General features: G+C 42.3%; 1 protein-coding gene across 3 annotated transcripts; it reads left to right on the forward strand.

Moving 5' to 3' along the window:
* The first annotated feature begins 11,095 nt into the window (after positions 1–11,095).
* On the forward strand, positions 11,096–46,214 carry LOC147617089 (uncharacterized). 3 transcript variants are annotated; one of them, XM_086776694.1, is made up of 17 exons: positions 11,096–11,254; positions 11,375–11,417; positions 11,527–11,576; positions 12,990–13,083; positions 13,173–13,351; positions 14,996–15,046; positions 22,347–22,403; positions 22,499–22,619; positions 22,791–22,857; positions 22,942–22,983; positions 23,111–23,216; positions 44,692–44,802; positions 44,896–44,967; positions 45,069–45,170; positions 45,279–45,325; positions 45,836–45,863; positions 45,959–46,214. In XM_086776694.1, exons 1-17 carry the CDS (start codon positions 11,204–11,206, stop codon positions 46,046–46,048), a joined length of 1,311 nt encoding a protein of 436 aa, XP_086632820.1. In that variant the 5' UTR covers positions 11,096–11,203; the 3' UTR covers positions 46,049–46,214. The 3 variants fall into 3 exon arrangements, with proteins under 3 accessions (XP_086632820.1, XP_086632821.1, XP_086632822.1); XM_086776696.1 differs by having other exon boundaries at positions 11,140–11,254; positions 11,361–11,417; XM_086776695.1 differs by lacking the exon at positions 11,375–11,417 and having other exon boundaries at positions 11,108–11,374.
* The last annotated feature ends 25,875 nt before the right edge of the window (positions 46,215–72,089 follow it).

A 72,089-nucleotide genomic window follows, 5' to 3' on the forward strand; every position in this document is an offset into this window, starting at 1 on the left:
TCTCGCATTCACCTTCTCAAATTGACACACACACACATAAAGATTTCCATTTTTCTTAGGTACAATCAGTGTGCTCAATGTCATAAATGAAATTCATAGTAATGAGTTTGTCAATTTCCTCCTTGCTCAGTATTTCAGATTCATTTGGTAATAAAGACATGAAGGGAGTGCAACCAGAAGTGATACACCACACCATTCCTATGATTGAAGGTGTAAGGCCAGTCAAGCAATGCCCATAGCTCCAAGCAAAGTAGTCCTTGAACGCATAATAGAGTAATCAATGCCTCTTTCTCTTGTGGAGTTAGGTCTGTGGCAATGAAGATTGGTTTTGTTGAGAATGTAAGCTCATTAGGGAATAGGTGGATAGCATTAGTGTGTTGACACTAGCCTAGCAGTGCATGTGTGGATAATAATAGCCATTCCCAATTGGCCAAGCATGTGAACATTAGCATTAGGTTTATTTTCAATGTGAATTTATTATTATATAGTGTGTTGTGTTTTATGGTGAACAATGAAGGAAAGCTATAGAGCTTCTCTACTTGGTGGGTATTGATGGAATGAGAGCTATGATGAATTAGGTGTGTCTCTTATGTTCCCCTCCACTCTCTTTTCATGGTATTAGAGCCTAGGTTTCTCTCATTAGGGTTTGTGAGAAAGAGGGAGAAGAAGAAGCTGCAAAGGAGCAAGAAGTTGTGTGGAGAGAAGCTAGATGCTCTAGAGCACACCAAATCAATTAGAGATGAGAGCTTGGCCCTATTGGTAAGTGGTACTATTTGTCTTTTGTGGATTGCAGGTGATTTGAACAAGTTTGGAGCTAAGAGGTGGCCACACCATACAGGGAAAAATCAGACTTTTGAAGCTTTCCATGAAAACTGTACCATTGAAAAAGTTTTAATGTATGGTAGTGTGAGCTTAATGTTGGGATGCATAACTCATTAGCAATTACTTGAGGACTCAGATCTATGTTTCTAGCACCAAACTAATCATTTGTGGAAAGACAAGAGGGTAAGAGAACCATGGTTATGTATACATGAAAGTGTGGTATGTGATGCATTTGAGCCATTGTTAGCAAGTCTTGGAAGCACTAAGCAATACCCTTTGAAGCTAGCATTCAATCGGGACCTCTACACCAACAAAACATCAACAATTAGTAGACTTAAAACTAGTGCAAACTTTTGTAGAAGCTACTGTGGAGTAACGTAGCACATGGGAGCTGAATACACTCATTAGACATCATTATCTACTTAATACCATTGCTAAACTGCCTTTAGAGTTAGTTCAAGCTTGTGTAGGCTAAAAAATAGCAAAAAAAAAACTAGATTAAAGCACTTATAGCGCACAAAATTCTGCAAAGTACCAACAAGTGCAAGTAAGCTCACACAAGCCGATTTGACCATCAAATTGGCTTGAATACTAGCTATTATTAGTGTCCGAAGCAAGGAAAAGGTGCCCATGAGCTGGATTTATCCACAACAAGCAAAAATATTTGGATTTAAAGCTATTTTCAAACTATGCAGAATAGGATTAGTAATAATTACTGGTGATCAGTAAGAGATTAGCCAAAATTAGCATGTTTAGACTTTGTTGATCAAAGCTAGATGTGATTTGAGATGCATTGATGCTTTTGGGAGCTTATACAATCAAATTGGACACTAGTTATGCTTGCAAATGATGTGTAAAGTGGGATTTGTGAAGCTCATGTAAGCCTATTGATCGGATTTTACCTATAGATTCATACAAGTGTTGTATGTATGCAACACTTGCACATTTATGGAGTTCTCTAGAGAGTGGAGGACTGTTTTCAATGTATTTCTCAAAATTTGTGAGCAATGCCAATTGGTTTTCAGCTTTAGCAAATAGTGGTTTTGAGTCTCATATTCAATCGCCATAAAAATTGTGGAATGTGTGGACAACATTAGTGATCAAGCACATGTATGTATGAGCGTTTGAGTTGATTGATTGGTATACTTAGTGAAATTTGTGCATAGCAAGATGAGCAATGGTCTAGAAAAGATTGTTGGGGAAAAGCTTGATAGAAATAACATCTAGATTTGGAAGTATCGTATGACAATTTTTTTAAAAGAGAAAGGACTTTGGAATTTGGTGAGACAGGTGAGGAGGCGAAGCCAAGGGTTCCAAACATTTAATGCAACACCAACTCAACTTATAGCACATAGGATCTGGACAGAAAGAGCATTTAAAGTTGTGCATTACTTCTCAATTTGTGTGACACACAGATGGTATGTTTTGCCATATTCAGGATACAGAGACAATCCCAAGGTTGCATGGGATACGTTGGTGAAGTTGTATGATACAACTGCTCAACCAAAGAGGATGCAGTTAAAGCAAAAGATACATAGTGTGACACAAAACAAGAGGAACATGCAATGAAGGAGCTCTCTGTAATGATGGGGAAAAGAAAGAGAGAAGATTGCACTTATGATGGAGTACCACATGCACTCAAGATGGAGTACCACATGCACTCAAGGGAGTACCACCATAGCCAAGAAGCATGAAGCTCCAAGAAAGTATCATTTCATTCATAAAAGTATGTTGGTAAAAAGTATGTTCCCCTAGTTATTACAATATTCACTTATATACTTGCCCACCATTTCACACTCATTAATGTTGGGCCTCCATACTTGCCCGGCCATACCTATGCCCATTGGCTCCCCTAGTTATATACTTGCCCACCATTTCACACTCATTAATGTTGGAACTCCATACTTGCCCGGCCATACCTATGCCCATTGGCTCTCTTTGAGTCTAATTCCAAGGCCCCTTCATTACAAACCATCCCCACCCAAAGGTTTCGTCCTTGAAACCATGTATGGAGCAATGTATGGGTTGTTTGGAATCTTTCAAGACTTCCCTCACTGAATGCAAAAGTACATTTGTTGCATCTCCAAAAGTGTCACACAAAAGAAATCCACATAGAGCTGTCCACTTATTTGATGTATATATGGACTGCTCTCTATGATATCCATAAGCCCACAGAGTCTTGTTGAGTGTTGATTGTTGAATGTTGATTGATGAGTGGTGAAGTACACCAATGACCATGGCTATCCATGTACAATAAATTTACAGCAATGGCATCCTTCATATCATCATCCCATTCCATGTATATAGCTGTCCAAGACACTATACAGCTATACTTATTCCATGAAGACTCAAGAATAAGGCAATAGGTGACCCACACTTATGAATGAAATGATACTTTCTTGGAGCTTCATGCTTCTTGGCTATGGTGTTACTCCCTCGAGTGCATGTGGTGCTCCATCATGAGTGCATGTGGTACCATTATGAGTGCAATCTTCCTCTTTCTTTTCGCCATCATTACAATGGTATCAAAGCTCCTTCATTACATTGGTATCAGAGCTTCATGCATTGCATTGGTATCAGAGTTTCTTGCATTACATTGGTATCAGAGCTCCTTAATTGCATTGGTATCAAAGCCTTGTCTTTAATCCATGATTTCTGAAAATTTTAAAAATTTATTGATTTTCTTGATTTTGATTGAGTTCTTGATCAAGAAATGGTGCATAGGGAGTGTGGAATGCTTGGATTATCTTGAATTTTTGATTTGGGTAAAGTTTTGGGGTTATGGGTTTGCTGAGGACCAATTTTTGAGGCGATCGCTCCAAAATTTGAAAGGGGGGATCAAAATTAGAGGAAATAATAGCTATTCTTGATTAAGTTTCCCTAATCCAAAACATTTTTAATTATCCCTTCATCTCTACATGCTTGATTTTTTAGGGTAACAGGGCTTCCTTTCTTTGCCATTGATCATCATTTCTCTAGGGTTTTAATGAAGCTTTTCACGAGCTTTCAAATGAGCCTAGCAATGTGTGTTTATGCTTGGTGGATCTTGGAGATTTATGGATGGAATCGTGCAGATTGAGGCGCCCGGTTGCTGCGAATTTTCTACCTATTTTGCTGTAATTTTACTCGCTGTTTTGCTACAATTTCGTGTTCATTTAGCTTGGCTAAGCTTATCTTAGTCTTAAGCTTACAAGGAAGCAAAGTCTAAGCCACGAATTTCAGCACAAGGAAGTAAAGAATGCCGTCGGCTTGCATTTTCTACAGTCCTTCATGGAGATGATGTCGTGAGTGAAGATAATGCCTATCAAGCAAATCCAATGATGCCTTGCAAATGTTGGAGCCTTTGGAGGTGCATGAAGGTTATGGAGCTTGGAGAAGAAGGTGGAAAAAACCCCATAAATTGATCTTCAAACAATGTGAGCAAAACTTGAAGATTTTCTACCATTCGTGAGTGGCTATTACTGTTGATGCAAGAATTGATGCATTTCTTGAAAGTTTGGGGCAAGAATTAGGGTTTATTACTTGGAAACCCTATTATCATCGGCTAATCCCTCATGAAATTAGTATTGCTTAATCATCATTAGAATAACTAATGATGCTATTATGCAAACTAATGATCCATTTAAGCCATTGAGCAAACCCTAACTTCTAATTGAGGAAATTTGGCCAAATTGCAAGCAATGTTGATTACCATGGCTTCTCATACGCTATTAGAAGGCCTACATGCTTGAAGATCATTGGCATTAGAGAGGCATATTAATGGTTGATTACTTTTGGGATGGTATGGGCATATAATGCATTCTATTGATGTGATTCGAGATTACAATTGGCATTGTTATCATCACTTGGTGTTGTTGGATGTTGCCTTGTGTTGATTGAATCATATGGGATGTGAAGAAGAACATAAAGCATGAGTACATGCTATTGTAATGGTCATATGATAAGCATGATTCATGCTTAAAAGCATTTGTAAATGATTCCATCCCTACACTTTGGATTGTACACCACTCTCACACACATTGTATTTACTTTGATTCATAGAATCTAGCATGTGTGTGAGGGTACCCTTGGAATTGGTGGAGAGGCCAAGGGGGAGCATGGCATGAAGTCTCCTTGTCATGAGTGCTTTTGGTAAAGCGGAAAGGAGGGAGATTAGGTACTTGGATGTGAAGACTTGGCCCCAACTTGTGCCTAGAATCGGACTAGGTAAGAGGGTGGGAAGGCTTGGCTAGGAGATCGGCAAGCATAAAGCTCTTCTCTGACATACAATCGACTCTATTGCAAGCATGCCGAGGCTATGGTAACCATTGGTCACTTGATTGGATATGCCATGGATGTTTGCTAGTGGTCAAAGCATAAAGGTCACATGGCAAGCATATGCTTTTAATGATGATCATTTGGGGAATTAGATCATGAGTGGATATTGGGAAATTGCTTTTACATTTTGATTGAGATTTGGGCCAAATTACGGGGAAACTATGGTAAATTTTTTGTGTAAATTATGCACTCTACAGTGGACAAAGAAGTGCAATTCAGTCTCAACTCACTCAAGATCTCTCAAGGGCCTTTGGAAGTCTTAAAAGGGTATCTTAAGGTGGTCCTAACTAGCCATCAAGTGGTGGATTCAGATACCATCTCAAGGGCCTTTGGAAGTCTTAAAAGGGTATCTTAAGGTGGTCCTAACTAGCCATCAAGTGGTGGATTCAGACACCATCTCAAGGTACAAAGTGGACAATTCTGTCAGGCTAAAAATCCTAATTTAGTAAAAAATGGTGCGGACTAAATTGAAGGTGTTTACATAGCTTAAGAACACTACAGAACACTACTAAAGAGCTTTCCAAAGAGCCAACAAGTTCCCAATTCCATGACCGTTTCGATGGTCAACCCCTCATAGTTGACTTTCAGCTAAAAGTCAAAATAGAGAGATATAAGGGTGTTTGAAGTAGTGATCTAGGGTGATAGAAGTGTTCTTCTCATCGAGACGAACGTGGCAAGCCTTTGATCTTTCAATTTAGCACCAAAAACCCTCATTTGGTACCATCGGTGATCATGAACAAGAAGGAATGCCTCCCCTAGTTACAATATTCACTTATATACTTGCCCACCATTTCACACTCATTAATGTTGGGCCTCCATGCTTGCCCGACCATACCTATGCCCATGGGCTCTCTTTGAGTCTAATTCCAAGCCCCCTTCATTACTGAACATAAATGACTATGGTGCATGAGATTAAACGATGTGCAGGAGATTAAACGATGTGTAGATACACTTGCATCGATTGGTGTTCCTATTGAAGATGATGATTTGGTTGCCACCATTACATTGAATGGTCCGAGCAAAGACTAAAAGGCATTTGAACCATCATTTGGTACACGTGGTGGTAGAGGTTTTTACCCTTATGCTAGAGGGAGATTTAGATCTCATGGTAGAGGTTGTTGGCAACCCACAACATTAGGATATGCATAGCATTGAATGTCATTATTGTGGTAAACTTGGACATATGGCTAGAGATTCCTACAAAAAGCAGATTGATCTTTGTGGGGTCACGGAGTGCAATGTGATAACTATGCATCACCTAGCAATAAGGGACATACAAATCATTTGTTTACTATGAAGCATGAGATGGACACTATGATGTCACGTAAAGAGAGTGATGAAACATGATATACGGATTCAAGTGCATCAAACCACATGACATGACATGGAGAGTAGTTTGATAAAATGATTCCTACATAAACTCAAGGATATGTTGCAACAATAGGTGGTAATACGCAACATCATATTATAAATGTTAGTAGTGTACCATTGAGGATGCACGATGGCAGAGTGAAAACCATGTCTGAGGTGTTGTATGTTTCATCTATTACAAAGAGTTTGTTGGACAAATGGTAGAACAAGGATTACATGTGAGATTCAAAGAGCATGGATTCTTTATTGAGGACTTTAAGCATGGCTGCAAATTGATGAGAAATTGATTGCCAAAGGTTAAAAAGAAGGGAGATTGTTTAAGCTAGATGCAAGCATACCAGAATTGAAGTCAATCATGTCTTCTCATAGTCATGAGATAGTGCCAACAACACAAAAGGATTAGACATGTGAACATAAAAAAGTTGAAATCTATGCAAACAAAGGGCATTGTTAGTGGTCTACCAAGATTCAAATACAATGGGAGTACACATGTTTGTGATGCATGCCAATTTGGGAAACAATCAAGATTGTCATTTCCCAAAATTAGTCAAATGAGTAGGAGACCACTTGAGGATGTGCATAGTGACATTTGGGGTCCCACTCAAACCCAATCAATAAATGGGAGTAGGTACTACATTACATTTATTGATGATTTCAGTAGGATAACATGGATTTACTTCTTGAAAGAGAAAAGTGAAGCATTGGGCAAGTTTAAAGAGTTCAAAGAACTTGTGGAAAAGAATCTTAAAATTCCCTTAACATGGTTGAGATAAACTCAAGTTTGGTCAGAAAATTATTTTGTATCTTTTGTTCTACATCATGAAATAATGATTGGAAAGTTATGTTATTAGGTGTGGCCTTTCTTTCTATATGGACTAAAGATTGCTTGAGCATTTTTAATGATATTTATCTATCCTTTTATGTAGGCATATGTTGTTGGGAAAACATAGAAAGAAGAGGGGTATGGGAAGGTGTAAGAGAGGTTCTATCCCAATTTTATTTTGGTTGATACAACATTGGTGATTGAGGTGTTTGGATTTCTATAACATCATCAACCAGTAATATTTCTCTTTAATTGGTCCTTTATCATTTTCCCAAAGTCTAGCATAACATTCTCTTTTGCAATAGACTCTTAGGCCTTCAATGATTCTTCAAGAATCTATACCTACCTCTCATGCCTTCAAGAGTCTATACCTACCCCATGAAGATTGTCTAAGTTAATCATATCTCTTTTACCCTTGTTGGAGCTTATTATAATAACTTAGATCGAGTACTTCTCTTTCAAAAGAGCCTCGATTTGTCTCTTAAGCATCAAATTTGGGAGGGAAAAAACATGTATCTTATTGCTCTTTTAAACTTATCTGATACAAGAAAGAACAACTACTCAGAAACTTATAGAAGCTAACCTTGTTATTTTAAATGGTTGATACTAGGTTTGTCCTTGGTCTAGACTTGCTTACCCAAAAACCATTGAATCTATGTAAAGATCCACTGTTTAGCTTCAGAATCTCTTTAGGTAACCTCGATCTAACAACGCTTGCAAGTTAATTAGAAACAAGAAAGATGAATTGCATTTGATGAGGCTCTAATTCTTTAAGCAACTTCTTGGCTAGATCTTTCCTTAGCTTCTTTACCTATGGGAAATCATTAGCTAGAAAGTTAATGATTTTTTCACTCCACTCTAGTATAACCTCAACTTTAAACAGTGTAGCGTCAGGTAGATCATCATCTATTCCAATTGGTGCTTCACCATTAGGTACACGAGATAGATGATCAGCTATGACATGCTTTTTGCCAGGTCTTACAACCACTGTGAAGTCGAATTCAAGAAGAATCAACCACCACCTAGTGATTCTTCCTATGGAGCAAGGTTTATTAACAAGGTATAGTAAGGCTTTATGATTAGCATAGAAAACAAATTTATCAGCTAGAAGGTAATGTCAGAATTTCTTCATGGCATATACCATTCCTAAACCTTCACACTCCGTGGTGGTATAATTTATTTCAGCCTCACATAACTATTGACCGACAGAACTTATAGGGTAGTCCATTTTATGTTCACTTGGTTGGGGTAGGACACATCAATGCAAAGTTCGAAGCATCAATATGCACATGGAAGATAACATCCCAATTTGGCACTCAGAGTATGGGAGTGCTAGCCAAAGCTTACTTCAATGTGTCATAGGCTTGTTGGCATTCTTTTGTCCACTCGAATATAATGAGAAGCTTGTACAAGAAACGTGCAATCTCGACATATAAGAGGATGAATCGCATGTAGTAGCCTACATGTCCCACAAACCTTTGGACTCCCTTGTAGTTTGTTGGTGGGGGTAATTCTAAGATAATTTTGATTTTACTCTCATATGTGGAAATCTCATTTTTGGACACTATATGTCTTAAGATGACTACGTGTTTGACCTAGAATTAGCATTGGAATGGGTTTAGAGATAGACAATAAAGTTTGCATCGTTCAAATACCTTCCATGATGAATGAATGCATAGATCATCTAGGAAAGCTTCAAGAATCGTCCTTAGAAAAATCTTTAAAGGTCGTATTCATAAGCTATTGGAATGTGGCTGCTGCATTTGTCAAGCCAAATGGCATAACTTTATAAGCATAAACTCCATGTTTTGTGAGACAAAAGCAGTTGTAGCTTGATTCTCCGGAGCAATGGAAATTCGGTTATATCTTGAATACCCATCTAGGAAGCTATATGCTTCCTTGCTAGCTACTCGTTTGAGTACATGTTCTGAATACGGCAAACGGGTAATGATCTCATCTCGTTACTGCATTGACCTTTTTGAGATCGACACATACTTTGAATTTCTCATTCTTTTTAGGCACAACCATAATGGCTGACACCCAATCCGAATGTTTAATCTCATAGATGAATCCACATTTGACGAGCTTGTCTATCTATTCGTTAACAATGTTAACATACTTTGGATTCATTGGATAAGGTCGCTAATGGGCGGGCTTAGCATTTGGTACCATGGGGATTGTGCGTTGTACAACCTCAGCATGTACTCCTTTTATATCATGGTAAGTCCATGCAAAATAATCCTTATATTCCTTGAGAAGATCAATACGTTTAGCTTTCTGGTTTGGAGTGAGGCCTTTTACTATAAAAATTGGCTTAGGGTCTTTCCTAGATTTAGCGAAGTATACTTCTTTTACTTCAGTGTAGGACCATCATAAACTCCTTTTGCCTCACTTGTTGGTTTTTGTGTGGCATTAGCAAACACTTACTTGGATAGATTAGCAAACACTTACTTGGATAGATTAGCCATCACTTGGCCCCCAGATAGATAGGGGTTTGGTTCCCATACTTTTAGGCCCTAAATTGATAACCTCATCACACATGTTCAGAACGAGGATGATGTCTAGGAGTCCCCTCGATTCATACACGAACAAGGTGCCTTGTTTGTAAATACCAAAATGATCCCTAAGGGTGTTTGTGTTGGATTATGATATAATCTAGTGGTTGGGGCAATGTGTCTTTTTTGGGAGGAGGTTAGTTTCTTAATCGTACGCCTTATCAGGTGAGATCTTTACGAAAGAGGTTCACACATGGACTCAACAAAAAGTGGCTACTATATCATGATATCATATTTTGTCACATTTTAAAATTTTGTTTCTTTAGTACCGCAATTTTGGTGCTCTATGATTGGATGGATGTCATTTTCATGTGGAGCACATAGATTGTAAATAACATTTGATTATTGGTGAAATATCTTTTTTTTGGGGAGAAAAATGAATAAATAATAAAAATATATTGAAAACAAACTACACCGACATCAGATTACAACTCGGAAGACAATGATCACTAGTGATATAAGTAAACCAAGTACTAGTGATACAACTATGCTTGCATCCATGTTTTTTTAAAAATAATGGGAGTTATATATTAATAGAGTAAGGAAAGAAAAATACATTAGTTGCCAATAGGCAAGGGAGCATCAAACCACTCGTAAAATGTTTCTAGACAGGATTACAAATAATGCCAGGTTACAATTCTGGGATTTAATTGCCAGCATCACCGAATCAAAAACTATACCAAAATCCGTGAAGGCCAGCTCTAAAGCACCCATTCCTGTAGCACATCTCGTAGCCCATATTTGCTTAAGCAATGTTCCATGGGCCCTTCACATGTTCACGGCGGGCGGATACTTCTTGAAAGCCCAATAAGTGTTGTTCTCTAGCCCACCCTAAAGGGCAAAAAATACTTGAAGATAAAAAAAAATCTTCACCCGAAAAACTCTACCCACAGGGCATTCCCATTAAGCATGAAGGAGTGTTTCCTTGCCAGTCTTGCACCTCAGGCATCTATCAGAACAAATCCCAAACTTTGCAAGGCTCTCCCTAGATAGTAGGGCTTGAGTACACACCCTCCAGATTCAAGAGAAGGAGCGAGTTGCTTTCCAAGACCTCTTCTGAACCCATTTAGCCCGTTGCCCTTGCTTGATTATTGTGAAACCATACAAGGTATCATAGAAGTGGGATATTGCATGTGTATGTGTACTTTTAGTTAAAATTTTTTGGGGTGCAAAAGTCCTGTTTTTTTGAAAGTCTTTGCACGTGATATGATAAAAACTCCCAACAGGTTGGAAAACCCTAATTAACAATCAGAGAACGACAAACTTGCGAAATCGTCTGTCTTGGTGGCGCGTGTGTTTTGTTCCCGCCCTGCCCATGATGGTGCTTGTTGGGCCTCTTCATTCGGCAATCCCCCACCGCATGAAGGTGATCTCCTCTCATCACCATCATCAGCAAAATCAACTGCAACAACAGATGTTAACATGCTTTGGACGTCACATAAAGCTCGCCCTCTTCTGAAACTCTTCTCCAGCTTCGCCTCTGCAGGTAGCTCGCAATGCGGCATGGCTGAAATGCACAGCTTTTCATGGTGTGCTTTCTTGCTTGCCATAACCTCTCGCCATTTTGTATCCTAGATGCTAATCGGACTTAAAGGCTCACTCTCCCTCTTGCGTGCGCATGCGCGCGCCTTTTTTCAGAGATTAATTTGCTGCCTAGGCGGGCGGAGAACATGAGCTTGCAATTCGAGGTACTCCTTGCTTTCTTTGGTTGCATAGTACTCTGCATTTTCTGAATTGGCATCAATCAGTGCAACTTTACGAGATGATCGTATACACCTCTAAGTCAAATCACGCCCATGCCCCACGCCCACGTGCACACGCACCCACTGTGCACACAAACACACACCCCCATCTATCCAAATGAAAGAACTCTTAAAACTCAAAGATGCTCATGCACATGCACGTACACACACACATATAGACACATACATTACACATCATTCAAACCGCCCTACATGAACAAGTATATGCATTCAAGCACATGACTCACTTTAACATCACACACAAAAATAGTCAACACCATTTGATACCAGGACATGGAACAGCTTGTACTCTACCACATTTGAAACAACAGATGGCTTTGTAGTGATTGCTACAGTTGATTTTCAAGGCTTCAACTTTGTTGACATTATGATGGATGACATTTGGTAACTTGATTTCTGAGCATATGGAGAGCATGAACCCTGCATAAGGCCTTAAGGTCTCTAGACCATCTCACAGTTAACCACCACCGTACTTGTCCCATACCACAAATGGTACCATCCTACAAATCTTGGCAGTCCTTTGACCCACCTTTGGGCTATATCTTGAGTCCTAGGCCCCACACAAGTTATTTGTCAACCGATCATGAACCTCTTGGTTCACTTAAATAGCTCCTTATATTAGCTCAATATTCTCCTGGGATGATAAAGCCTTTCCATAAGTATGATTGCTAATCCCCAGCTACATTTTCACATATGTAACACATCCTGCTTGGAGCATATGGCAGTATTGTGTACTGTAGTTGCACCATAAGTTGGATTCAATTTACTTTGTTCTGCTGCTGCAGCGAGAAAAAATGATCAGTAATGGGGAAATAGTACATAACAAAGCATTAGCAGTTTCAGGCTCAGCTTGAGAGCAGGGCAAAGCACAAGCTTGGAGAATTTGTTTGTGTGGATTAAGGTGTCCAAAAGCACATCGACAGATCAAGAAAGGCTCCAAAGGACAACCAACCTTGGCTTGTTTCACAAACCAGCTGTGCAATAAGTGGGTGTTGCTCAAACCCTTCACAGGTCTCTCTCGCAAGGTTGTCAAGGGGACTCTGAGAGCTCTAAAAAAGTGCTGCAAGGCATTTATGGGCAAGAGGGATGTCTTTTCGTAGGGCTAGGCATGCTTGCACTAGCACGGCTCGTTTGACCTCTTGATCTATGTAACCTCTCTAGAGTGGCTTGCCAAATGCGAAGTCTCCACATTTTGCATTTTGATTGTCTGCGTGGAGTTGTTTAAATATTTGGATGCATTCTTTATTTATTCCTAGCATGCTAAAAAAGAAAAGAAATGAAAAGACTAAGTCTTTTATAAGGTGATTTATATACTGAAAACATCACTTGTTGATGCAGGTGTTGGCAAAGTATAATCGGGCACGAGCATCTCGCCTTACTTTACCTCATTTTCAATGTGAAACTCCTTTATTTATGCCAGTTGGTACCCAAGGTTGGTTTCATTTTTGAATTGAGTTGTGGGAGATCCATATCTCTTGCTAGTATGTAAAAAATCACCATTTGTTTTGTGTATGTTGCTAGGTACAATAAAAGGGCTTACTAATACACAATTGGAAGACCTAGGATGCCAGATAATATTAGGTAATACATACCATTTAGCATTGCGACCAGGTGCGGAGCTGATTGATGAATTGGGTGGCTTGCATAGCTTCATGAATTGGCCAAGAGCCTTATTGACAGACTCTGGTGGTTTTCAAATGGTATCTTTTTTCACACCATGCTTTATCCACCTCCACAATCTGATGACGCTAACTATTAGAAACAAAATGATTGCAATAGTTATCTTTCATGACCTTGTAGCATTCTCTCTCTCTCTCTCTCTCTCTCTCTCTCTCTCTCTCTCTCTCTCACACACACACACACACACACACACACACACGCGCGCGCGCGCGCATGCGCACGCAAGAGGTGGTGCTAGTCGTTGGGACGACTTCGAAGCCATCTCCGGGAGTCTATATCTGTCCAATGTGTATTGTATATGAATATCACTATCTGGAAAAGTGCATCTACTATCAGGGATGCTGCTCCAAACTCTGCCAGCATGATGGGGTGATAGGAATGGTTTACTCCTAATCATGTGGGAGAAATCATAATATGAAGCCCCTCAATCCTGCTCCAAGATCTGGTCCCCAAAATGAAGTCATTTACATCACTGCAGGACAACATATCCCCGGCCTATGTTGTTGGATGCATGGTGAAAATGGGGGTAGTGAAGGTAATTCCAAGAGGTAGACATAGGATGTGCCTATCTCCATTGAATCCCCTGCATATGTAAATGATGTTTAGATACAATTGGGTGTGATGTGCTAAAGATCTTGACCTTGGTTTTGCCATGGTTCACTGTAAGGTCTCGCTACTCACAACCTGTAGTGCCTCTAGGTGTTGCTGCAACCCCCTCTGCTGAGTCTTTACTCCTGCTCCTCATTGTTTCCTTCTGAGATGTAGTCTCGTCTCCCTTTGAGAACGGCAAGCCATGGAGGGAGCTCCGCTCCTTCCTCATGGTCGGGGCTTGGCAATGCAGTGATAGCCACCATTATATCTGGTTTCATTCCAAACGATAATCTCGTGTGTGGACACCTCTGATGTTTTCAATGTGCAACATCTTTGATCCAAACTTTGCCACTATATCTAAAATGCAAACCTGATTGGTGAGCGGTCACTTCATCTTAAGAATTTGACATGTTGGCATTAACTCAACCATGGCATAACATTGGATAATGGCCATTGGGTTGGTCATGCTGCCCTTCAAAAATTGCTCGTGGCTTCCACCATTTCCAGAACAAAATCCCCTCCATTGCCATTACCCTGTTCGTCTTAGTCATTACCTCTATTTGAGGGTCGTAATCTGTGTTTTAGAGATGTTTTTGGCTTTACTAATAAAGGATCTTGTTTTCCGCGCCGGGGGGTGGGCGGGGGGGGGGGGGGTGCGTTTGTTGATCCTGAGATTATACTCTCATGCTGGACAGCACCCAGATAAGGCCAGAAACATGCTTGCCTTAAAAACTCAAATTAAAAGAACCATCAGTGTTAGATAGGATTTTTGACGGTGGGTTCAACTCATGCCCTCAATCTTGCCAATCCTATATAAGTATACCATTAAATATTGAAGGAAGTGATTAATGCATGTGACATTCGGGGGAAGGGGAGGGGGTTGTGCTTTCTATGCATATGCTCGTTTGAGTTCATGGTTTGAAGCAATGTGATGGTGGTTTTGTGTGTTATTTTATCCATGTCTTTGATTTTATACTCAACATTTCCTCTTGAAATTTATGAATGTTTTCATTATATGGAGGAGGAAGCCAACTGTGTTTGACTTGCATTGAAATTACCCTTTTTTTCCACAGGTTTCTCTTTTGCATTTAGCAGACATCACAGAAGAAGGGGTAACTTTCCAGGTATGCATGCTTTTTTTGTCAATTTCACCAATTGAGTGCTCAAACAGTATGAGTTTGGAAGTGCCTTGTATTTGTGTGAGTGTTATATATTTTAGCCATAGGGTGCTTATGGCCATAGACTAGGGAGGGTTTGATCTTGGGCATATGCATTGGGATGATGGATCCTTAAACTATCATCAGCACGCTACCTGCTGGTGAGCAAAGATGCCCTCTTTTTATAAGGGGGGCTTGCGAGGTTGATTGCCTTTATAAGCGTCTGAAAATGTAGGAACTCAGCTCGTTGGCCTCATCAGCACGCTGCCCTCTTTTTATGAGGGGGGCTTGCTAGGCTAATTGCCCTTCACCTCTGGAGAAGTGATAGAAACTCAGCTTGTTGGTCTTTGTATAAAAATTGTGTCCTCTTGGTTAGGACAATTTTTTAAATATGTAAACTTGCACCTACTTTGGGGCGCTGAGGACGTGAGTAGGGATGTTGTAGCACCTAGTCCATACTATGCATGATGAAGTTGATGATCTTATACTTCATGATTGGACAATCTTTGAGGTAAAGCTCGCACTTTTTGTATTCTTGTCTTTACTTGTTTTGTTTTAGTGAATTAGTTATTTAAAGTTTGTTTTGCTAATTAGTCATTAAAAATTTGTTTAACTTGTTTGTTAGAAATTCTTTTGTTGTGGTTCAATAAAGAATTCGTGTGTGTGTATGTGGGCGTGTGTGATTTAGTTATGTATTTGTCTATTTTTGCAAGTTATTATTACTATTATTATTATTTTTTTTCTCAGTTGTCTCTATTAAGCCTTTTATTTTATTTTTTGGTTTGTTTTTGGTGATTCTCTTCTTTCTTTTAAAATTATTCGTAAGTTCAGATTCATCTGGCCTTATATAGGAACCTACTGTAGGGTTGCCACGTCCAAGCACCCTCACCTTCATAGGATGACCAAGAAAGTGTACAACAGGAGCCTATTGCCAGCACAACCAGGCAAGTGCACAACAGGAGCCTACCACCAGCAACCACCAGGGGGCTATGGGGGGATGCTGGAGATATCATGAGACTGCCACCCCCTTATACCATCCGTTGCATATGGGATACCTAGGTGATCCCAGATCCACGTGGCAGCTCTCAACATCATCAGTGATTTGACACCCTCTTCCAATCATGTCGTGCATGATAAATGCCATGGACAATCTCAGGTGCTGATCCAGAAGAGGCAGCCAGATAAAGAGTATGAACCAGGTAGAACCAGGATGATAGAGCACAGAGCACTTTTTGCAGTGACGACTGGAGAAAGACGTGGAGAGCAAGCTGAAGATCAGATGGCTGTCGGCAGGTGTTGCTGGCTGCACACAAGGCTGTCGGCTTCTCACAGAAGTGGTCGGCTGAACCAGAGTACAGGGGTAGCAGCAAGCGCAAGGAGGAGGACCAGTCGGCTGCGTTAAAGAGCAGTTAATGCATTTAAGACTGGCCGACCAGCAATCGGCCAGTCTACCAAGTGTCCAAGAAAAACTATAAAAGGGCAAGTGTGCTTATAGATTGAGTCATTCATTCCTTTATGGAGTGGATCATTAGGGTCCTAGTTTAGGACAGGATTTTGGGTGTTCACCACCTTTTGTACAAGGCAGACTATGGCTGTAGTAGAAGTACCTTTTTGTACCATATGAATATACTGAATTTCCAGCACATCTCTCTCTCTACTCTCTCTCTATATCTGCGTTTTGCATCAGATGGTTTCCAAGAGTGTTTAGGGTTGAAAGAAGACTCCCAGAGCTTCCGCGTGTTACAAATCGCACCACACGAACCGGGAGACCAGGGATCTACTAGGACCTGGCTCAGATACCATCTAGGAACCTGCAGCAGTTGCCACGACCAATCGCCCATGACCAGGCAAGCGCACACAACAGGAGCCAACTGGCAGCCAACCACCAGGGGACCATGGGGGGATGCCGTTTGCAGGCTTCCATCTCCTGCTAGGCCCCCCCTCCCCAAAAGTTTGGGCCCAAGGGAGATACCATGAGACTGCACACGCTTCAGATCATATACCGCCACCCCCTTATACCATCCGGTGCACTAGGCGGCTCCAGATCTGTCATGTGCACGGTGTGTATCTACCGTGTGCTACACGCATGCAAGACTAGCTTCGAGGTTTGGGGAAGCTTGGAGCTAGGTAGGCTGATTGGCGAGCTGAGTTAGGGATAGACTAACGGGTGGGTGCCAAGTGTGGACGCCCGATGACCGGCCAAGAGCCTATAAAAGGGTGGCCAAGGTTAGTCATTAGTCATATAGAGAGTCTTGCGAGTTTGTGAGAGCTCTATGGTCTTGGAGCCTGGATCTAGTGCAGACGTGCACCTGCTTTACGCAGCCGAGGCCGGCAGCAATCTCGAGGCCCGCGAGGGCAGCTTCATGGCGGTATGGGACGTCGCGAGGTGGAGATTGGTCGGTACGTCAACCTAGTTAGCTCAGCTCGTGGCTCGGTGGGGACAGCCAAGACTGTGGGCTTGCCCACGGCTGTCATGGTTGGGAGGTGAGTTAGGCTTGCACCCCCGTGTTGTTTGCTTCTTGTTTGCAGGATTCAAGTCTCGTACCAGGAACGATCACGAGGAGATCCTTGGGGATTTGACAGTGGTATCATAGCATGCCTCGTGAACGAGCAAGTCGGTAGGTAGAGAAGATGAGGTCGAAGAAAGGTATGTGTTCAAAAAACTTGCTGTTTTTTCTGTGCATACTGCTGTTTCAGATTCAGTATGTGTTTTTTTTAATCAAAGGAACCCATGATGATGGAGATGGTAGTCTAAGTAGGATCGTTTGCTTTGCAAGAAGAAGGCTGAAGATTCGAGTTTGTGCAGTCGCATGAACGAGTCGAGAGAGAAAACAGAAAAAAAGCATGTTCGTTTGCTTTTGGTTGCACGTATGAGAGAGAGAGAGAGAGAGAGAGAGAGAGAGAGAGAGGCGAACGTTGCAGTGCTGGTCGTGAAGAGCTGCTGGTCGTGACGTGTTGCATGCGGGCACACATGCGGGCAGGCACCCAAGCCCAAGCCCATGTTGGCTTGTGGCCAGGCCTACCCAGGCGGCCAGCAGGTTGGCGGGTGCCTAGGCCTACGTAGCCAGGCCTACGCAGCCTAGCGCAGGCGCCCAGGCCAGGCCAGGCGTCCACGCCAGGCCATGCGCCCAAGCCAGGCAGGTGCCCAGGCCCACGCCGCCTTGTGGCCAGGCCTACGCGAGGCTGGCGCAGGCCACCTGTGCGCACACAGGCGCCGGCAGGAAGGCAAGCACCGGCAGCAGTCGGCGACAGCAGCAACGTGGATGACGTTTGCAGACAGCATGCCAGCGGCGCTAAATCCAGGAGGGATGAGAAAAGAAAAACAAAGAAAGCCTTTGCCGATTTGAGGTGCTTTTTTTTGGATTAATTTTTTTAAAAAAGTTTAAAACTCCCCTCCAAGGTTTAAAGGTGTTTTTTTTAAAAGAAAGCAGAATATATATATATATATATATATATATATATATATATATATATATATATATATATATATATAAAAACACAAAAGCAAAAGCTTAAGTAGCTTTTGGGGCAGGCTATATAAACCCCTTAAGTGGGCTTCTTGCCACACATCTCTCAAGTTTTCAAGCTCTCAAGCTCTCAAGTTCCCTTGCACTTTTATTGTGCAAAGATCGAATTTTCTCTCCCCTTGTCTTCTTCACGATGTCGACCCAAGAATCAGAGTTGGAGCCTCTTATCGAACGCGAAGGCTTGCCGGCTACGGAAGATACTGATGCCGATCTTTTTGATGATTATGTGTCAAAATCAGATTTCCAAGAGTTCAAAGTAGCTCTCGAAGCTTCTTCGTCAGAACGTCAGGCACAAATTGCAGCCCAGATGCACGCTTTGCAAAACTCCAAAGCTCTCTTGACCACTACCCTCTCTACTCTATCGGGTATGGATACCTTGGCTTCTGCTTTAGGCCCCAACATTACTCCGGAACAGTTCAGGGGCGAGCATAAGGAGCGTACCAAGGAGATCGTGGACACTTGGCTACATAAGTGGCAAGTTCACTTTCAGTTTCATCCATATCATGATGAAAAAGGATCCAGTTAGCAGCATGTTTCCTCTCCGGCAAAGCTTTGCTTTGGTGGAAGGAACTCAACCCTAAGCCAACAATTTGGGCACAATTTGAAGACGTCTTCAAGAAGGAATTCCTCAAGAAAGAGGATGATTATGATGTTGAAGGAACTCAACCCTAAGCCAACAATTTGGGCACAATTCGAAGACGTCTTTAAGAAGGAATTCCTCAAGAAAGAGGATGATTATGATGTTGCCCGGTTTTCAGCTTTGACCATGACCTCGCAGCACCTCACTTATGAGGTCTACCTCCAGAAGTTTAGGGACTTGCAGATGAAAGCTACAAAGATGGATCCCACTACTCTTTTGGGGTTCTTTGTAGCTGGTCTACTAGACTCATACCGTTTACAGGTTAAAAATAACAAATGCAAAACATTGGACAAAGCCATTCATTCAGCTCGTATCTATGATGATACAATGGTCTCTTCCAAGTCGAAACCTGTTACCGAGCAGGGGAACAAGCATAAAAGAAAGTTCTCTGCACCTATGGCTAACACGACTGAAGGAAAGTCTTCGGACCAACCTTCGAAGAATTCAAGTTCGACACCAGCGAAGAAGAAACGACTCCTTAGGGCTTTAAAGCTTAAGAAGGAAGGACGTTGTTTTATCTGCGAAGAAAAAGGACACATGCGTAACGAGTGCCCAAAGCAAAAGGGTGCCAAGACAAACGCAAGACCCAAGCCAAAGGTAGCTAACCAGTTGTCTTTGACAGGTACGTCAATTACTGTACTTTCTCGCCCTAGTACTTGTTCTGATTGTCTGTTCAACTCTAAAGTATTTGGCTTGCATGATCTTCTCCGCGTTTATGGAGAAGTGAATGGCCATAAGATTCACATTCTTCTAGACCCTGGCAGCTCACACTTCTTTGTTAACTACAAACTTGTGCAGAAATTGAGTCTTGATATGACACCCAGCGATCATACCTATGAGGTACGCCTACCTGCGGGAAGGCAAGTATGAGATCGAAAGGTGGAGATGCTTCCAATCCAGATTCAGGACTACAAAGATACTTTGGAATGCTATGTAATGCACCTAGAAAATGTAGACTTGTTATTAGAGATTGAGTGGTTTAAGACTCTTCAAGTCCAGATCGATTGGTCTAGTCATATTTTTTCTTTTTAGCATAGGGACACCAAGTATAGTATTTTAGGTGATTGTGTACATCCCTCTCAGGGACCTCTTGTAAATACAATTGATTTTGGAAATATAACGGATTCTTCTTTGTATACCGCTTTCCATTGTGTATTGATTCCACTCATACCTTCCATGGATGTCAATGAATTAAGTGTGTTTGAAAGCAAAGAATTATAGAAGATACTTGATTCGTTTCAAGACGTATTTCCTAAGGAACTGCCATCGGGTTTACCACCTGGACGGGCAGTAGATCATCGTATTGACTTGATCCCTGGTGCTCATTTTGTCAGTATTCCACCTTACAGGATGAGCCAAGCTGAGGAAGATGAGTTGGCTAAACAATTCGAAGATTATTTGAGGATGGGCCAGATTCGTCCAAGTAAATCACCTTGGGGTGCACCTGTGTTGCTTAGGAGAAAGAAGGACAACACCTGGCGAATGTGTATAGATTACAAGAGATTGAACAAGCTGACCATTAAGAACCGTTATCCTCTCCCTAGATCAGATGACGTGATTGACCGGTTAGCAGGAGCGAAATATTTCACGAAGATAGATTTACGTACTGGCTATCACCAGATACGTATTCATGAAAGGCATGTCGAAAGAACCGCCTTTCGGACTAGGTATGGCCATTACGAGTTTCTCGTATTACCTTTTGGGTTAACCAATGCTCCAGTCACTTTTCAGCAAATGATGAACGATCTTTTTCGTGAACATTTGAGAAAATTTGTGGTGGTGTTCCTGGATGATATTTTGATATATAGTCGTACTCTTGAGGATCATGTTAGACACCTCACGATTGTCTTATCTATTTTAAGACAGAATCGACTATATGCTAAGTTAAGTAAATGTGAGTTCTTTATGACAGAAATCATTTACTTGGGACACAAAATCACTAGAGATGGATTGAGCAGGCATTGACTATGATCGAGTTCAGAAGGTTCTGGACTGGCCTATACCGCGAACAGTGAAACAAATTCGTTCTTTTCTCGGTTTTGTTGTTTTTCTTTGGAAATTTGTGCGGGAGTACTCTCAGCTCACACTACCGATGACCGACTTATTGAAAGGCCGTGGACGTAAGTCAAATCAGCCTATCACTTGGAATAACGATTTGGATATGGCCTTCAGACTTTTGAAAGATAAAGTCAAGGAAGCACCTATCTTAGCATTACTTGATCCTAGTCGGCCTTATGTTCTTGAAACTGATGCCAGTGACTATGCTATCGGGGCTGCTCTATTTCAAGATGGTAGACCGGTTGCTTTTGAAAGTAAAAAGCTAGACGACACTCAATCTCGTTGGCCAACCTTTAAGGAGCTTTATGCTGTGATTCATGCTCTCAAGGTTTGGAGACATTATTTATATGGCTCCAAGTTTGTGGTATTGACTGATGATTGGTATTGACTGATCATTAGTCAATCAAGTATGTGTATGATGCGGATGATTTGAGAGGAAGGAAAGCTCGTTGGATTAAATTAATGCAAGATTTTGATTTTGAGATCCGTTATCGGAAAGGGTTTATAAATAGTGTTGCAGATGCGCTTAGTCGAATTAGAGAGGTGAATACTTTGTCGTTCACCGAGATTTCTACTGACTTATTTCAGTCATTGAGAGGGCTTTGCAAGACTGATAGTTATTTTGGTCCATTTTGGCAGAAGATCCAGGACGGGAGCTCATTGATTGACCAAGACTCAATGACTGAGCAATCTACCATTCAGGCTGCAGGAGGCCAGTGGATGATTCGGAATGGTTTACTATTCCGTAATGACAAAATTTGTGTACCACAAATCCTGGACATTAGGTCCAAGATTCTTAAGGAGTGTCATGATGCCCCTTCTGCTGGACACCTTGGGGTACACATGACACTATCGTTAGTGAAACACACTTTTTATTGGCCAAAGATGAAAGGGTATGTAGAAGATTATGTTCTCAAGTGTCAAATTTGTCAGGTCAAACCTTCGGTTTTGTGAACCTTATTGTGTTTGATTGTGATTAATGTAACCATTCGATCTTTGAGACAGGATATGCCTGGATACTGATTGAAGTTCAACTTTGCAGTCGCCTGTGGATGGAAAGCCAATGCTTCTAACTCCAGAAGAATCGATCACTATTCAGGTTAGCTTGAGTTTATCAAATAATTTACCTATTTTTCTGCAATCTCTTTCAATCATTGTTTCTGGTCATCCTGAATATAGCTAGATAACTTGCAGAACAAAATTGGGGCGGACATAATTATGGCTTTAGATGATGTTGTGAAGACTACTACCACAGGTCCTAGGGTTGAGGAAGCAATGCACCGAACTCTTCGGTGGATTGAGCGCTGCATCAATGGTGTGTGTGCTCTCTCAATGGGGCTGTGACGTGCCAATCAAGCTGTAGAACTTTTGTACACACGTATTAAATATAATTGGTACTTTATGTTACCGGGTCCTCGTCCTTGCCCTGTGTTGTGATCTCTCAATATGCAGATATTTATTCTATTTATTTGTTTGACTTTGGCAGCACATAAAAGACCATTGGAACAGAACTTGTTTGGGATTGTCCAGGGAGGCTTGGATCCACATCTCAGGTGAATTACAATATATAATTACAGGAAATGCTAAATCTTGCTATGTGGTGTAATTCAATGGGGATTGTGTGATGTTTTCTGCAGAGAAATTTGCGTTAAGGGTCTGGTGGCACATAATCTGCCGGGGTAAGTGTGTGGGATCCTTTATGCTCTTGAACAGTGCAGTGCTTTGGCTGAGTTGTGGGGAAGAGCTTTCACTTCGGTCTGCTTGGTTTTTGCGTCACATACTCATATGCTAACTTTTTCCCAATAGGTATGCTATTGGGGGGCTTGCAGGTGGAGAAGAGAAAGACTCTTTTTGGAGAGTTGTTGCACAATGTACTGCGGGATTGCCAGAAGACAAACCCCGCTACGTCATGGTAAAGAAATCAAAGTGACGTCTCCATAGTTTAGTAAATTACAAAGATGCGTTTTTTCTTATCTCACAACCAGTAAAGGCTTCTGTTTTTGTTTGTGTTCCATGTGGCAAATGGGGTAGTTCCAAGGTAATACTAACCTTTACAACAACAAACACAGAACAAACCACGCTCCCCCCCCAAAACCCTCCCCCCCCCCCCCCCCCCCCCCCCCCCCCCCCGGCGCCCCGTGGGAGGAGTTAGGCGGTTTGCTGTCTTCAAGTTATGGTGGCCCCTTGTGGGGTTTGTAGAGGTGAACCCAACCGAGTTTGGGCCTTGGGATTGTGCCGTGTTGGTGGGGAACACCTCCACTTACACTGAGGCACCTGACTTAAGTTAGATCCCTCTCCTTTACACCTAGAGCTCTAAAAATGATGGTTAATATTCTTCACACACTGGGTTAGATGGGAAATACTGAGATAGTAACGTGTAGGCTGTCATAAAGGCACACAAGTCGCTGGTTTGTGTTAGGTGTGGGATTTGGAGACGCCAAGATTGTTTGCTGTCATAAATGATAGAATTATGAAGATGATAAGGTCTTTGGGGGAGGTGGGGAGGGACCAAATTAATCTGTCCGACTTATCGCTTGTTTTCTAACTATTATTAACACAATAAATGCCGTCTCAGGGTAGATTGTGTCTTCCACCCATGCTGTTGTTACAGTTATGTTGGTGACAGAATTCGTTGTCATCAGTCAAGTCTAAGCTAATCCCCTCAGTTGAAGGTTGTGTTCTGAAATACCACCATTTCTGTGCCGGTTAGTCTCATGAAGGGCTTACCCAAACATGGGGTTGCCGTCTATAGGTTATCAAAGTAGTGGCCATATGAGGGCATTGTTCATATGCAAAGCCTGGCTTTTTCATATTGAGACAGCGGTAGCCTGGGAAGAATTTGGGATATCCACACACATCAAAGGATGCTAGCTCATTTTTTCAGCCATGGCCGGCACTATCCAAGTAAAGACGGAGCCCAAAACTTTGCTAGTACACCCTTATGTGGTACCAATGGCTTACTTCTCATCATACGTGACATCATCACCTGTAGCTTCTTTATGCTCTTCCAGGTAGCCTTACCTATCCTTAGTCCCCAAAAAATTGCACCACCAAAGTGTCAAAAACGAGGCTCCTGGAAGTGGGCATGGAAACACTGTCTCTCTAGACAGGCTAGGGAGGTGTGGCCTCTCGCTAGTCAATCAGTGGCGGCCGCGGTCATGCAAAAGCGGGGACCCTTTATCTACCTCCTCTAGGTGACTTCATGAAAGCAAAAGCGAGTACATTATACCTTCAAATCTGAGTATGCATCAAACACTAATGAGAAAGATTCAGGGACATACCTGTTTCACACGAAACCCTAGAAAAGCAGACCAGAAAGCTTACATTGCGTGTATCACCTCTTTGTTCTCTGTTGGTTTAGGGTAGCTGTAATACCAACTGATAGGGATTCTTGCGTTAGAATCCTTCCAAGGACTCTTGAAACATGGGACAATCACAAGATTGATCTAGATTAGGTTTCCGGTCACCACTCAACCATAGATCCAATACAACACAGGATCTCGGCTAAGGCTCTGTCCATAGACTCACATCAGCCAGCCTTGGCGTCCCATACTACTAGGACTTAACTAAGGGGCCATCGGTAGACGGTGTGCCTCCAGGATGGACTATCAAGAGTGGATTGCATCCATGGTCTAGACACATACCATCTTGCCTTATAGTCACTTATAATTTATAAAAAGCTAAAACTTATGGGATTATTAACTTATGAGCCTTAATCGCTATAATCAATCTCCTTTCTAATCTTTTGGGTCCCCTAACCCACAGATTAGCTAAACTAACCCCTAGATTACCAATTTAACCCCTAGGTTAGCCTCAGGTACACAACACTTAAAAGATCTTTCTTAGAAGAGTGGGTGCACATGACAACCGGCATACAAGTATTTTCCCATACACGATCATGATATATGACTCCTGATAAAGTTGTACAATGCGGAAGCAAAAGAGAGGGAGAGAGGCAAAGAGAGAGAGACATCAGACAATGAACATCATATTATGTAGCAAGAGGCTTTTACAATGGCAATACCAGCCAGCAGATGGTGTAGAATAGCCTCCAAGAGCCTATAAAGGCAAGTCATTGTTCATTTGTAGGGCATCCGACCCTTTTTGGGCAGGTCAAGAATCAAGCATTAGAAGGCCTTTAGATTACCTCTTTTGGAAGGCCAAAGACCACAGGTTTTGTGCAGTCTTTTGTACTATATAATATACTGAATATACAGCTATCTCTCTCTTAGTCTTAGTTGGTGATTTGCATCAAGGTTCTTGTTCAATTACTTAGGGCTGAAAGAAGACACAGAGCTTCCGTGCATGTGACAAACCAAGTATATGCACACATGATTTGAGTCAAGAGATAATCAAAACATATCTAGATAAGCCAATAATATCCATCATAGATGAAATCTTATAGGCGTTTTGGCCATTGATAGAAAATCATTATCCATATTGGATTAAAGTGTATGATTCCATAGAGACGAATGGCATAAGCTAAGTGGCCATTACCAGACTGCCACTCATCACAAACCTGAGGACTTGGGAGAGAGAGTGCTGAAAGCTTGTAAACTCCATTCTCCACTCCGCCTTCCCAAACTACCTGGCCTGTTGCTTTGTCCTGGAGAGCAACAAAATGCTCATCAAACTCCACCCGTACGCCAGTCTTGCAAACCTGATGCACTGACAAGAGATGAAAACTAAGTGACGGAACATACAACACCTGGGAGGAATGCTTCCCCCCTCTGCCATCGGGAACTATCTCCAACCTGCCCTCACTGTGAACTGGGATAGTGGATGTATCATGTGACCAGAATACCTGCAGAGGTCCTGTAAATCTGAACGGGAAGGAGTCATGTGCCTGGAAGCACCACTGTCTAGAATCCACTCCCGAGTATCCGTTGCGGAGAATCCTCCAACCTCCTCCCTGCCTGAAGAAAATGAAACATTGGTGTCCATCACCTCCAGGTGCAAAGCCGGAGTCTTCATGATTGCTGCTGAGGAATCTTCACCCTTCTCGGTCTTCCGCTTGGGACATTGCCTCCAATAGAAACCTTTCTCGCCACAATCATTACAGGTCCTCTCTGCCTTTAGTTTCTCGCGGTCAGTAACGGACTTCTTCTATGAAGACTTCTCCGATGAAGCCTTCCCTTTGCCCGTGTTACGGCCTTTCGACCGTTGGTCAGTTAAGGCCTCCGAACCTCCACCCTGAGGAGGGTTTGTGAATCGTTTCTCCTGGTCCAAGACCATGGGCACAAGCTCCTCCCACGTGATGGTGCTGAGCCTGCCACTGGTAATCAAAGACGAGTAAAATGCTGAGTACTGAGAAGGCAAGTGTGACAGCAACGTTATGTGTTGGGGTAAAGGCGTAATGCCCACCCTTATAGTGTGTACAAGCCCATAAGTTATAGTACATAGTACACTTAGTACTTTTAATGTACTAAGTGCACTATGTGGACTAGTGCAATATACATGTGTGATAGGGGAGTCACACACTCATGCTTTTCATGAGTTGACTTATCCCCACAACTCTCTCTCTCTCTCTCTCCCTTGCTTCTCTGTGTATGTCTCCCATGAATGATCTCTAAACCCTAATTGCTGTTTTCTCCCCATCAACTGGTATCAGAGCCTTGGTCACCGATTCCCCTCCCTCTCATCAAGAATTGTTTGCCCTTTTGCTGGTTCTCATTCTGTTCTGGTCGTATTGATGCTGGTCGCCTGCTGAATTTATGCTAGTTCGCCTGCTGTATCTTTTCTGGTCTCTGCCCAGCCAGTAGGCGTGGGCTGGCTCCACTGCTGCCCAGCTATCAGCGTGGGCTGCCCCAGCTGCCCAGCAGCCAAACGAAGACTGACGAAGAGGATAGACTGCCCAGCAGCGGAAGCGTGTGAGCAAAGCGCATTAGCGCTGGGCGTATAGGCGCTAGGCGAGTGTAGCGAAGGCAGCACCACAGGCGGGCGTCAGCAGTAGGCGGAGACAGCGAATACGTCAGCGAGCACTAAGCGAAGGCGGCGTTGGCTACTATAGCGCTACACGGTAGGCAGCAGGCGCTAGGCGAAACAAGAGAAGGCTGCGACTCCTACGAAACAACAACGTGCTCTTGGAGGTGACTGCACCGTGATTCAACGTTCTTCCCCATCCACGTGAGCCACCTGTGTTGGAGCTTAAGGACACAAAAGGCTTGGAAGAAGAAAAGGTAGCTCATTTGCTGGCAGAATTGCAAGCTCTCGCAGAGGAGCTCACTTTCAATCCAATGTTGGTGGCCATTTGTGAGCACTGTCTTGGCAGGCAGTGAAGCAGCATCAATATCTTTCTGCAGCAGCACCAAATTCAACAACCCGCCTGCAAATCAGAGTAAATCAAAAAAAAAAATACAAGGTATTCTGCTTCAATTTTTTTTTGGGATTTGCAATTGAGCAAGTACAGTAATCAATTGAGCAGATACAGGTGCCCAATTGCTCAATTTTTTGAGCAAAATTGGCAAAATTGGGTGACATTGGTCACAATCAGGATCAATTTGCAGGAAATTGGATGTCGAAATTTGGGGCTTTTGATGTAATTGTGCAATTAAGCACTCATACATGCTGTATGACGTGAAAAATCGCACATTTGGGCAAAATCGCAGCAAATTGCAGTGCAAATCAAGGGGCTTTTGTGCCGATTGAGTTGATTTGCATGCAGGCAATCGCATTTGATGCTGTGGTTAATGTGCTGATGCCTTACAAGCACTCAATGTGCCTGTAAATCAAGGGGCTTTCATGTATTTGATGTATATGTGGCCAGGGGGAAGCATCGTGAACACTCTGGATGCCTTCATGTGCGTCAATGTACCATGCATGATCAGAAATTGATCTCAAATCAAGGGGCTTTTCAAGTTTGAATGCTCGTTGAGCTTGGCAAAGCAGCAGGCGAGACTTTTATGCCTTGAATCCTCAAAAATCAGCTTGCAGTCAAGGGGCTTTTGCCCAATTTCTGTTCGGGACTGTTGTATGCAGTATACAGGACTGTAAAAGTCTGATTTTCACTCATTTGGACAGCCAGGAGAGCATTTATTGCTTCTGTACCTGCTGGTACAGATTTGGCACAGCTTTGTGCATGTTTGGGCATGGCTGTACACTGTTTTGAGTGATCAAAAGGTTCAAATTCAGTTGCTGAAATTGCCGGTACAGGTTTGGTACATCATTGGAGAGCGCTTAGTACTGCTGTACAGTACTTTGGAAGGGCAAAAGAGGACATTTAAGGTGCTGTCCAAAATCTGCAGCAACCAGATTTTGGTGTTTTCATCACAAAAAGTGGGAGAAAAGTTGCATTCTTGCTTCCGCAGTGGGAGATAAAGCTTGGGAGAACATTTGTAAGCACTTTGTGTGCTTAGGGTGCAGTGTTTGCACATTTGCAGGGAGTCAGGCATTACAGGTTGCATTTTGCTATGGCAACCACAGGTGAGAGCTCTTCATTGCTTCACATCAAGAAGCTTGAAGGCTCGCATAATTATGATATTTGGCAAACCCAGTGCTACAATGTGTTGCTTCAGAAAAAGCAACATAAGCCTATCAAAGAAAGGGGTGTGATGCCCGCTTCTCTTACAGCTGAAGAGTGGGAAGATATGGATGAGCTGGCAAGATCTACTATCATGTTGTCTGTGTCAGACTCATTACTTTTCAGCATTCGTGAAGAGAAGACAGCTTGGGGAATGTGGCAGAGATTGCAGGACTTGTATGCCCAACAAAGTGCCTCAAGCAAAGTGTATTGGTTGAAGAAACTCATAGGCCTTCAGATGAAGGAAGGGGCTTCTATGACAGCCCATCTCAATGAGTTTAATGGTATTGTCAGCCAGGTTATAAATCAAAAGTTGGCAATGGACGATGAGTTCAAAGCCACTTTTCTGTTATGCACTTTGCCAGAGAGTTGGGACACATTTAGGACAGCCACTAGCAATTCGAATGCTATGCTGTCATATGCAGATGTTGAGGGTGCTCTTCTTCAAGAAGAGATGAACAGGAAAAACAACTCTGTTGGAAAGTCCAATGCAATGAATGCACGTGGGAGATCCCAGCAAAGGGGGAAAAGCCAAGAAAGGGGAAGGAGCAAGTCTCGCTCCAAAAAGGATTTGGAATGCCATTATTGTGGCAAGAAGGGACACATCAAAAAACAATGCTACAAATGGAAAAATGATCAAAAAGAAAAAGGAAAAGGCAAAGACAAAGAGAAGGATGAAGCCAAAGATGTAAAGCCGAAGGGCAAAAGTGGAGTCAAGATCGAAGAAATCAATGTGTCACATGCAGGTGGCAGTGAGGATGAGGTCCTCTTTACGTCTTCACTTGATGCCCATTCACTTCTTACAGGTGGTCATGGTATGCACTCATGGATCATTGATTCAGGTGCCTCCTTTCATGTCACAGGTTGCAGAGACTTGTTTGTCAGGTACACTGCTGGCAATGAAGGAGTGGTTTATTTGGGTGATAACCATGCATGCAAAATTCTTGGCAGAGGTGATGTGAGGCTTGTATTTTCAGATGGCTCACAGCTTATGCTCCATGATGTCAGGCATGTGCCTGAGATCAAAAAGAATCTGCTTTCTACTGGACAGCTTGATGATGCTGATTATGTTACCACATTTGGTAGTGGAAAGTGGAAGATTAGTAAGGGCTCACTGGTTGTTGCCAGAGGCTCTAAGGTGGACACTCTTTACTTTATGCATGCAGGTGTTTGTCACCATGCTAATGTAAATGCAACCGAGCTGCCGGAAATTTCTATGTGGCATAGCCGGTTGGGACACATGAGTGTCAAAGGAATGGAGCAATTGTCTCGTTTGGGTTACTTGCCTTCTCTAAAGTTTTCTAGTTTTCAGTTTTGTGAGCATTGTATATATGGTAGGCAACTACAGTGCCCCCACAAGAAAGCTCTTGGACAGAAAGATGCTCAGTTAGAGCTTGTGCATACAGATGTATGTGAGATGCCTCAGCTTTCTTTGGGAGGGGCAAAATATTTTGTGTCTTTCATTGATGATGCCACACGCAAGGTGTGGGTCTATCCTCTTCGCTTGAAGAGTGATACATTCTCAGTGTTTGAGAAGTTTGTTGCTCTTGTTGAGAATCAAACTGGCAAAACACTGAAGGCTTTGCGTTCCGACAATGGTGGAGAGTATACGTCCAAACAGTTTCAGGACTTTTGTGATGCTAAAGGCATCAAGAGGGAGCTTTCTACTCCTTATGATCCTCCACAAAACGGGACAGCAGAGAGGATGAACAGGACCATACAGGAGAAGGTCCGTTCTATGTTGTCACATGCTGCATTACCTCATGGTTTTTGGGCTGAAGCTGTTATGACAGCCGTACACCTTATAAATAGGTCACCTAACACGAGGCTTGGTGGGAAAGTGCCAGAAGAAGTATGGACAGGGAAGCCTCCGTCATACAAGCACTTGAGAGTGTTTGGTTGCGTTGCGTACGTGCACATACGCAGGGAAATGCGCACCAAACTTGATCCTAAGTCTCATAAATGCATATTCCTAGGATATGGTGACAGAGGTGAAATGGGGTATAGACTTTGGGATCCCATGAATAGAAAGATCATACGCAGCAATGATGTCATTTTTGATGAAACATGCATGTATAAGGAGCCTGCAAGGCAACAGGAGCCTAGCAGAGTCATCTTTGATGATGATGGACATCATGGACAACAACAAAGGGCTGTAAATCAGCCATTACAGCAGGAAAACCAGCCCTTAAATGGTGCTGAAAATGGTCCAAATGGACAGCCAGATATGGCAGAAGATATCCCTATGGATATACCACAGTTGGAGGAGATACCGGGCATGATATTTCAGCCTTATGGCATGGAACAGGAGCCACCAATGGGTGATATGCAGGCTGGACAGCAACCTGCAAATGATGGTCATTGGGTACGGAGGTCCACAAGACCCTCCAGAGTCCCTGACAGGTTTGTTCCAGGGGTTGACTACTTGATGCTCACTGACTGTGGGGAGCCCTCATGTTATAAAGAGGCTTTACAGAGGGCAGACAAAGCTCTATGGGAGCGTGCCATGAAGTCAGAGATGGATTCTCTGCATAAAAATGGAACATGGAAGTTGGTGCCTTTGCCTGCAGGCAAGAAGGTTTTGCCATGCAAGTGGGTTTACAGGCTCAAAGTTGCATTAGATGCTAAGCCAAGATACAAAGCCAGGTTAGTGGCTAAGGGCTTTAAGCAGGAATATGGTGTGGACTTTGAGGAGATCTTCTCTCCAGTGGTCAAAATGACCACACTTAGAGCTGTGTTGGCTTTGGTTGCGCATGATGATCTGGACTTGATTCAGATGGATGTGAAGACTGCTTTTCTTCACGGTGATCTCCATGAGGAGATATATATGCAGCAGCCAGAGGGTTATGCAGTGAGTGGAAAGGAGAAGCTTGTATGCAAGCTGAAAAAGAGTCTTTATGGGCTCAAACAGGCACCAAGAGAATGGTATCATAAATTTGATACATTCATGAAATCTCAGAAATTCAGGAGAAGTGACATAGATCACTGCTTGTACACCAAGAAAGCTTTGGATGGCAGTCTCTTGATTCTCATTTTGTATGTTGATGATATGTTGATTGCCGGGAAATCTCGTAAAGAGATGGATGCATTGAAAAAGAGGCTGCATGAGACCTTTGATATGAAGGATCTGGGTGATGCAAATCACATCTTGGGTATGCGGATACTTCGGGACAGAAATCAGCATGTGTTGTATTTGTCTCAGAAGGAATATATTGGCAAAGTTTTGCAGAGGTTCAATATGGACGGGGGGAAGAAGGCTAGTACTCCTTTGCCTCCATATGTGAAACTCAGTGCTATGGACAGCCCACAGTCAGATAGAGACAGGGCTGATATGGCCAAGATTCCGTATGCTTCAGCTTGTGGCAGTCTCATGTATGCCATGGTTGCTACTAGGCCGGACATTGCATTTGCAGTGGGAGTGGTTTCTAGGTACATGGCCAACCCTGGCAAGAAGCATTGGGAAGCAGTGAAAGGTGTCATGAGATACCTGAAGGGCACACAGGATTTGTGCATTTGCTTTGGCAAACAGGATGCATTAGTGCATGGTTACACGGATTCGGATTATGCCGGTCATCCAGATAACCGGAAGTCTACTACCGGTTATGTATTTACATTCACAGGAGGTGCTGTGTCATGGATATCCAGGATGCAGAAGTGCACTGCCTTATCTACTACAGAGGCCGAGTATATTGCAGCCACAGAGGCTTGCAAGGAGGCATTATGGCTATCTCGGTTAGTGGTTGATTTGGGTTATACAGGGGATATTCCATTGTTGCATTGTGACAGTCAGAGTGCCATTCAGTTGGCAAAGAACCCTGTCTTTCATGCAAAGACGAAGCATGTGGATGTGAAGTATCACTTCATCAGAGAGGTGATAGAGAACAAGCAAATTCAGCTTGTTAAGATTCACACGGATGACAACCCGGCTGATCTGTTGACGAAGAGTTTGCCTCCGGAGCGGTTTGCTCATTGCAGACACTTGATGGGCATTGGATGAGGCCATTTTCAGCCTTGATATGGCCTTGTATATTATCATGTACATGCTGATTTTTTCTTTTCCTTTACTTAAGGGCACATTGCCTTTAAGTGGGAGGTTGTTGGGGTAAAGGCGTAATGCCCACCCTTATAGTGTGTACAAGCCCATAAGTTATAGTACATAGTACACTTAGTACTTTTAATGTACTAAGTGCACTATGTGGACTAGTGCAATATACATGTGTGATAGGGGAGTCACACACTCATGCTTTTCATGAGTTGACTTATCCCCACAACTCTCTCTCTCTCTCTCTCCCTTGCTTCTCTGTGTATGTCTCCCATGAATGATCTCTAAACCCTAATTGCTGTTTTCTCCCCATCATTATGGCCATATCCTCTGACGATATCTCCTTCCCAGCCCGAAGAACTTCCTGCTGAAGAGCCTGTTGCTTGTTAATATGCTCCCGCATCGTCAACGACTTTGCAGGGCTCATAACCCGCATCTGTACTTCCAAGGAAATCCTCTTTATGGGCGATACCCTGTTGTAAAGAGAAGCCAAATGCTGCCATATACCTCTGGCCAGCGTCATATGCTTTACATGATTGATTACCTGCGGTGTGCAGTTGAGGAAGATAAACGAACGGATCCTGGCGCTGACACGATCCCACATCTGTGCTCGTGTCTCCCGGTCCTTTTGGATCGACGGTAACTCCCCCGCCGTCCTCTTGCTTCTCCTCTTCCCAAACAGTACTATCAAGAGCCTATGGCTCTGATACCATGTCAGAATACGCAGCGGAGATGATGACCAGATCTGGGAACACGAGCAAACACAATGCAGAAAATAACAGCACGAGAGAGAGAGAGAGAGAGAGAGAGAGAGAGAGAGAGAGAGAGAGAGGGGCGTGTAACTCTGCTCTATATACACAAGGAAGATCCCGGAATGAGAGAGAGAGAGAGAGAGAGATAGAGGCGTGTAACTCTGCTCTATATACACAAGGAAGATCCCGGAATGATACAATACGTGGCAAGGGCTGTTGTCACGTGCATCCCGCACTTGGATGCCACGTAGACATTTCTGTACAGAAGGTGCAGGACCTGGGATGGTGAACTGGTCCCACGTGAGCCCAGTCCGGGACGAGTCAGCTAGGGATCCATCTCAGTCGTCCGAGGTCAGGTGTGCATTGTCCTGCACATGAGTCCAAGGTCAGGTGTGCACTGTCCTGCACATGAAGCAGTGCCAGTCCGCGCTGTGAGTCTCCCTTTGGAATGATGTTAGATGTTCTGTGTATCTAGTTTGCAACTGGATGCCGGACCTCTGTAGGCATGTAGGTTTGCATGTAGAGATGGGGCCAGCCCATAGGGCTACCCCAGTGCGAAGGTTTGCACTTGTAGTGTGGGCATGGGGGAGGTGTAGAACCACCCCCAAGGGGCCAGGAGGGCCTAGGCTGTGCCCACCAGCCATGGCATGGGCTGGAAGGGCTGTCGGCCAGCCCTAGTGCTGCTGGACAGGCAGCCGACAGGGTTAGAAACCCTACCCAGCAGGTCGGCCAGGTGTAGGGGGCAGTCCCACACCCATGCGCAGAGTGCCCAGCAGCCTGACACTGTCCCTGCAGGCATGCGCAGAGTGGCCAGCAGGCTGCCTAGTGTGAAAGCACCATATTGCATAATGTGAAAAACATTATATTTCTAAAGACCTAGTCGTGGGGCTTTAATAAAGCTGGCTGACTGGATGCTAAGGGGAGTATAAATACTCCAGCCAAGAATCAATGAGATCATCTCATAATTCACCAAGTGCTCAAGCAAACAAGGGCCAGGACAGCCAAGAAGTTGCTAACGCAAAGGGGTGGAGGATTGAAGGTCAAGGGCAGGATTTTCCAGCCAAGAAAAGGTCAAGTTTTTGTATTTGTTTTCAGATTTACATCATTCTAATAAAGCAAATACACCATCCGTGGTGGGGGCCCTACAGAGGGTAATTGGGACCCAACACTGTGTCCTCTCCATCTCCCCCTTCTCTCTCTATTTTCTGCACATCTCCTTTCAGTTTGTGCGTTAATTCCGTCGCAAAAAGAGTGCTGATTTCTGAGTTTTGAAGTACCGATCCTTCTCCGAAGCTTCCGCATATTACAGTGGTATCAGAGCTCACTTCAAGGACAAAGATTCAGCAAAGAAAACTAGAAAATTTTTTCGCTCGTGTGGTTGGTTTTTAGACGCCGGTGGACTACCCCTTTCGGAGTGACTCCTGTCCCTCGAAGGACGGTTGGTTTTTAGCCCCCGGAAGCCTCCGGAAGCCTCCGGAAGTCTCCCACACAGATAGTGGATGGTCAGATTGCGTTCCGGAAAGGAATTGCATTTTCCCGCTATGGCGAACTTTGGCAACGAGAGAGAACCAGAACAATGGGACCAGAGTGCACCAGGCAGCCCAGCTAGGGCAGCCGGCTTGAGTGTCACAGACATGTTCCAGCAGATGATGCGAGCAATCGCAGACCAGACAACCAAGTTGGATGAGCAGAAGGCGCGGATTTTGGCTCTGGAGGAGCGTTCACGCTCTCCAGCGTCGCGTTTTCCATCTCCTCCTCCCTCTCCTTCCGTATCCCAGATACCAGATCCTCGTCACAGGGACCCTCTCGAGGGGTCACAGCCGCAGCCAAGCTCCTTGCTTGAGATGCAGATGCGTGCATTGGAGATTCGACAACGAGAAGACGACGCCATGCGACGAGTGGAACACGAGCGTTACCTCAGAGCTTTGGACGCCAGATTGACACCGGCGGCTCCCTCGAATCATTTTCCCGAGAAAATGAATTTCAGTAAGTATAATGGTAAACTCGACCCCACTACTCTTTATTCATGGTTACATCAATTTGAAGCTTACTTTGCCGCAGTTAGGAAAACAGATACTGACAAAGTGATCTTAGCTAGTTGGTACTTGGAAGGTGAGGCCATTCCTTGGTGGACTCAGTGGGCTCATGCCCACACCAGAGCAGGTATGGCAGCTTATGTGTGGGACGAGTTCGTCCGCGACCTTAAGCAGCGGTTTCTACCGCCCCACTACCTTGAGCGACTCGAAGACGAGTTCAGGGGAGCGCGTCAGAACGCGCAACCAGTCCTTCAGTTTGCCAATAAAATTTCGACCTTGTGTTTGCAATTAGGCTTATCTGATTCGGACAAGAAAGGGCAGTTTTTGTATGGCCTGGACACGCAAATCCAATGGGAGGTGCGTATGTTTAGGCCAGCCACCTTTGAGGACGCACTCTCCCTTGCGCAGAGTGCAGAAATGAACCACAATGGTGGCAAGCCCAAGACTTCCCAGCCGGCTTCTCCCAAGGCTAACGCCTCGGGGGGCAAAAGCCAGAACCAGACGAGGTCTTCCCCAGGACAGAGCCTGGGAGCCTCTGGCTCCAAGAACTCGAACAATGCGTCTAAGCTTACTCCAGACCAAAAAGCGGAGGCAGGCAAGACAGGTGGCAAGTTGAGTGCTGAGGAGCTTTCTCAGTACAGGAAGGAGGGTAGATGTTTCTTTTGTCACACAAAAGGACATACTTCTCAGGATTGTCCGAAGAACCCTCCAAAGGCCGCCGCCGCCTCCACAGCTTCCGTGGTGAGCACAGCTCCCACACAGACCCCAGCGGCTACCCCTAGTTCTTCAACCCCCGGTGCTTCAGTTGGAGCAATTATTAGCCGGGAGCTCGAAGATAAGCAGAAGGGCGCCCATGACCAGGAGTATGAGCGCAACGAATTGCTCAAGTCCTTCGGCTACATAGGTGGCCAGAGAGTCGTTGTCTTGTTTGACAGCGCAGCACAGAGGATGTGATCACGGAACAGGCCGCTAGGCGTGCCCGTTTTGAGCTGACTCCGGTGGACAAACAAGTTGAGGGTTTTAGCACAGGTATGACAACGAGCGTCAAGTATGAAGCTTTAGGTGCTAAGTTAGTGATTCAGGGCATAGAGTTTGTGCGTGACTTTATGGTTGCCCCTCTTGTAGGAGCAGACATAATTTTGGGTATCCAGTGGTTTCACAAGTTTCTCCCAGATGTCAAGTGGGACAAGCACACGTTCCAGATCGATCGGAATGTGTCAAACACCCTGGTGACCATTAAGTGTGAGCCAAGCATTCCAAACTTTCCGCTCATAAGCCACTTGCAGGCTAAGCGAGCAGTCAGGAAAGGCGCACAGTGTGCGATGATTTACATCCAGACAGCCCAGACGGTGGCCAGTGCTTACGAGAAGTACTCGGTTCTCCATGAAAAGTTCCAGAAGATTTTTCTTCAGGACAGTCTCCCTCCCCAGCTCCCCCCGTCCAGACCGGAGGATCACAAGATTGACCTCCTCCCAGGCTCGGAACCCCCGAGCAAGTTTCCGTATCGCCTTTCTAAGGCAATGGAATCGGAGTTGGACCGCCAACTCCAAGAATTGTTGCAAGCTGGCTTCATCCGTCCCAGCGTGTCGCCATTTGCAGCACCGATCTTGTTTGTCAAGAAGAAAGATGGGTCTTCTCGGTTGTGTGTCGATTATCGTGCACTCAACAAGCTGACTATCAAGAGTAGATTCCCGATGCCTCGAATTGATTATATTCTCGAGAGGCTGAATGGAGCTAAGGTGTTCTCCAAACTGGATCTAAAGAGCGGGTACCACCAGGTACGGATTGTAGAGGGGGACATCCCCAAGAAAGCCTTCCGTACAGAACGGGTCCACTATGAATTTGTGGTTATGCCATTTGGATTGACGAACGCCCCAGCTACATTTAACCGCATGATGATGCGTATATTCCGGGAGTTGATTGGAGTGTGTGTGTTCATATTTTTGGACGACATACTCATATTTTCAGCTACAGTTGAGCAGCATGACATTGATGTGGAGAAAGTCCTTAAGTTGCTGGAAAGCAACGAGCTCTATGTCAATGAAAAGAAGTCAGAATTTTATCTATTCCAGGTACATTACTTGGGATATATAATTAGTGCCGAAGGCATTCGACTTGATCCGGCTAAAGTGGCCGAGATTGTTAACTGGGAAGTACCTCAGACCGCTTATGACATTAGATCATTTGTGGGTATATGCCAGGCATATTCCACCCACATTGACAAGTTTTCTGATCTCTCGGCAGACGTCACCGATCTGCTAAAGGGAGTGAAAACAAGGAGGCAAAAGATTCGAATGACTCCACGAGCGTTGGAGGCATTCCAGAACCTCAAGGTGGCTTTGTCAGAAGCGCCTTGTTTAGCCCTTGCCTCGTGGGACGAACCATTTCAAGTGATCACCGATGCGAGTAACATCGCAATTGGAGGTGTATTGCAACAGAATGGTCATTCAGTAGCTTACATGTCTCGTAAGTTACTGCCCGCCGAAAAGAACTACTCAGTCTATGATCGTGAACTCCTAGCAGTTATTCAGGCCTTGAAACATTGGAAACATTTCTTGTATGGCCGTGACTTCGAGGTTCGCACTGACCATCAGGCATTGCGTTGGATTCAGACGATGCCAAGTGCACAGTGGAGTGATCGACAACACCGCTGGAGTCAGATATTCCAGCAGTTCGGTGGTATGATTGAGTACCTTCTAGGAAAGGCCAATCCAGTGGCCGATGCTTTGAGCAGGAAGGGACAAGTATCTGCGATTCAGACCACTAGACTTGACCTTGTTGGTACAGGACTAGAAGACATGAAGCACACGTATGCGGATTCCGAGGAATTCGGTACACAGTGGGAACAGGCATTGGATGCCTCAGGACCATGCCATTTTCTGATACGCGATGGTTGGCTTTTTTACAAAGGCCGATTATGTGTCATGAAATCATTCCGGGCAGCTCTTCTCCATGATGCCCATGACGCCATTACAGGTGGTCATAGGGGCATGAATTCAACTATGGAGAAATTAGAACGGCAATACTATTGGCTAAAGATGAGGCGTGATGTGTTTACATATGTACAACGCTGTGACATTTGTCAAAAGGTGAAAGCTCCTCGTGGAAAGAAGATAGGGTTGTTACAGCCTTTGCCAATTCCTGAGGGTCCTTTCCAGGACATTTCGATGGATTTTGTCACAAATCTGCCTCCCAGTCCGAGTAAGCGTAATACGCAGTGTTTAACTATTGTTGATAGGTTCAGCAAATTTGTTATGCTTATTCCTTGCAGGGTCAATGTGACCGCCGAGGATGTTGCCCAGCTATTCATTCGGCATTGGTACCCGATTGGTGGGATTCCTAGGACACCAGTGTCAGACCGAGATGCCAAGTTTACCAGTCATTTTTGGAGGGCATTATTTGATAATTTTGGTACTAAGTTGAATTTTTCCAGTGCATTCCACCAACAGACAGATGGCCAGACAGAGATATACAACCAGTTGGCCTTTGATGTGCTGAAGTGTTATGTCCACGATCAGCAAGGTAAGTGGGAATCGTTTTTGCCTTTAGTTCAAGCTGTTTTGAATGACTCTTTTTCTTCAGCTATTGGCAGGACTCCATATGAGGCAGCGTTTGGAAGGCCTTTCCAGTCGTTGTTAACCAGGACTTCGTCTTCAGTACCGGAGGCGAACAGAGTGACGGAGTCTTACCAGGAGATCCTAGAGTCCGTTAAAGACAGATTGGCTAAAGCGCAAGAGGCCTACACTCGACAGGCCAATAAAGACCGAAGAGACATGAAGTTTTCGGAAGGGGATTGGGTGTATCTTCGGATTATGAAGCAAAGATTGAAGCAGGTGGGCAAGCGATGCCCAAAGTTGTCTTTCAGGAGCTTCGGACCATTTCCCATCCGGAAAAAGATTAATGAGGTGTCTATGCAGTTAAAGCTACCTCTGAGTTGGACTATGCACGATGTATTTCATGTCAGTTGGTTAAAGCCATATGCAGGTCCACCCCCTTCAGAGGTCAAAGACGAAGCGGAACCAGACATTATTGATGAAGCAGAAGTAATGGTTCCAGAAGAGATCCTTCTGCACCGTTTCAAGCATGGCTCAGGCCGAAGACTACGACAGTTTCTCACGAAGTTTCAAGACCGAGGAACTCATGAAGCGATATGGCTCGACAAAGAATTTTTCGAAGACTATCCGGCATTATTGACGGATTATTTGGAGGCTATGCAGCTTCCGTCAAGTTAAGCAGAAGGGGATGTCACGTGCATCCCGCACTTGGATGCCACGTAGACATTTCTGTACAGAAGGTGCAGGACCTGGGATGGTGAACTGGTCCCATGTGAGCCCAGTCCGGGACGAGTCAGCCAGGGATCCATCTCAGTTGTCCGAGGTCAGGTGTGCATTGTCCTGCACATGAGTCCAAGGTCAGGTGTGCACTGTCCTGCACATGAAGCAGTGCCAGTCCGCGCGGTGAGTCTCCCTCTGGAATGATGTCAGATGTTCTGTGTATCTAGTTTGCAACTGGATGCCGGACCTCTGTAGGCATGTAGGTTTGCATGTAGAGATGGGGCCAGCCCATAGGGCTACCCCAGTGCGAAGGTTTGCACTTGTAGTGTGGGCATGGGGGAGGTGTAGAACCACCCCCAAGGGGCCAGGAGGGCCCAGGCTATGCCCACCAGCCATGGCATGGGCTGGAAGGGCTGTCGGCCAGCCCTAGTGCTGCTGGATAGGCAGCCGACAGGGTTAGAAACCGTACCCAGCAGGTCGGCCAGGTGTAGGGGGCAGTCCCACACCCATGCGCAGAGTGCCCAGTAGCCTGACACTGTCCCTGTAGGCATGCGTAGAGTGGCCAGCAGGCTGCCTAGTGTGAAAGCACCATATTGCATAATGTGAAAAACATTATATTTCTAAAGACCTAGTCGTGGGGCTTTAATAAAGCTGGCCGACTGGATGCTAAGGGGAGTATAAATACTCCAGCCAAGAATCAATGAGATCATCTCATAATTCACCAAGTGCTCAAGCAAACAAGGGCCAGGACAGCCAAGAAGTTGCTAACGCAAAGGGGTGGAGGACTGAAGGTCAAGGGCAGGATTTTCCAGCCAAGAAAAGGTCAAGTTTTTGTATTTGTTTTCAGATTTACATCATTCTAATAAAGCAAATACACCATCCGTGGTGGGGGCCCTACAGAGGGTAATTGGGACCCAACACTGTGTCCTCTCCATCTCCCCCTTCTCTCTCTATTTTCTGCACATCTCCTTTCAGTTTGTGCGTTAATTCCGTCGCGAAAAGAGTGCTGATTTTTGAGTTTTGAAGTACCGATCCTTCTCCGAAGCTTCCGCATATTACAGCTGTGGGGCCATTTTATATGGCCCCCATACAGCAGTCGGCTTGCTGTAGGGCAGCCAACAGGGCCTGAACCTCCACGACCAGCCATGATGACCAGTTGGCCAGCAGCAGGGTGTCGGCCAGCTCATTTGGGAGGTCATGGACTTGAAGCAACATAATCAGCCAGCAGCAGCATGTCCAAATGCAGTCGGCCAGCTTCAGAGGTCCTCCTCCCACCACAGGGCTGCCACCCAAGCCACAGAAAAATAGGGAAAAATGGGAAAAAAATACGGGGAGTGAGGAAAAATGAGAAAACACCTACAAGGGCGGGCACACCCACAACAAAGGCCCTGGTGTCTACAGAAAGACAGGAGATGACTTCTAACATGTGAAGATCCCCACCCTCTCGACATTCTCGGTGGACCGACAGTTGGACAAGACCAATTATGGCGTATGGAAGGTAATGATGGAGTCTCTCCTAGAGTCTTATGATTTGGTTGATTTCATTGTGGTTGGAGTTCCACGGCCAAAGTTGGAGGAGGGTGAGCTTTTACCTTCTACTAGGAAAGAGTGGGAGGCTCAGGCACAATTGTGGGATTGTGTCAATGCTCATGTGCGTTCTTTCATCTTCCTTAATTGCACACCCCAAGTGAGCAATCACATCAAACAGGATGCTGGCCTGAGGGATTTGGCAGCACTTGGCTTCTTTGTATAACAAGGTATCACCCATGAAGCAGGTTTCCTTGGAAGTGCAGATGCGAGTGATGAATCCTGCAAAGTCTTTGACGATGATGGAGCACATCAACAAACTCCAGGCTCTGAAGCAAGAGGTTTTTTAGGCTGGGAAGGAGATATCTTCAGAGGATACGGCCATCACTTTGTTGTCTCATCTCACCCCTGAGTATTCAGCTTTCTATTCTTCTTTGATCACCAGTGGGAGGCTCAGCACCATCATGTGGGAGGAGCTTGTGCTGATAGTTTTGGATCAGGAAGAACGGCTTACAAACCCTCCACAGGGCGGAGGTTCTGAGGCTCTGACTGGCCAGCGATCGAAAGGTCGCGATCGAAAGGTCGAAAGGGCTGTGGACTGAGTACCTTTTTGTACCATATTAATATACTAATTTCTAGCATATCTCTCTCTCTCTCTCTCTACTCTCTCTTCATATCTGCGTTTTGCATCAGCATGTTTCCAGTAGTGTTTAGGGCTGAAAGAAGACCCCCAGAGCTTCTGCGTGTTACAAGTTATTATAGGATCTTCTAGGCAAACATGTCACATCCTTATTGGTGATGCCTCCACTATCCCGATTCATAGTGAGGGCAAGTTGGAGATTGTTCTCGATGGCAGAGGGGAAAGCATTCCTCCCAGGTTCTTTATGTCCCATCTCTTGGTTTTCATCTTTTTTTAGTGCATGAGGTTTGCAAGCCTGGCATACGGGTGGAGTTTGATTGGTCTTTGCAGATGAAGACTTTACTCCGGTATCATTAGCTATGGGGTATTGTTACCGGGGCCGATGCTCAACCGATTGCAACTTCTCCTTGGGCTGAGATTGATGCTTGGCTTGATAAGGATGCTCGAGCCTCGGGCACATGTTACATGCAGAAGCTTTGAGAGTCTTCTTTCAGCCCTAAACACCTCTTAGAACATGTTGATGCAAAAAACGCAGAGAGAAGAGAGAGAGAGAGATAGCTGGAAATTCAGTATCTTCATATGGTACAAAAAGGTACAGAGGTTCTTGCAGCTTGCAGCCATGGGCTGCCTTCCATGAAAAGGTGGAAACACCCAAAACAGTTCCAAATCCTAGACCCACTCCATAAGGGAGTGAATGAATCTATCTATGAGCATTAGTGCCTTTATATAGGCCCTTGAAGTGACTAGAGAGCTGGCCGATTGCTGGTCGGCCAGCTGTCAGCCAGCCGACTGGACAAATATTGCAAAATACTCTTCACGACCTGCCCCTCTTGCAGGCGACAGGACACCTTGCAGCCGACAGGTCTTCCTTGTCCTTCTCCTAGTCCAATACTTGCCAAATCTGCACTTCATGCTCCAAAATCCCTGGTTCTAATCTCTTTTTCTGGCTGCCCCTTCTGGACTAGCTTTAGAGAATGTCCATGGCAAATCTTGCACATGACAGCACATGCGTTCATCATCTTCAACATTAAACCATCTGTTGCTTGTCAATTTGATGACAGTGATGATGAGACTGCATAAGAATTGTGGGATGCCATTTAAAGGAGGTATCAGAGAGAGAACTCTACTCAGAAGATTGCCTTTGAGAATCAGCTTGCCAACTTGAAGATCTCCGATATTGCCAACATCATGGATTCCATCACGGAGTTTGTTACCATCCAGAAGCAGTTGGTCTCTTTGGGGAGCAAGGCTATTGATGAAGACTTTGTTTATCGGCTCCTCGCTAAATTTCTCGAAACTTTCTCATCTTTTTGTGATACTATTTCACTTCTTCTCTCTACTCCTGATCTACATATTGTTGTTGGCATGCTTCATGATAGAGCTACAAAGAAGAAAACAAGCCAGGATGGTTGATAGTGGGCGCACTACTCACATGACTCATGATAGCCCCGTTTTGCATGATATTCGGCCTAGCTCTTCGAAGGTGTCCATTGGCGATGCTTCCAACCTTGATGCCTCTTGTGTGGGTAACATGCAACTTAACTCTTCTCCTGGCCAGCCTTCTACTATTCGGGATGTACTTTATGTTCCCAAGCTCTCTAGCAATCTGCTCTCAGTGTTTTGGATTGCAGAGAAAAACCACGGTGTCTACTTTGACAGCTCAATTCTTGAGATTATTGACACTAGCACCTTGCAAATTGTTGCCAAAGGTGTATAGGAAGGCGGTCCTTATAGGTTGAAGGACTTTGGTAGCTCTTTGAATGAGTCATGTCTCATCCCCCTTTTATTCAACATGTTTATCTGATGTTTTTACTAATGCTGTTCTAAACGAGCTTGAGTTAGAAGTCATCAATCAAACTAGGGTATTCATCCCAAAGCAGAGCTTCTGTCCAAAAGTTGTCAATGAGACCGAGTCATTCATCCTGGAGCAGATCGTTCTCCACTGCTCAAGTATGGCCGATGTCATGGCATGTGCTAGTACCTCCCCAAGTTCTAGAACTAGGGTACCCACGAATCGGTTTGGCTTGATGAGGAGTTTTTCTAGGAGTCCTTGACATTGCTGACGGACTATTTGGAGCTGCTGATCTCTCTTCTGTGTTTGTAGCCTCAGCGAATGCTCTAACAGCACACACAGAAAGAAAGAAAGAAATATTAAGTGGCTACTAAAGACCCAATGGGCATATGAGACCAAAGTGATACAATAATATCCATGCATATCTCATCATGAAACGGAAAATAAAATAGAACAAATCAAACTAGCTCACTGGAGTGATACAGAACTCACTATGGAAATCTCATCATGGAATACAAGGAACATGAAACATGAGAGGAGCATCAGCCCCCAATAGATGGTATACCACTCTCCAAAATATCAAGCATGGAGCTAATGAGTATGGCTGAGAGGTCTCCCTCAGCTACATCACATTGAAAGGTAGCTCGATGGCAATGGAGCATGTTCTGGATCTGGAGCTGGAGAGAGAAAGAAAGAAAGAAAGAAAGAAAGAAAGATATATTAACGTCTACGAGAGAGAGAGAGAGAGAGAGAGAGAGAGAGAGAGAGAGAGAGAGAGGTCCAACTGAATGCATCCCTTGTACAGGGTGTTGGATTTCCTCTTGACATTGTGGTCTGTAGTGCGTTGGGGGCTGATATGTATGACTGTGTGTATCCAACACGCACAGCTCGCTTCGGTACAGCGCTTGTTCCTGAGGTTAGGCTACTGTTTATTTGGAAATAATCATGCTTAGAAGGTAAATGCGTTAGGAAAGCTGTTGTTGAAACACTTGCTAAGTTGCTTGTGCAGGGTGTGCTGAAATTGAAGCATGCATCAATGGCAACTGATTTTCGACCTTTGGATGAGACCTGCTCATGCATGGTGAGAGTGCATAACCTAGTCATTTTTTAGCATGCGTACTCACGAATGAATTTGATGGTCCAAAACCTTGTCTCTATAGAATGCTTTCTTTGTTTGTCTAGGTATGCAAACGTTATACAAGAGCTTATCTTCATAGTCTTGTCACAAAGGAGGCTATGGGATCGCAGCTCGTCTCATACCACAATGTGGCTTATATGATGAAGGTGGGCTTGCATTGAAGAAATCTGTCGCATGTAATTTATTAGTCATTTGAATGGAAAAGCTTGATAACTGTCAGTAGTATTCTTACGGTAGGCATGATTGTGTATCAGTTGAGTCGGGACCTACATCAATCCATCGTTCAGGGGCATTTTCCAGAGTAAGTGATGGGTCAATTACCTTGAGAGTCATGATGCATTGGGGCAAAAAAGCAAAAGCTCCATGAATAGATAGCGATGGTTGAAATGTTTGTGTTTTTAATTGAGAGTTATATACATGTGCACACTTGTGGGGGTGGGGGAAGAAGTGCACGCATAGATTTATATATGTACACACACACACACACACACACACACAAATATATAAACATGTGTGTGTATATACATGTATATATCACTCTCTCTCTCTCTCTCTCTCTCTCTCTCTCACACACACACACACACACACACACACACACACTCACACCACACACGCGCGCGCACGCGCGCACACACACACATGCACACGCATGCACCCAAGCATGTACGTATATAATAGTTTGAACTCACATCCCCTGGTGGGCAGCATGTACGTCAGCCACTTGGTCTTGCAACCCATGCATGCTTAATGGTCTATTTAATGTCTCCTTACTACTAGAAGATTTTGAACTCTGGTGAGCTGTTAAATGCAGGTTTGTCCAAGAATTTCTTCAGAAGCAGGTGAAGTCTTATGTTATTTAAATATTTTTTGTTGTTGGAAACTTGATTATCTGTAGATTGTTAGAATTTGAAGTTTTTTGATGGCATGGTTACAGTTTCCTCAAGGAGATGTACCGGAGTGGGTTTGTAATGCCATGGAGGTTGCTGGAATAGACATCTCCATGTGTTGTGCCCCATTGAAGTGACACTTCCTTTCAATTGTATATAGCAGAACGTATTACAGTCCATCAATTGGGTCTAGCTAATCAATCTCTTGAAGGGGTTGCTCAACATTTGATTGTGGTAGCACAGAGAAAGGAATCATTTTTGTAGCCTAAGGCAATCGATTAACAAAGTTTTGTCAAGGATCAAGGTAGAGTCGAGTCTCTTAAAGGATCATGGTAATATCTTTACCTTGCAAAATTTATTTAGTTATGACAGCAAGCAAAGTAAAGGAGTTGAGGTTCTCTTAGATATATGTAGTGCTAGACTGTGATAGTTGGCATATTTGTTATAGGATGTTTTGAAGCCTTCGTTTAAGTGTGCCCAGCTGGTTTATGGCAAGTTTTTCTATCCAAAATGGCACATCTCTGTCTTCTATGCTTGTGCATGACCAGTCTTAAGGCAGACACTTGGATATTGGTTCCAGTGGTATTGGACACTGGAGTTTCGATGTGTGGTCAGTGCGGATCTAACCTCAATCTTGGGGTGCTCTGGATGGAGCGTGGTGAGCTTGCCAGCAACCCCTTCGACCTGTCTTTTAAGTGTATTTGCAAGAGGATGTTTGAGGGCTTTCACAGACCTAGTGAATGTAGTTGCTTGTTTCAGCAGCACGTGTGTGTTTTCTCTTCAGTGCTAGCCTTCATAGCCTTTCTAGGACCAAACTTCATATTTTTGAAGGGCGCAGGCCTTGTGTATGTTGCATATTGGATATAGGTCTTAGGGTCAATGCACAAGTGTCTGCCTCCATGGAGTTTTCTCTTGAAAGGATACTTCTATGCTTGTAAATATAGTAACATAGATTTGTAAGTCTGAGTTGTGTACCCAAATTCTAATAGTAGGATGTGTTGATGTCAAAATAAGGGAGTCTTGTCAGGAAATTAGTCCATGAAACGACTGATCTCTTAATGGCAAAAGCAACCAAACTATCATAAAACAAGCATATTCACTGCTTTATGTGCCATTCACCCTACCAAATGCATCCAACCCCCCTTCATAACCTTCCAACATGAGGGTGGCATAGTAGTACATGGCCCACATGAAGCTCTGAACTCTTGTTCATCAATTCCAACATGAATGAAGTTTTCAAAACATTGAATCCAGAAAATTCCAGCACAAATTGCAACACTTGATCATGAACAAGCGCTCTTGGCATGAATAGAAGACCCAATGTTTATAATCTCAAAACCCAAGCTATAATAAACCATTGATGAATTATAAGAAAAATAGGGATGAATAGAAGACCCAATATATTCATAACATCATAACCCAAGCTATAGTAAACCATTGATGAATTATAAGAAAAATTATGGATGATTTTCTTGGCCGTGCAAAAATATGGGGGGAGGTTCACCTGTATGTATGAATGTTTCAACCTTTATGTTGGTCACCCGGCTGGAACTTCACTCTTGTGTGTTGCATACGAAAGGGGGGCTTTTAGTCGAAGCTCGTTAAGAGAAATTAAGATCTTAATCCCCTTGTTACTCAAGTTCACTAGGATCAATTGGACCCCTGAGCTGTTCACATTGGAGCTAATTGAACCGAAATAATGGTTATATCAATTTTAGTAGCCAATTAATTGAGGCCATAAAATTTTGCATGAGATTTGAGCACTTGCTACATGGGATTAAGGGATTGATTCAGCATCTAATTAAATCCTTGCGCAGGAGCCTAACCTTGTGATAACAAAGGTCTAACTTAAAGGTTTTAATTTTCTATGGGTCTTCTAGGGTCATTGTAACATCGTCTCTTAAGCTCCTTTGTATTTGTTTAACTATCCCTTAACCCATAAATTTTCGGTCATAATTTTACTTCAACTTTCTTACATTTTCGGGGTCAGGGTTAAGTCATAAATATCCTAGGATACATTTAGATCTTTGCTAGCATCATCCTTTTTAGGGTACAGCACTCTTAGTTTTTAACTTGATAATTCATATCTTTGCACTTAAAATTGCCCTAATCTTGTGTTAATTTATGCCCTAAGAATTGATTATCAATGTTCAAAAAAAACTATGTACCCCTAAGAAATCACTCGTATTTAGACTACCCCTAAAAACTATGTACCCCTAAGAAATCACTCGTATTTAGACTACCCCTCCTAAGGTTCTAATCTTAATTTTGTTTGTTGCATTTTCCCCCCCACTTATATGAGAGTATAGTTCCACACCTAATTTGGCTAACTCTAATCGGTTAGATTTCGTTTTCTTTCCTAGGGTTTGGCCTTTTTCTTCACTATTTTCTAGAGAAAATGTGAAGTTGGGCGAGATTTGCTAGGGATAAACTAGTTTCACATGGGTCAATCATTTCTTCACAAAAAGGACGGGGGATTATGCATCCTTATGAACAATCACTTACACATTTATGTCCTTAATTAATAAGTAGCTCTAAGAGGTTCTCTCACTTGAAATTTCTATAATTGTTATTCTAGCTTGCTAATTAAAAATCAACCACTCTAAACCATTCTAGGATTCTCATCCCTGTTATAAAAAACTTTTTTATGCATATAAAAGAACTATTTAGCTAATTTATGCATGTGTTATAATGCTTCTTTCTCTCTTTAAAATTATCCATGTGTATTAATGTTTCTCTCCCTCTATTAAATTATGGATTAAGCCTAGACAAATTTTCTAGGATTAGGTCAATTCATTCTAGCCTATCCACTTTGGATTAATTTAGGTGTAGAAGAAAGCATATAAATTTAGATGATAGATTTGTCAAATTTGTTATGCTTATTCCATGCAGGGCCAATGTGAGACCGTCAAAGATGTCCATTTATTCATTGGCAATGTACTCCATGATGTGGAACACAAACCAAATAGATTAACTCCATCCATTGCTAGACGAGGATGTATGTATAGAGGATCCTTCTTAAATTAGGCAACAACCAGCATGAACACTTAAGATACCATATGTGGATCACTTTTTAGTATGTCATGTCATTAGCTCTGCTATGGATTTGCACTTGGGATTATTAAAAAATGCTTTAAAATTTTGCAAGAAGGAATGGCTTCACCTTGATAATCTTGCATATATTTGTGAGCGCCACATTTTGGACATGTGGATAATTCTTCATACTTTCCATAAAATAGCACATAATCAATTGGGCATACATGTATACTGTTATAGTCCATGCCCAAGGAACTCAACATCTTCTTTGCCTCATCTCATGTCTCGGCCATAGAGTTCTCCTCAAGCAATATTGTAAATTCTAATAACTTGAATAATGCAGAGATACTTGTGTTTTACCAACCACAAATAGATTGTAAATTAAGCAAGGAAAGATAAGCTCACAACTTCGATGTTCTCGATTCTTTGTACAAAGGGATTGATGCCAAATGTCGTACTTTAGCTTCATCTAGCAATGTGTCTTGTCCATCATGAAGTTTTTTCGTCTCCAAAGAATGCATCAATCATGTTTTCTACCCCTTCTTCTTGTATATGTGGCTCTATATCCTCCCCCATATATGTTTGTGTGTCTTAAACTAGGTACTCTTATCTTGGTTCTTTTGTGGGTGTTGATCAATTTACATCCCTCGTTGTGCCTCACCTCTAGTGCCTTAGTTGTACCGCCGAATCGGGTTGTAATAGCATGTAGTTTTTATCGTCCACATCCTAAGTATGCACAATGATTACGAGAGTAAGTTGAGAAAGATTGAGAGAGAGTGTGTGTGTCTTTGTGTGAGAGACAATGTTATAGGCTACCCCACCCCTTCCCTAATGCAAAGGATAATGCTCACCTTAGCTTGTTGTGGGATACTTGCTGTGTCCAACCTCGTATCTCTGTAGACTCTAAGATTTACTAGTGGTAGCTAGCACCACTCTCTTGCCTCCTCCTTAAGTTATCACTCAAAGGTTACCATGCTCCTCACAAGGACATTCCCTCCTCTCAACTCTCACTCTCCAAGAACATAAACATGAAAGGAACATGTACCAAGAATGTAGCTCTCTCTCCTCTCAACTCTCTCACACACCATAGACAAGCAAGAAAGCAAGGAGGTAAGACTATACTCAATTGGCACAAAGAGGGATTGTGTCTCTCTCTCCTCTTAACTCTCTCATAAAGAGAATGTGGGGGAGAGGTAGAGCTTCAAACCCTAGCAAGCAAACATGCACACACGAGAGAGCAAGACACAAGAGAGATGGATAGCTGAATTTTCTTCTATCTTCTTCTTCTCTACTTAACCAACATAATATAAAGATAAGACAGAGTACACACTATATGGGTTAGTACTCAACTACTACAACATACAAGGGTCGGTCCATAATGTGAACCCGACTAAATGAGCTAGCGCTATAACTATGCCAGTCTCTAATAATCCAAAATGGCTGTCGCACAACCTATCATCCCACTGGCCGTATATCACCCATAATCTCACCAACCATGCCAGTGGTGTAGATGCGGAAGCTATCACCCAGGCGGGTCATCAATGTCCGCCGTAGCACTAGTTGAGCTCGATATCTCAACACTCCCCCTCGAGCTTAACTCCACACACTGTACTCCAAGTAAGCTCCTAAACCTGTGGAGCTTCTCTGTGCCCAATGCCTTCGTGAAGATGTCAACCACCTGATCCTCCGTGCTGACATATACCAGATCTACATCTCCTACTAGAACCTTCTCCCTCACAAAGTGATAATGCACCTCAATGTGCTTCGTTCTAGCAGCGTGATATACTGGGTCACTGGCCAAATATATGCTGCTCATGTTGTCACAATATATGACAACTGCCCTATGTGACGGGCTCTCCCATGTCACCAAATAGCTTCTGAAACCAAGCTACCTAACAAGCTGCCATAGCAGCACCCCTGTACTCTGCCTCTGTACTCGATAAGGCAACTGTTGGCTGCTTCTTACTGCTCCAACTCACAGCAGCAGCACTCCCAAATGAGAAAATAAAGCCACTGGTAGATCTCCTGTCTGCAATACTACCAGCCCAGTCAGCATCTGTGTACCCATGCAACTGTATCTCTGTACCATTCTCATAGAAAAGTCCATAATCAACTGTCCTAGGGGCTTGCATAAACTGACTCACAAGTCAACAGCATAGCTCAAGTCTCTGGCCTTGTAATGGTCATGTAGATCAAACTACTCACTATGCGCATGTATGTAGTGGGGTCCTCCAAAATCTCACCTGTATTTGCAGAAAGCTTTGTGTTCTCTTACAGCATGTTATACCATACTTGGACAACATGTCCAAGCCATACTGCCTCTGCAATGCAAAATGCCACGAGGTGATCTTCCCACCTCTATGTCCAAGAAATACCACACCTCACCCAAATCCTTCATCTCAAACTTCTGCTTCAAAAGCATCCTGACATTTGTTTAACTATTCCTTAACATTTTTCAATCATAATTTTACCTCAACTTTCCTACATTTTCAGGGTCAGGTTTCAGTCATAAATATCCTAGGATACATTTAGACCTTTGTTAGCATCATCCTTTTTAGGGTAAATCACTTCGTTTTTAACTTGATAATTGATATCTTTGCACTTAAAATTTCCCTAATCTTGTGGTAATTTATGCCCTAAGAATTGACTATCAATGTTTACAAAAAACTTTGTTCCCCTAAGAAATCACTCGTATTTAGACTACCCCTAAAAACTATGTACCCCTAAGAACTATGTTCCCCTAAGAAATCACTCGTATTTAGACTACCCCTAAAAACTATGTACCCCTAAGAAATGTTTGTAAAAAACGTAAAAAAACTATGTACCCCTAAGAAATCACTTGTATTTAGACTACCCCTCCTAAGCTTCTAATCTTAATTTTCTCTCTTACATTCCCCCCCCCCACTTATATGATAGTATAACTCCACACCTAATTTGGCTAACCCTAATCGGTTAGATTTCATTTTCTTTCCTAGGGTTTGGCCTTTTTCTTCACTATTTTCTAGAGAAAATGTGAAATTGGGCGAGATTTGCTAGGGATAAACTAGTTTCACATGGGTCAATCATTTCTTCACAAAAAGGACGAGGGATTATGCATCCTTATGAACAATCATTTACACATTTATGCCCTTAAATTAATGAGTAGTTCTAAGAGAATCTCACTTGAAATTTTTATAATTGTTATTCTAGCTTGCTAATTAAAAATCAACTACTCTAAGCCATTCTAGGATTGTTATCCTTGCTATAAAAAACTTTTTTATGCATATAAAAGAACTATTTGGCTAACTTATGCATGTGTTATAATGCTTCTTTCTCTCTTTAAAATTATTTATGTGTATTAATGTTTCTCTTCCTCTTTTAAATTATGGATTAAGCCTAGATGAATTTTCTAGGATTAGGTCAATTCATTCTACCCTATCCACTTTGGATTAATCTAGGTGTAGAAGAAAGCATATAAATTTAAATGATAGATTTGGCAAATTTGTTTGCTTATTCCATGCGCAGGGCCAATGTAAGACTGTCGAAGATGTTGTCCATTTATTCATTGGCAATGTAGTTCATGATGTGGAACGCAAACCAAATAGATTAACTCCATCCATTGCTAGACCAAGATGTATGTATCGAGGATTCTCCTCCTCTTCTAACAATGTGTCTTGTCCATCATGAAGTTTTTTCGTCTCCAAAGAATGCATCAATCATGTTTTCTATTCCTTCTTCTTGTATATGTGGCTCTATATCCTCCCCCATATATGTTTGTGTGTCTTGAACTAGGTACTCTTATCCTAGTTCTTTTGTGTGGGGTGTTGATCAAACTACATCGCTCGTTGTGCCTCACCTCTAGTGCATTGGTTGTACCGCCAAATCGGGTTGTAATAGCATATAGTTTGTATCGTCCACATTCTAAGTAGACACAATGATTGAGAGAGTAAGTTGAGAAAGATTGAGATAGAGTGTGTGTGTCTTTGTGTGAGAGACAATGTTACAGGCTACACCACCCCTCCCCTAATGCAAAGGATAATGCTCACCTTAGCTTGTCGTGGGGTACTTGCCGATGTCCAAACTCGTATCTCTGTAGATTCTAGGATTTACTAGTGGTAGCTAGCACCACTCTCTTGCCTCCTTGAAAGATCCCTGCCCCCTCCACACAACGAATTTCGGGGGTGACAGCGGAAGTAGCACTTCTTGCGTAGGGCAGAACCTCTCACTTGAGGCCTCGCCCACCACAGATATCTGGACAAGAGACTAATCTCTTGGTTCTTCCAAAATCGAACCCAAAAAAAATTTCCTTGCCCAGCAGACACAGGCGATTCCTCCAGGATATTTTTATTCTAACGTAGTCAAGAGCCTTAAATAACCAAACTGATCCGACTGAACTCGTAATTCACAGGGTCAGATCAAGGAAGAGACTTGCACTTGGATCATAGAGACCAACACTTTTTTCCTCATCATCAAGAGGCACAGCCGTTGATTCTTTTCCATAGAACAAAGACTATCGGGGATTTACTTCATCTATCGTAACATAACATAATTGAGTCTCATTTTAGGGATCCATTAGTCCAGCCAATCCCATGGGTTAGCGAACCGCCCAACAACTGTAGTGATAGGATCCATTTAGAAATTTGGTTATGTTTTGTCCCGGGTACCAGGAAAAAGAGTTTCAAGGCCCCCTAGCCAGCACTTCAAGCAAACTTCAAGATAGTCATACCACTTACACACCCAATATGAAATTTCCTGTTTCACAGATTCAACTATCTTTAAAATAATCTTTTAATGAAACCATAGTATCACTAATATCTAGCTTGAGTTCCAATTTCCAATCATTCCTTCATCTTCGGTGTACCTAACTATGACATCATTGGCAACCAAAACGCTCACCACCTGTTCACTGAGGGGCCTTTTCAATAGTTCCTAACTCATAGTATTCGGAAATATAATCAAGTATTACATTCATTTCTTCCCCAGCGTACCTATGGCATCATTGGCAACCAGAACGCTCACCACCTACTCACTCAGGGGCCTTTTTGATAGTTCCTAGCTCATAGTACCTAGAAATATAATCACATAAGAAAGATCCAGATGGACTCTCCATTGAAGATCAGCAAGACCAACCAACAGATCCATATAAAAGAGCCATGGACTCATCCGTTGAGGACCAACAAGGCCAATCAACCAGATCCATGCCCGAGTTCAGAAAACAACTCTAACACCTTGTTCTATTTTCTTTCCCGCCGACGACACACGCGTGGGTATCTTCGACGACCCAGAGCCCGAGCACCGTATGGTCAGCACCCTCTCAGGTCACCTAGCACTTCACTCATAGGCCACTTCCTTGGTCCCTCATCCACTGTACCCGGAAGCTCACCATTTAAATCGAACCGAGGCTGGTCAAGACCTCGGCCGACATTGCTATGTGAGACATCCTCCATTGACTCTTCGTCAAACTGTTGCAACTTTATCACTTAGGTCTTTACGACTTCATTCACAATATGGTCAAAATTCATTCCCAGCATTCTTGACAAAAAACAGTCATTTAAAAACAGGTTTCATAAATACAGTTTCTAACGAACTCTCATCTTTCCACATTGTTCCACATCATTTCTCGTTATTCCATATTCTTCTACATCAACTCACATTGCTTATTCCACATCCAGTCATATGTATTCCCATCATCTTCATCCATTCTCATCCAATCACATCATATTACATCTCATCACATCTATCCACATCTATCCTCATCATATATCATCCATTCACATCTACCCATATCCACATCACATCCGTTCACATCACATCTCATCCATTCACATCTACCTCGATCCACATCACATGACATGACATGACATGACATGACATGACATCACATCACATCCATTCACATCATATCTCATCCATTCACATCTACCCATATCCACATCACATCCATTCACATCATCTCTCATCCATTCACATCTACCCCAATCCACATCACATCACATCACATCCATTCACATCACATCTCATCCATTCACATCTACCTAGATCCACATCACATCACATTCATCCACCTTACATCTCATCCATCCATTCATATCACATTCATCCACCTTACATCTCATCCATCCATTCACATTACATCACATCCATTTATATTCATTTAAATCTACATCTCATCACATCACATCCATCCACATCACATCTCATCCATTCACATCTCATCACATCACTTTCACATTCATTTACATCTCATCATATCATATTCACATCACATCACATCCATTCACATCCATCACACCCATTCACATCCATCACATTCATTCACATCCATCACATTCATTCCATCCACATCACATCACATATATTCCATCCACATCTATCCTTATCACATTACATTCATTCACATCTCATCACATTCATCCACATCCATCCATTCATTCACATCACATTCATCCACATCCATCCATTCATTCACATTCACATCTATCCACATCCATCCATTCATTACATTCACATCCATCCATTCATTCACAGGCACATCTATCCACATCCATCCATTCATTCACATGCATATCTATCACATCACATTCACATCCATTCACATCTCATCGCATTATATTCACATGCACATCTATTCTCATCGCATCACATTCATCCACATCCATCCATTCATTCACATTCACATCCATCCATTCATTCACATTCACATCCATCCATATCCATCCATTCATTCACATGCACATCTATCCACCTCCATCCATTCATTCACATTCACATCTATCCACATCCATCCATTCATTTACATTCACATCCATCCATCCATTCATTCACATGCATATCTATCACATCACATCTCATTCTTATCCATTTACATCACATCACATCCTTTCACATATCATCACATCTCATTCTCATCCATTTACATCACATCACATCCTTTCACATATCATCACATCTCATTCTCATCCATTTACATCACGTCGCATCCTTTCACATATCATCACATCTAATCACATTCACATCCATATCTATTTACATCACATCACTTTTAGTAAGGTTTTCTACTTTTGATACCGATGGGACTTTTCTAAGTTTTTGCCAATTACTTGGCCTAGTTAAAGGTACTTTTTCTCGATCGATATTTTCATATTCTTTCTAAAATTTCTCAAGTGAAATATATTCAATATTCTTCTTTTTGAGTAAAAGATTAATGGGATTTACAAAAATTAGTTCTACCCATATTTTCCAATAAATTTAATAATGCTCAAATTTTCACTTTTGATAAATACTCATAATTTGAATTATGCAAAAAATTCCTCTTTTACCATTTAATTTCTTAGATCTCAATTATCATGGAAATTTCTCTTTTTGTATAAAAATAAATTTACCAAAAATTACTCTTTTATCATTTAATTACTTGATTCTCAAATATCATGGGAATTCCTCTTTTTGCATAAAAATAAATTTACCAAAAATTACTCTTTTACCATTTAATTACTTGATTCTCAAATATCATGCGAATTTCTCTTTTTTCATAAAAATAAATTTACAAAAAACTCCTCTTTTCTTTAATTAATTATTTATGCATAAACACTAAAATTTTGTTTCCCATGAATTTGATGAAAATCATTCTTTTAGCATAGGATGTCCAATCCTAGAATATGGTAGGAAGTCCTCTTTTAGCATTATGCATAAAAATAAGATATGTATTATTTTCTAAAAATTTTACTATAGCTTCGCTGCTATTATTGATAATTTTTAATTTTTCTAAAAAGAATAAGACTTTGTAATACAATTATGATAGAAGAACTATCCTTAAACTTAAATCCAAATTATGGAATTAAATCATAAATTTACCATGATTTTATTAACATAAAAGCATAAAAATACTATTTTCTTAACCTCTAGCTTAACAAGCTTAGAGTTTGGTTTTGAATTCAGAATTTATCAATGAGAAGCATTCTTTTTCTAAAGAATTAGTCATAGGAATGACTATTCTTTTGGGAGAGAGAGATATACATAAAAAGCATTCAAAATAAGCATATAGATTAACTTTTTGTGATTAATCATTAAAGTTCTTAGAGAAAGCTTGATTTACATTAAAAATAACTAATTAGAAACTTCTCAAGCTTGAGAGGGGTTGAGAAGTGAAATCATTTAGGAATATTAACAAAAACCATGAAATTCCTTCTTACCTCTAGGTTTGGCTTGCTTCTTTATCTCGAAGTGAAGCCCCCAACCAATCAATTGGTTTAGTGAGTTGAGAAGAAAGCTCCAAGAGTTGTTGAAGAGAGAGAGAAGCTCCAAGCTCCCCAAAAGTAGAGGATTTTTAAGAGATAATAGAAAATATGATTATTTTAATGTAATATTGGCATGGTATAGCTTACAAATTTTTTTACAAAAGACTAAGGGTCTATTTATAGGTGAGGGAGGCCACTAACCAAGTCCAATTGGGTTCTATAATTTTTTAGGTTCAGTTTAACTCAATTTGGACAAGATTTGGACCAGTTTGGCTTCCTTTTTGATTTGGTTTGATCCAGAAGAGAGGAGAGATAAAAATATCACAATTTTTTTGAATTAAAAACCCTTCCACACATGTGAAATAGGCACCTACCTCAAGAGTCTCCCTCTCCTTACCAAGGTGTAAAAAATGCATCATTATTCTAAAATATCTCATTTTTTTAGTAATATCTCATAATTTTTAACTAATAAACCTTGTACTCAGTCAACTCTTCATCTTATGTGAGAATTTACTCATTTATGGGTATTTTCTTTTATTATTTGGATTTATGTCATCCCAACACTTGGATTAATCCAATTGGCCCATTGGAACCTTAATTGGACCATAATCTAATTTTTTTTGAAAATGTAGACCCTTAGGCTAAGGTCTCTTATACCATTTTCAATTAATTCCTAATGCATATTGGAAAGTTCATTTTGAACTTCTGTTTCAGGAGAATCCATTTTAGACACTAGGAGGATATTTATATCCAAAGATATCTCAATTTTGAATTATCTCTCTCTAGGCCAAAACAGGGTAAAACAAGATCTTTCTCCTATTTCAGAGAGGGGAATAATTTCAAGAACAGAAGGGGAGGTTCTTATACCTTTACTTCTCAAAAGCTGAAGAGAGGATTCTTACACTCCTCAAGTTATCACCCGAAGGTTGCCATGCTTCTCACAAGGACATTCCCTCCTCTCAACTCTCACTCTCAAGAACATGAGCATGAAAGGAACATGTACCAAGAATGTAGCTCTCTCTCCTCTCAACTCTCACACACCATAGATAAGCAAGAAAGCAAGGAGATGAGACTAAACTCAATTGGCACAAAGAGGGATTGTGTCTCTCTCTCCTCTCAACTCTCTCACACACCATAAACAAGTAAGAAATCAACTCGATTTCTTACTTGTTTATGGTGTGTGAGAGAGTTGAGAGGAGAGAGAGACACAATCCCTCTTTGTGCCAATTGCTCATTACCGCTAAAACCATTGGTACCTCCAAAGGAGGGTAGCAATAAGGCAAGGACTACCTTGAGAAGTCACAAGCCCACCATGATAATAACTCCTTATCCCACTTATCATGAATCATCAAAGAGGTCCAAAATTGGCTTAATCTAATGCTAAATGAGGCATTCACATGTAAAGAGAGTGTTTGAATAAGGGTTTGAAGATAAGAGAATGGCAATGACACAAAATGCTCAATTGAGGAGGCTTCATTTCTTGATTTGAAAGGGAGAGGAAGGCTCATTTTATAGGTGGAGAATCACCCTCTCTTCCATTGTTACAAAGTACAACATAAAAATCTTCAACTCTTCAGTGACATAGGGTAGATGTCACCATCAATTGTCCTCTTAGGCTAAGTCTTCTATTGATTATTACATGAAGACTTTTTGACTTTGAAAGTGTGATGAGATAATAGCCAAGTCTAAGTGGCATGTAGGTGGAGATCCCACTTACACATGGCAAAATTCTCCTCTTCCATGTAGGCATTCTAGAATAATCTTTCCCAATTATGCACCTACACACACTCCTCCACATGCCTTCCACACTCCCCAACTTGTAGCCTTATGGTGGTGAATACTATATTAATAATACAATTAAAATCCATGTGAGCATGAAGGCCCACTTTTATTTTCCACATCACTAGCCTATCTACCATACCAAAGTATTTATTAAGCATACTTGTGGCATTTACAATGTGTGCACCCTAAATCAAGTACAACCATTATATTTGAAGATAGAATGCTGTTATCAGGGTAGCCGCCAAGCCGCCGCATCACCACGCCGTTATTCCATTGTGGGTGCCGCAATCTTCTTGGACAAGTTTCCACCTTATAACCATTGATGAGAAACCATCAAAATACGTACAAGATATCAATTTTTCATATAGGATACATCTTCTCAGAGAACATGTCAACAAAACGTTGGTAATACTTTTTTTAACCCAAAATCCTCCTTACCTCCCCCCTTACATTGGTAGGTGGTGGGAGGGCCACAATTGCCTGCATCTTCTCAAGATCCATCTCTATGCCTTCGTCTGGGATAACATGTCCTAAGAGAACCACCTTCCTTTGTGCCAAGCGACATTTTCCAGGATTAAGACACCCTTTTGCATCATCAATACTTTGCAAGGCCAACCTCAACTTTTCCAAGTGATCCATGCAGCTTGAATAAATGCAAAAATCATCCAAAAAGACTCTTATAAACTTTTCCAAGTAAGGTGCAAATACCTAGCTCATGAAGCGTTGAAAAGTTGCTGGTGCATTGGTCAAGCCAAATGGCATCAACCTATAGGCATACACTCCCCAAGGGGTGATAAATGAGGTTTTCCTTTGATCTTCTTCACAAATCCAGATTTGAAAGTATCCAGATTATCATCACACACTGAATACAACTCATGACCTGCAACTTGATCCAAAATCTCATCTTGAAAGGGTAGAGGATAATAATCCCTCTTTGTGCATGCATTCAGAGGGCGAAAGTCCACACACACACACACACACACACACACACACACACACACACACACACACACACACACACACACACACACACACACACACACACACGTCATTTTCCACCCTTTTTGGGAGTGACTACAACTGGGGAAATCCACTTTGAATTCTCGACTAGAAAAATAAATCCAGCTTCAAGCAAATTAGTTACCTCATTCTTAAGCACCTCGGCTTACACTACTCCCAAACGCCTTAGCCGCTATACCACTGGCTTACTTTTGGGCTTGAGATCAATCTTGTGCTCTACTAGGGTAACTTGGCATACTTGTTGAGTAGCTGTTTGCAAAAAGGTTAGGGAATCCATCCACCAACATTTTTAAGTAATTCTCCCTTTCAGTACCTGCTATTATGAACTCATCAAGAAGAAGTTCATTCTGAAGACTAGTGAGGTCCACATCTCCTTTCTTGAACATGGTTGAAGAAACTTCCCCTTCTAAGGCTCCATTGTCTTTAGCATCCCCTCGATCCCTTCCCAGGGAAAGACCAAATGTAACTCCCTCCACCTCCCCTTCTGAGATGGAATCCTCGGAGCTACCACTTGTCTCCTCTTCATCGGATGACTCTGACTTTGAACTTTTGAAAGTTGAAGGTTCACCTCTTAACACTTTCTTGCGAGCGACAACTCCTCTTGATGTTGTAGTGGACCTTCTTATTCTCACCTTATAGAATAAGATCACTTGTCTCCCACTTTTGAATTACCTTCACTTGTTGGTGAAGCGATGGCCTACCCAATATCAATGGGTAAGCCCTAGCATCAGGCTTTGTAGGAGTGACCTGGAAAGTTGTAGGCACAGAAATACCACATACGTCCACTCCCAAATTCCTGATAATTCCTAAGGTTTTCACCCTAGTATTATCAGCAAGTTTGATGCGATAGGGAGAGTTAGTAGAAGGCAACTTTAAATCGGCATCTTTCATTGTTTTTTCACTCATGACATTGATTGACGCACCTCCATCAATGTATGCATTAGAGATTGTTTCCCCCTCAATGATGACATATCCACCTTTTCAGCCATAGGAGTCCCATTATCCCTCTTCTTCTTTTTCTTAGATTCCCTTGTGCTAGCCAGCTTACCCCATTCCTTTCTGAGCTTTAGAGAGAGTAAGTCATCTTTGTCAAGCAAGATGAGTGAAGCCACGTTGACGTGTAGTGTTCTCCTTTGGAGTCTTTGTTTTGCTTTGGCTTCCTCTTGAGCTTGTTTGATCTTTTCCTTGACTAGCTCTTTTTTGTTTTGTTTTAGGAGATGCTCTTGTGTGAGCATTTCCTAGGTCAGAGGTCCATAATATGTCTTGAGTTTAGTTCCATTGATGTACACTTCCATTTTTACCCCTTCGATACTTTCAATTGGGACTGACCCTTGAGGGGTGATTTTGGACACTCTGAAAGGTTCTAACCCCTTGTAAGGTTCACTTAATGCAAATCAAACCATTCACCTAGAAAGATTAACTATTATGGTTCAAACTTCATATTAAAAATGAGATTATTAGAGCATTGTTAATCTATTTTGGGGTTAACATTAGTTTCCACTCTGAAATGATTATGATGTGATGAGAATGGGAATACAGATGAAATAAATGAGGATTGATGTGGAACAATGTGGAAATCCGAGATTTTGCTATAGAAACTGTATTTATGACCTGTTTTCAAAATGACTGTTTTATGTCAAGAATGCTGGGGAAGCATTTTGACTGTCTTGTGAATGAGGTCGTGGAGACCTAATCTAATAAAGTTGCAATCGCTGACAGAGAGTCAATGGAGGACATCTCGTGTAGCAAGGTCGGCCGAGGTCTTGAGCCTTGGTTCGATTTAAATGGTGAGGCTTTCGGTACGGTGGATGAGGGACCAAGGAAGTGGCCTATGAGTGAAGCGCTAGGTGACCTGTGAAGGATCCTAGAAGGTGCTGACCATACGGTGCTCGGGCTTTGGCTCACCAAAGATACCCACACGTGCATCGTGGAAGATATTGGAACAAGGAATAAGAGTTGTTTTCTGAATTCGGGCATGGATCTGGTTGATTGTTGACCTTGCTACTATAGGTAAATCTTTACGATTGTCCGCTGAGCAATGTTAACCCTTACCCTCTAGCTTGAATCATGAAGGAGATGAAAGGCAAGAGGCTATGTGAAAATTGAGCTTGAATCATGAAGGAGATGAAAGGCAAGAGGCTATGTGAAAATTGAGGTTTCATGCAAAGAGAGGGAAGTGCAGTTTTTGTGGTCTAATATCCAAATTTCAACCGGTACTCATCACTTGGGTATTGGTTTCTAAAATTGATCATATGGCTAGGAAGCTCTTTATATGCTCTTTCCACTCATGTAACTAATTTCTTAATCCTTTACTTCATTGATGATCAGAATTTCTCCCAAAGTTGCTAACTTTTAGGCAAATTTTGGCAGTTTTATAGTCTTGTAGTAAAATGCTCATAACTTTTCGCTCGGTTGCCAGTTTTCAAAAGTTTTTATATAGGCATGAAGCTCTCTTCAAGCTCTTTGTACCTATGTAATCCTCTTTTGTACAATCTATATGGATTTAAAACTGCAATTCTCTGTGTATCTCTATTTTTATAGACTTTTGGCCATTATTTCTTCTTAATAATGATTAATTCCTCTTAATCTCTTATCAAAAAGAAAATCCCATGAATCTTATCCTCTTGTAAGTGATTGCTATATTCTTTTACGTTAAGATGTTCCGTCCAAATCGCCAAAATCGAACAACGGATGAACCTTACCAGTATTCCCTGTATGTTTCCGTTCACATAATCCTGAGTCGGAAGAGTTTCTTCCAACAAAGAATTGCCCTCTTGTTTGGAGCTGCAAGACTGGTAGAAATTCTTGCTTCTCCGGAGCCTTTCATCTTTCCTTCCATGAATTATGATCTCACCTTTGATGTGTTTATCTTTATCTTAACCTAGGGAGAGAAAGGGAGGTGAGGAGGCTGTGAGGTTTCATACAAGTGTGTTTTGATTCTAAGAAGTGACCGAAGTCAAAACCCCAACTTTGTGTCACATCTTTTGGTGGAGTTGTGATGGGCAGGTTTTACTTACAATTATTCTATTTTAACCTCAAGGTCCCGTATGATTAAAGAAAAGTTATTTTGAAATAAGTAAATTTTCCTTGTTGCTACTCATCTTTTGGTGCAAGATGTTCAACATTCCGGTGTTCCAAGGATCGGAAAGAGAAGACCCAGGGAGTTATCTCTGAGAGTTTAACCAAGCATGCCGCTTGACGGGTTGGTCTATGAAGGAGAGGGCAGAAATACTTCCAGATTTCTTGGAGGGTGTGGCCTTAACTTGGCATGAGGCTTTGCCAGAGGAGTCCAAGAATGATTGGGAAAGGTTGACCAGAGCAATGAAGGAGAGATTTGGGACAATGGAGTCACCAAATACTTTACTATTGCAATTGGATTAGATTTTCCAAAAGGAAGGAGAGTCAGTTTCTACGTCTTCAGTAAGGTATGAAGCCTTGTTCATCAAAGATCAACAACCTGCTTTACATGTTGTTGCTTCTTCTTTTTCACCTTCTATGGGAGATTCAAAGAGTTCTTTAGCAATGGAGCACCTTAAGATGAGCAAGTTTATCATGGCTTTGGATTCCCGCTTGCATGGAAAAGTTCTTAGCAAAGATCCCACTAATTTTAAGGAGGCTCTTCGTATTGCTTTGAAGAAGGAGGCCACTCTTCATATTGAGTCCACATTCCAATCTTCTCCGAGTGTGCCGACCCCACCACGAGCAGAGAGAGCCTCAACATCTCAGGTGTACAAGCTCCATCCTTGGATCATAACATTGCACAACTTATGGTTGAATTTGCTGATTTGAAGTTACACGTAGGTCAACGCAATGCCACCTAGGGTTCCAGGAGTTGAGGATAAACCTAGGGATAGAAGTAGTGTCACATGCTATGAATGTCAAGAGAAGGGGCACTATCCAACTGAGTGTCCAAAATTGAGTAAAAGAGAGGATAAAAGTTTAGCACTTTTAGAGGAAACATGCTCAGAAAGAAGAAGAGGAAACATTAATGCCATTAATGGCAAAAAGGGGTCGTAAAACTAGGAGCCAAGAAGAAGAAGAACAAGAAGATACATCTAAAGAGAAGAGGAGAAAAATAAGAAGAAGAAGAAGTCGTCTAGAAGAAAAATTGGACAATCTGACTTTCCTCTTGGACAAGGATCTCTTAGTTATGACCTCTTAAACAGATCTTAGGGAGAAAACGGCACAAATCACATTTGGATAGCTTTGGCACTCTCTCCAAAGCTTAGAAAAAGGAATGGGGTAAGCTGGCTAGCACAAGGGAATCTAAGAAAAAGAAGAAGAGGGATAATGGGACTCCTATGGCTCAAAAGGTGGATATTGATATAGGAGATGATGTGCCTGTGATTGATGTCATCATTGAGGGGCAAACAATTTCTAATGCATACATTGATGGAGGTGCGTCAATCAATGTCATGAGTGAAAAAACAATGAAAGATGCCGATTTAAAGTTGTGTTCTACTAACTCTCCGTATCGCATCAAACTTGTTGATAATACTAGGGTGAAAACCTTAGGAATTGTCAAGAATTTGGGAGTGGGTGTATGTGGTATTTCTAAGCCTACAACTTTCCAAGTCATTCCTACAAAGCCTGATGCTAGGGCTTACCCATCCATTGATATTGTGTAGGCCATGGTTTCACCAAGTGAAGGCAATTCAAAAGTGGGAGACAGGTGATCTTATTCTACAAGGTGAGAATAAGAAGGTCCACTACAACATCAAGAGTCGTCGTTCACTAGAAAGTGGTAAGAGGTGAACCTTCAACTTTCGAAAGTTCAGAGCCACAGTCATCCGATGAAGAGGAGACAAGTGGTAGCTCCGAGGATTCCATCTTAGAAGGGGAGGTGGAGGGAGTTGCATTTGGTCTTTCCTTGGGAAGGGATCGAGGGGATGCTGAAGACAATGGAGCCTTGGAAGGGGAAGCTTCTTCAACCATGTTCAAGAAAGGAGATGTGGACCTCACTAGTCTTCACCAATAGAATGAACTTCTTCTTGATGAGTTCATAATAGCAGGTACTGAAAGGGAGAATTGCTTAAAAATGTTGGATGGATTCCCTAACCTTTTTGCAAACAGCTACTCACAAGTACACCAAGTTACCCTAGTAGAGTACAAGATTAATCTCAAGCCCCAAAGTAAGCCAGTGGTACATCGGCTAAGGCATTTGGGAGTAGTACAAGCGGAGGTGCTTAAGAATGAGGTAACAAGTTTGCTTGAAGCTGGATTTATTTTTCTAGTAGAGAATTCAGAGTGGATTTTCCTAGTTGTAGTCACTCCCAAAAAGGGTGGAAAATGGCGTGTGTGTGTGTGTGGACTTTCGCCCTCTGAATGCATGCACAAAGAGGGATTATTATCCTCTACCCTTTCAGGATGAGATTTTGGATCAAGTTGCAAGTCATGAGTTGTATTCAGTGTGTGATGGATACTCTAGATACTTTCAAATCCGGATTTGTGAAGAAGATCAAAGGAAAACCTCATTTATCACCCCTTGGGGAGTGTATGTCTATAGGGTGATGCCATTTGGCTTGACCAATGCACCAACAACTTTTCAACGCTTCATGAGCCAGGTATTTGCACCTTACGTGGGAAAGTTTATAAGGGTCTTTTTGGATGATTTTTGCATTTATTCAAGCCGCATGGATCACTTGGAAAAGTTGAGGTTGGCCTTGCAAAGTATTGATGATGCAAAAGGGTGTCTTAATCCTAGAAAATGCCACTTGGAACGAAGGAAGGTGGTTCTCTTGGGACATGTTATCTCAGAAGAAGGCATAGAGATGGATCCTGAGAAGGTGCAGGCAATTGTGGCCCTCCCACCACCTACCAATGTAAGGGAGGTAAGGAGGATTTTGGGTAAAACAAAGTATTACGAACACTTTGTTGACATGTTCTCTGAGAAGATGTATCCTAAATGAAAAATTGATATCTTTCATTTTCAATTTTGTACGTATTTTGACGGTTTCTGAATGGTAATAAGGTGGAAGCTTGTCCAAGAAGATTGCGGCACACCCACAATGGAATAACGGCGTGGAGATGCGGCGGCTTGGCGGCTACCCTGATAACAGCATTCTATCTTCAAATATAATGGTTGTACTTGATTTAGGGTAGTGCACACATTGTAAATGCCACAAGTATGCTTGATAAATACTTTGGTATGGTAGATAGGCTAGTGATGTGGAAAATAAAAGTGGGCCTTCATGCTCACATGGATTTTAATTGTATTATTATTATAGTATTCACCATAAGGCTACAAGTTGGGGAGTGTAGAAGGCATGTGGAGGAGTGTGTGTAGGTGCATAATTGGGAAAGATTCTTCTAGAATGCCTACATGAAAGAGTAGAATTCTGCCACGTGTAAGTAGGATCTACACCTACATGCCACTTAGACTTGGCTATTATCTCATCACACTTTCAAAGTAAAAAAGTCTTCAATTTAATAATCAATAGAAGACTTAGTCTAAGAGGACAATTTTGATGGTGACATCTACCCTTATGTCACTGAAGAGTTGAAGATTTTTATGTTGTACTTTGTAACAATGGAAGAGAGGGTGATTCTCCACCTATAAAAGGAGCCCTCCTCTCCCTTTCAAATCAAGGAATGAAGCCTCCTCAATTGAGCATTTTGTGTCATTGTGCCATTCTCTTATCTTCAAACCCTTATTCAAACACTCTCTTTACATGTGAATGCCTCATTTAGCATTAGATTAACCCAATTTGGGACCTCTTTGATGATTCATGATAAGTGGGATAAGGAGTTATTATCTTGGTGGGCCTGTGACTTCTCAAGGTAGCCCTTGCCTTATTGCCGCCCTCCTTTGGAGGTACCAATGGTTTTAGCGGGAATGAGCATGTGGAAAGACTTTGGGGACCATAGGTAAATCTTTACGATTGTCCGTCGAGCAATGTTAACCCTTACCCTCTAGCTTGAATCATGAAGGAGATGAAAGGCAAGAGGCTATGTGAAAATTGAGGTTTCATGCAAAGAGAGGGAAGTGCAGTTTTTGTGGTCTAATACACAAATTTCAATCTCGGTAATTACTCATCACTCGGGTATTGGTTTCTAAAATTGATCATATGGCTAGGAAGCTCTTTATATGCTCTTTCCACTTATGTAACTAATTTCTTAATCCCCTTTACTTCATTGATGATCAAAATTTCTCCCAAAGTTGCTAACTTTTAGGCGAATTTTGGCAGTTTTATAATCTTGTAGTAAAATGCTCATAACTTTTCGCTCGCTTGCCCGATTTCAAAATTTTTTATATAGGCGCGAATCTCTCTTCAAGCTCTACGTATCTATGTAATCCTCTTTTGTACAGTCTATATGGATTTAAAACTGCAATTCTCTGTGTATCTCTGTTTTTATAGACTTTTGGCCATTATTTCTTCTTAATAATGATTAATTCCTCTTAATCTCTTATCAAAAAGCAAATCCCATGAATCTTATCCTCTTTTAAGTGATTTCTATATTCTTTTACTTTAAGATGTTCTGTCCAAATCACCCAAATCGAGAACATTACCAACATTCCCTGTATGTTTCCGTTCACATAATCCTGAGTCGGAAGATTTTCTTCCCAACAAAGAATTGTCCTCTTGTTTGGAGCTGCAAGACTGGCAAAAATTCTTGCTTCTCCGAAGCCTTTCGTCTTTCCTTCCATGAATTATGATCTCACCTTTAATGTGTTTATCTTTATCTTAACCTAGGGAGAGAAAGGTGTTGGAATTAGGGTTGCAGGAAAGCACACAAAGCTTGGAGAAGAAGAAGCAAGAATGCACACAACACACAGTGTATTAGATTGTGTCAATGTACAGAAGATAAGTTAGCCCTAGAATGATGGGCGTGTATACAAGCCAGGGGAAAAAACCTCCTAAAGAGGAAAAAACCTCCTAAAGAGGAAAAAAGTACCCCGACGGTCCTAAGTGTGTTCACACACATCACTACCTATATATATGGCAACAAATCCCCCCTAGGAGTGATGGTGTGAATGAGAGCTAGCACTCATGTATAGGGAAGTGCCATGCCCGAAGTAGATCAGTCCACAAAGGGGAGCAAGCCCAAAGCTTTACAAAAAGCTTCGAACTTCTCCCAACACATAGGCCAAGCTAATCTCTCCTGCTGATGAGAGTCTCTCCCTGACATAGTGATAATGCACCTCAATGTGCTTTGTGCGAGCATGAAAAACTGGGTTTCTCGCAACTACCAATGCGCTCTGACTACTGTCAGTGTAGATAGAGGTGGCAGACTCCTGTCCAATACCCAAGTCAGCCACCATAAGCCGTCTGAGCCACACACACTCAACCGTAGCTGTGAAAGCTGCTCAGTTTCACAACTAGAAGTGGCCACAGTAGGTTGCTTCTTGCTCAACCAAGATATGCATGAGCTACTGGAGCATGAAACAAAAACCACTTGTGGACACTCTTGTGTCATAGCAACCAGCTCAATCTGAGTCCGAAAAAGCATGTAAATTTGGCGGCAACAATCCCCCCTTGGGATAAAACAACCCAAGATGTATGGTGCCACTCAAGTAATTGAAAATTTTACCCTTCGAGAGAAAGATAGTTCAGGGAGAATCTTTCCAGACTCAAACCCTGAATCAGACTATGACCAAGACGTAACTCCTTCATCAGTTTCAAGAAAAGACGATGTGACCAGTTCAGTAATTTACACTCAAATCACCCACCGAATCTGAAACTAAGTTGAGACCTTTGATTTTGATCTGAGGATCAAGAATTTAGAATTCGAGAAATTCTGCTTGGGAATCCAGACGTGTGATCTAGAAGTCTTGGGATACGGAATTAAGATATACTCATTGTATTCATCAAAAGAAAATCAAAATTGAAAACTTGTATAGAAACCCTATTTTCTTAAAGGTCTGTCTTACGCCAGAATGCTGAGGGAGCATTTGGTATATGTGTTTTCTAAGGGAAGTTCGATTGCAACAGCAGCTGGTGGTGGGGAGTGTTCAAAGGATGGCTCACGCGACAAAAACATGCCCAGGTCTTGACCAGCCTGGGTATGGTGAAAAATGGTGTGCTTCCGGTGTACGATGGGCGAGGGCCAACGAAGCAGTCCCTGAGTGAAGTGCTAGGACACCTAAGGAGGATCCTGGAGGGTTCTGACCAGGCGATGCACAAGCTCGCAGTGCTTAGGACAGCCATGCGTATGTCATGGAAGATATATATATGTATGATGACGAGAAAATTATTGTAATCTGTTACTAGATCGCGTTGCTGACCTGCTGGTCTCAACGGAGAGTCCAGAGTGATACTGTTTTGTGAGAAACAAGGATTGAATGGAAATTTTGAGTTATGATATCTGTAACCAATAATTGTTTGTCAATGGATTGTTTTATAAATTAAAGTTTAAAGAGGAGTGTGTGCGTATTTGTATTCTAAAGCAAAAGTTAAGAAAGGCATTCAATTATGGGTGGGTGAGTACTTGTCTGGTTCTACCAATTCCAGTGGGTGGTTGGGTGGCTAACCCATGGGCCAGATTGATCAATAGGAATACGCTTAGAACTCGCATAGTTAAATAATAACATGAAGACTTCTCAAATGAATAGATCATCGACTATGCCTGATTCAATTAGGAAAAAAGCGTTGATTCCTTCAAGTTAAGTCTGTAATAGTTTCCCTTCTATCTGGTTTATTCAGATGAAGGCTAGTTCAGTATCTTGACCTCGTTAGAAAAATTCGTTAAGAAATTCAAAATGGTGGAATTGTCCCCATCTTTCGGGCATGGAAAATTTTCTTGGTTTCGGTTTTTGGAATGACCACCAGCTTAGTCTCGTGCCCGGACATTCGAGGGTGAGGCCCCGAGTGGCAAACCCTGCCCTGCGCAAGAGGGAGCTGCTGCCATTGTGCCAACAATCGGGAATCCACCAGTGCGCGGAGGGGGCAGTGGGATCCCACAGTTGGTATTAGAGCACTGTTGTAAATTTACGTAACATCATCAAAAATTGCTTAAAATTTTTAAGTAAATGTGGGAAATAATGTTTTCGCTTGTTAAATTTATGTTGAATGAACTTCAAAAATTGAAAACTCATAAATTGAATTGGAAATTTATAGATGGATACTCCAAATCTATTCTTGAACTCTCCCAGAGTCAGGATATGATAGCCTTTACATTTGAGCACCTCATCAACTCTACTACGACCCGAGTAAGCAGAGTGAGACTCGCACGTCATTTTGAGAGTCTTTACTTTCTTGATCCTCTTGAGCGATGTCAGTATATGTGGTTCTTTGGAGGACGATATATTAATGTCAGTACCAGTTCAGCGTCAGAGGCTCAGGCAAAGCCATGATTCTGATAAGGCTAGGGCTTGTTCAGCATGTACAACTCTTTGATCAAGGAACTTCAAAATTTCATGCCGAGTTTTTAGGCTTCTTAGCCGCTTTATCCCTAGAAGTAGAATTACAGCACCTCTTTCTGTAATGAATCGTGTGTACCATGGCATGTCTCCTTCACAGTTTCACTTCTTTATGCAAATACGATTGAGGCAGTGATTTTGGGAGCCGTGATGCTCTATGTATATATCGAAAACTTTTGATAATAAACGATGTTTTGCAAAAAAATTCTAAATTATTTTCATGATTGTGAATATGGTTAATAAAATTATCAAAGTAAATCTTGTTTCATGAAGTATGATGAAATAATCATTTGTTTAAAAAAACAAATCGTAAAAATTAAATAATCATAAATCTGTTGTCAAAGTTAAGTTGACGAAAATCTCGTTTTGTCAGAGTCATGAGGCGCGCGGCCCGTGTAAAGCAACTGGCGGATCCTCTAACCGATGAGACGAAGAGTGTAAGGTTCCCCCCTTCCAAAAATAGGGAAAACACTTAAGATAGTCCACTAAGTCTTATCTTGGAGAAAATTTCCTACTCATCGACACCTTGCCTATGTAGAGATTCAAAGATACGATTCATAGGTAAGACGTAGTTCTATCCCGCAGGGGGAGCGTGGTCTTCTAAAAATCAAATCACCCATAGGGTAATTGATCATAATTTGGGCAACTACTAGTCTTGATCCCTAGAGACAACGCTTTTTTTTCCTCATCCATGTAAGGCACAGCCGTTGGCCTAGTCTTCTAGAATAGAATTGCTCGAGAACCTATTTATCTAGCTAGGGCTTTCACTTAATATGTTGGAAAGCTACCCGACTAATCGGGTCCACCCGTCCGTAGGATGGTGTCGTCAGGGCATTCCATCCTCCCACTTTCCACCCTACTCACGCATCAATTTGTTTTCTAATTAATCCTACCACACTGTTTGACATAAACAAATATGTTCCTTAATTAAGGCCCTTTCACAAGGTTTATTAAAACAGCCTTTGCCTTTTTCCACAATACAATAATGCCAAAGATAAGATTTATAAAAACAAAGTTTAAACATGAATCAATTTCATACAAGCCAAACTGGCTCTCTTATTCTTTTCCTTTATACCGCCGATGATCTAGAATTCAGCCTTCCAGCCTCCACATGCTGGGCAAAACCCTACGGGACCATACATCTCATCGTCGGCCGCTGGCGAGGACTCAAGCCGGCCTGTCGCCCTCTCAGGCTCTATCGCTCGATCCTCCGCCCCTCAGAAGAGGGATGTCTGCGCACTAGGGTGGGCTAATTCACCGCACTAGCCTGGGCCCTCAGAACTAGGCAGCATCACAATCACTCGCCTCAATCGGCGAACCTCATTCTCCCAATGGTATGAGGGATACCATGGGCCAACTCCGGGCCTTACTAACGTCTCCGCCGTCCGGCTACATAAGCACAAGGACGGGGCAGCGTCAAGGCAGGGAGAAGTTGTACCTGTACCTTAATTTAACCAAGATAGCAATCCATTTACTCAACTAAACCATAGGACTAGAATCCATGTTACTTTCTTAAGAAAACAATCCTTTTCTTACACAGATTTTAGCATTTCAACTTGAGATTGCGATAAGACATTCTTTATTAAGGCATATGCTGTTGTTTAAAAGAATACAAACTTTAAATGGTAAATCAATCAAATAGATCATTGTAACAATCAATAGAGAAGCCGGGGCCATACCTCAACCCCTAAGAATGATATATAATTAAAAAACGAAATATGTATATACCTTATAGAAATTTGTCGTTTATCGTTGTCTTTGCTCGTT

The sequence above is a fragment of the Cibotium barometz genome, chromosome 37 (assembly GCF_041138505.1).
Source record: "Cibotium barometz isolate CiBa-2024 chromosome 37, ASM4113850v1, whole genome shotgun sequence".
NCBI classification, from domain to species: domain Eukaryota; kingdom Viridiplantae; phylum Streptophyta; class Polypodiopsida; order Cyatheales; family Cibotiaceae; genus Cibotium; species Cibotium barometz.

What these genes read in the sequence shown, in the direction of transcription:
- LOC147617089 (XM_086776694.1), top strand. Translation starts at nt 11,204, where the DNA reads ATGATGGTGCTTGTTGGGCCTCTTCATTCGGCAATCCCCCACCGCATG. An exon ending in ACAAACCCCGCTACGTCATG is followed by an intron (nt 23,217 to 44,691) that starts GTAAAGAAATCA and finishes TCCCTTGTACAG; the next exon opens with GGTGTTGGATTTCCTCTTGA. An exon ending in GTACAGCGCTTGTTCCTGAG is followed by an intron (nt 44,803 to 44,895) that starts GTTAGGCTACTG and finishes TTGCTTGTGCAG; the next exon opens with GGTGTGCTGAAATTGAAGCA.